Source organism: Apis laboriosa, unplaced genomic scaffold, assembly GCF_014066325.1.
Source record: "Apis laboriosa isolate Shangri-la unplaced genomic scaffold, ASM1406632v1 scaffold16_cov148, whole genome shotgun sequence".
Taxonomy (NCBI): Eukaryota; Metazoa; Arthropoda; class Insecta; order Hymenoptera; family Apidae; genus Apis; species Apis laboriosa.
This window is the reverse complement of record NW_025222129.1, coordinates 1,731,876-1,798,135: the sequence shown is the minus strand read 5'-3', so window position 1 is coordinate 1,798,135 and position 66,260 is coordinate 1,731,876. Positions and strand designations below refer to the sequence as shown.

General features: G+C 45.1%; 2 protein-coding genes and 2 long non-coding RNA genes across 8 annotated transcripts in view; 1 reads left to right on the top strand and 3 right to left on the bottom strand.

The window, feature by feature from the left end:
- Positions 1 to 22,030: 22,030 nt before the first annotated feature.
- LOC122711283 lies at positions 22,031 to 29,166 on the bottom strand. 2 transcript variants are annotated; one of them, XR_006346071.1, is made up of 3 exons: positions 29,095 to 29,166; positions 27,711 to 27,793; positions 22,031 to 22,222 (listed from the first exon to the last, which is right to left on the bottom strand). It is a non-coding gene; the product is annotated as an uncharacterized LOC122711283 (long non-coding RNA). The 2 variants fall into 2 exon arrangements; XR_006346072.1 differs by lacking the exon at positions 29,095 to 29,166 and adding an exon at positions 28,694 to 28,826.
- Positions 29,167 to 33,317: 4,151 nt separating this feature from the next.
- On the bottom strand, positions 33,318 to 34,459 carry LOC122711002. Its single transcript, XR_006346039.1, has 3 exons — positions 34,321 to 34,459; positions 33,641 to 33,840; positions 33,318 to 33,566 (listed from the first exon to the last, which is right to left on the bottom strand). It is a non-coding gene; the product is annotated as an uncharacterized LOC122711002 (long non-coding RNA).
- Positions 34,460 to 35,804: 1,345 nt separating this feature from the next.
- On the top strand, positions 35,805 to 59,867 carry LOC122711001 (protein lozenge-like). Of its 2 annotated transcripts, XM_043929335.1 has the most exons (6): positions 35,805 to 36,068; positions 36,454 to 36,684; positions 41,062 to 41,175; positions 46,535 to 46,834; positions 58,957 to 59,130; positions 59,310 to 59,867. In XM_043929335.1, the coding sequence occupies exons 1-6, from the start codon at positions 35,813 to 35,815 to the stop codon at positions 59,783 to 59,785; spliced, it is 1,551 nt and encodes a 516-aa protein (XP_043785270.1). In that variant the 5' UTR covers positions 35,805 to 35,812; the 3' UTR covers positions 59,786 to 59,867. The 2 variants fall into 2 exon arrangements, with proteins under 2 accessions (XP_043785270.1, XP_043785271.1); XM_043929336.1 differs by lacking the exon at positions 46,535 to 46,834.
- Positions 59,868 to 61,477: 1,610 nt separating this feature from the next.
- The window catches only part of LOC122711072 (brefeldin A-inhibited guanine nucleotide-exchange protein 3), a 16,671-nt gene continuing 11,888 nt past the window's right edge, over positions 61,478 to 66,260 (bottom strand). For all 3 annotated transcript variants that reach the window (XM_043929484.1, XM_043929485.1, XM_043929486.1), the window contains exons 21-23: positions 66,101 to 66,260; positions 63,839 to 65,597; positions 61,478 to 63,726 (exon numbers count right to left, since the gene is read on the bottom strand). The exon at positions 66,101 to 66,260 is cut by the window's right edge and continues 67 nt beyond it. In XM_043929484.1, the coding sequence (XP_043785419.1) occupies positions 63,583 to 63,726; positions 63,839 to 65,597; positions 66,101 to 66,260 (2,063 nt within the window). In that variant the 3' untranslated portion in view covers positions 61,478 to 63,582. The remainder of the gene's footprint in view (positions 63,727 to 63,838; positions 65,598 to 66,100) is intronic.

The window sequence follows — 66,260 nt, the reverse complement described above, 5'->3', positions numbered from 1 at the left end:
AAAAAAAAAAAAAAAATTAACGACGAGAAGATTTCAAGCTGAATTTCTCCGTCTCCGTTTCTCTCCTTGCCGAAAAATTAATCCGATTATCAACGCAGCTTCTCGGGTAAATATTTGTACACTTCGTGAAACCCTTGTTTTCGTCGAAAGAAAGCATTCTGTCACCGATCCTCGACTATACAATCCCGAATTAGCGCTAGGTCACAGGATTATCTTCTCGTTAAATATCCATCGTGTTAATTCCCTTTGTTCGAAACAAGAGTTACGAATCGACATCTCTTCAACGCGAAAAGCTTTTCATTCCGTATTCGCGAAGCTTTTCCGCTTAAAAGCGATCGCCGATTTTTTTCGGGTGAAAAAGACTTAACAGAGATCGGAATTAAAATTATCGAAAAATCCGTTCCACCGTAAATTTGTCGCTTTCAGCCTTCTTCCATCTCTCGCTCCATCTCCTCGGACCACCTCGGAGCAAACAAGGGCGCGCGAAACTGCGTCTCGCTTTGATCCGACGTTCGCCCCGTCACGCCTTCACCGAGTATTCGCACCGAGAGACCGACGAGTCTGGAAACAGGCCGCATTCGGCGAAATTGCGGCGTGCGGAACAGCTTGGCCACGCGTGTCTAATTTCGTAGGTCGGCCGGAGTCTCGGTTTCGGATATACCTGAATCCCTCCGTGAAGACACGCTCCCTCCTTATACGGATACGAGAGGGATACGTCCAAGAATCGGATTAAGGGATTTCCTGTTTTTTCCCGGATCGCGATCTACATTTCTCCCCTCGTCAACTCGACAAAAGACCGATTCCAAACCGATTCCATCTTCTGAAAATGCTCCACGAGCATTTCCTGCTCCTCGAGGAATATATATATATATATATATATTTTTTAATTGGAATATTAAATCTTAAAATCCCGTTCTCCTCTCGCCGAGGAAATGAAAATATGGCGTCGAATGGAAACGAATTCGCACGTGGTTGGCGCACAAGGAAAGGCAGAGATTCGTCGGTTCCTTCGTCGCTTCGAAGGTCATCGAGGGAAAGTTGGACGAGCGTGGCCGCTCCCCGCTCCTTCGCCTCCTCGCCTTCGTGTAAATTATCCGTCTCGTTTGGTCTGTTCTCGGGTAGCCTCGGTGTGGCCGGTGGTCGGTCGCGGCAGCAGGCCACGCGCCATATAATTTCCAAGCCAGGCAGGAAATAAAGAGGTGCGCTCACGCCGTAAAAGTTTACGGGAGCTTTCTAACGTGGCGGGCATTGCCAAGGCTTGACGACGAGTCGTCATAAATTTGCCGCCGCCGCCAGTCACCGATTCGCCCCGACACAATCCCCTCTGCGGGGGGACAAAGACGCACGCTCCATCTAACGTTCGTGAACGGAACAAGGGACGAACAAGGGGTGGAGAGGAGTCGTCGTAAAATTTTCCTCCGAGGAAATTTTTGAAAAAGGTACGCGCTCGGTGGCGGACTTCTTCCCTTCTCTCGGCCCTCCGTTTTCTCCTTTACGATCTTTCCAGGGAAAATTCCCTTCCCTTTTGCACTTGAGAATTGTGCAGTGCGCAGGTTTATAATACGAGGGCATTTCACCATCTCTCTCTCTCTCTCTCTCTTCGTTTCTTCGTCGCATTGTCCCCCGGTACCCGAGCTGATCGAGTTGAAGAAGACCAAGCGACATAAATATTCGCGTCAATCTACGAGACAATGGCTTAGTGACAAGAAGACCCAGTGACCTAAAAGCCGGAAGGTTTTCCAACAGGCCGTACAACTTTCCACGTAAATTCGTCTCCCGTTTCCTTTTTTCTACCCGAAGCCTCGCCGATACCGTTTCCTTCTCTTAACGAGCCAACAATTCCCTTTCTTCCTTCCCTATTTCCCCAATCGAACCTTTCCTCCACGTGGAAAGGATCGTTTAGCACGTGCTTCCAATCAACCGTTTCAACGTCGTCTCGTTCTAGCCAAAAGCCATCGAATCCGCGATTCGAGTACAAACTCGGTGAACGGTACAAAAATAAAAAAAAGAAAAGAGAGAGAGAGAGAGAGAGAGAGAGAAAAAGAGGACTTTCACCGAGTTTATCCAACGGACACCTCGATCCTTCTCCAGCGACAGCTCGAGAAAAAAGAGCGCGATCGCGTCCTCGAGTACCTTTTGTACCGTTTCCACGAGAGGAAAGCGGAGGAGGAGGAGGGGGGGAGGGGAGGGAAGAGGGACGCTCGACTGGATCGACGCGTCCCGTGGGATTCCCCACTTTGCGCGTCCACCGGCTGAATGTCCCGGAAGAGATGCTCCGCTATCGCTCGCACCAGGACGACATCGCTCGCATTCTGCACCGGCTTGACGCCATTGTCCTCCTCCGGGACGCCGTGTAAGGTTACGAGTGATTGTCGCGAGGATTCCCGACGACGCGTCCTCAATAAGGATCCAAGACGTCTCAATTACCCTCGTCCCTGATACCTGTCCCATCCCTTTTTACCTGTCGATCCACCCACCCCGTGCGTGAATCCGACCGTGGCAACCGTGCGGTGTACCATTACTTTCGCCTTCGAAATCGGGCAGAGGGAGAGAGAGAGAGAGAGAGAGAGGATCGTTTTTCGGAATTTCGAAAAGAGATCTCGGTCAACCTCGATACCAGAGAGGGGGGTTCTCTCAATTTGTTGTCCCGGGAAATATACGATAAGTTAAAATGGAATTTTTAATACCCACGATTTCCACCATTTCATATACTTTTGATAAAGCGATGTCGCGAAAGAAATCGATCGATCGACTTTGTCGTATTTCGAGATGAAATTTGCGTTGATGTTCGATCGTTCGATCAAGAAAGATGAGAATTTCTTTTCGAAGAGAGGAAACATATTTCGAGTCGGATAGAACAGAGTTTCGTCAGAGAATCAAAAAAAATTGCAACCGTTTTGCAATGAAGTTATTCGAGTAAATTTTGACGAAGAGAAGGAGGAGGAGGGATTGAAGAACAGGAAGCAGCGAACTCAACAGCTATCGTCCCATCTATATATATATATATATAATACACGAGATATACGATCTTTTTTACTTTTCGAGAAATTTTGTGGGAAAGTTTTTGCTCGTGCGAAGGAAACGACGCTGTTGGTTCGAGCTGGGTCCGAGACCAACGGTCGGTCGGCCGGCATAATTGAGCTTTGGCCCGTAATAAATACGGGAATAACTAGCGTCTCCTCGTGGTCAAGGTCAAACAAACGTTCCGTCCTTCGGGTCGCGTGGAAAGCTTGATCACTCTCACGAAAGATCATCGGTCAACTCTCGTGCCTCTTTCGGCAACCTTGTCCAAAGTTTCGTCGCTTCGATCTTCCGATTCAAACTTCCTCCGAATCTTTTTCCTTCCCCTTCCCCTCCCCCTCTCCCTCCCTTTCTCCCCTTTTTATCCCGTAAAAAACGTAAATATCTCAATCTCCTAATTAACCTGTCCCTCCCTCCCCCTTCCATCCCCGTCCATCCATTTCGAAACGCGAAACTCGGGAAAGAATACTTCTTTGGCTTTGGAAGCTCAAACTCGTCGAGTTGATTCACGACGAGAATCACACGAAAGAGAGAGAAAGAGGGGAGTTGAGAAAAATCAGAGACGCGTTTTTCCCATCCCTGGGATCCGTGAATGAGTTGGAGGCAGGCGGTGAAAACCGCGCGCGGATGAATGGAGAATGGCGAAGGCGTTTTCACGAGTGTATATAGGATGAAAGAGAGAGAGAGAGAGAAAGAGGGAGAGGGTGAGAGGGGCGATCTCTCGGGGGCCGGAGCTGTTTGGTGACCCGACATAAATCACGGGAAATCTGCTTTATGCTCGCGAGGGCAAACAGCGAGAACGGACGGGGGCCTCATCGACAATGGCGTGGACGTGCAACTCCGCTGGCCAGATCGCATAATAAACGCGTTTTCCACGCGGCGTGGGCCGCGATCAACCCAGGCCAGGGGCAAAGAGGAGGAGGAGGAGGAGGGGGAGGAGGAGACGCAACGTCCTGGAAAAACGCAAACTCCCGGTAAATAAAGCCGTATTCTAGAGGGCTAGGCTGCTCGACAAAACGCGGGATAAATGGACGTTCCACGCATCCTCCCCTCCCCCTTGTTCCGCTGACTCGCGGCGCTGGACGCCACTCCTGTAAAAAAAAAAAAAAAGAAAAAAGAAAAAAGAAAAGAGAGAGAGAGAGAGAGAGAGAGAGAGAGAGAGAGAGAGAAGAATGGAGAGAGAAAAGGAGAAAAGAAAGAAGAAAAAAAAAAAAGGAGAAACACGGAGGGGCGTGCTCGAAATCACCGCGTGTTCTACCTGTCTCTTCTGGGAAAGCGAGCATTCTTTATTCGCGAGCGCTGCCCTGTACTCGCTTCCTCTTTCCCCCCCTCCCCCTCTCCCTCTGCGCCATCCAACCCTCTTTCCCTTTTGCACGGCTGCACGCTTGTTTCTTGCCGTGCCACGCTGTCTAGAATTTTATTCGGCGCGCGCTATGATACGAGTGTAATAGGAAATGGAGACGAGAGCGGTGGAAAAAAATTGTTGTTCCACGGTTCGTTGTCTTTGACGGTGGAACGGAAGCGCGCTCGAATCGTTCCGGTTCGGTCTGCCAGCATTCTAGTTAAGGGATGAATATATATGTACATACACGTATACTCTGGTCGTCGCGCAAACATCGATTTTAATTAATTAATTAATTCGGTTCCTTCGGTGAACGCGATCGTCCTCCTGAGATTAAAAAGAAAAAAAGAAGAAGAAAAGAAGAGGAGAGAAAAGGAGTTAATAAAGGAGAGATACCTCCGTGCGTCTCGTACGAAAATTGTGGGTACGCAGATCCGTCGATCCGCTAATCGAAAAAATCGAATTGGAAAAATATTCATTTCCAACTGGACCTCTCTGGACTCTCTTTTCGAACGCTCGAAACCTCGCTGGATCGAGGTTGCACGTGTACCTCGGAGACTCGGAGGCCCCTTCTCCGCGCGTTAATCTTTAGCCCGGAGTGAAAAGCTCCAACGGGGGCGTGTCGCGTTTGATTACACACAGAAGTCGCCTGCTTTCATGGGAAAGGAAGCGGAACCGAGTGTGTCGCGCTTTGTTTGCGCGGCGAGGAAAGCGTTCCTCCGTGCGAAAATGGAAGGAGAAGGAGAAGGAGAGCGAATCTAAAAACCCGAACAAATTACCAAAAGATTCGACCGAATGCGAGGGCCGATCTCCATCGTCGCTTGACCTGCCCCGACCATTGTTGTCGATCAAATTGTCACGCAGAAAAACCTTATCCCGGGGCGGGATGTTGAAACGGTTTCGTTCGTTTCTCGAGTACTGGGAACGGAAAATAGAATAGGGGAGGGGGGGAAAAAAGCTGGATCCTCCATCTTCGACCGAAGAAGCGTTAATTTTTCCAACCACGGCGAGAATACCACGTTCCGTTCGGAATGGATGAAAGGAAGAAGCGAACGGTGAAGAGGCGATCGATATTCTTCGTTATTGCGTGTATCGCGGTTGCTCGTCTCGAGGTAAACACACGGAGGTAACACTTCTTCGCAACAAGTTATTTTCGTGTTATATACTTGTTCCACGGCAGCGGAGTACCGCACCGGTGCCGCAGCCTGGGCTATTCTGGTTTTCATATTTTTAGCCCGGTACACGCTTGTATCATCATCGAGCCAAAGCTTGGATCGAGGCAAATCTCTGGAAAACTCGCGATCCCAAATTTCCAATTCTGATACGCCAATCTCACTTTCAAATTTCAATCGTTCCCAATCTCCGATATTTGCTAAATTCTTCCTCCGCGTCGAGACCGGAACTAATACCCGGTAAATAGGTAATTTAACGATCTTACTCCATTTCCTTTCTCTCCAGGCCTTTCTTTAAAAGAGCTGCTCGAAAGCTCGACGTTCAAATCGGTTGCGAAAAGAAGAAACTCGTTATGCCGCAAAATCGGGAGATCCGGTTTCTGCAAGAATTCGTCATCGTGCTGTGCGGAGGCGAAACCTCAAAGTCTGCGCGGAGAAACCTCTTGCTTGCCAAACGGTGGGTCGACGCTTAAAAATACAAATTCGACGAACAAAGGGAGAAGCGTTATCGGCACGGTGGGATCCTGTCGGCTTCTCTGAAGGAGAGAGGGGAAAAAAAAAAAAGAAAAAAAAAAAGAAAAGAAAAAAAAGAGGGGGGTAGATGCGCTCGGTCGCAGAGGAGGAACACGGTTTCGAGAAGAAGCGTCGGCTCATCATGGCTGCCAACCCCCCGCGGCTCGACCTCGAAACTCGCAGGGGGTCGTTCGTTCTGGAATTTGTCTCCTTCGAGATATCCTCCGAGTCTTCTTTCGACGACAAAAATTACGGCCTCTTTCGAGAGACTTTAACTAATCGACGCCGTGTCGACGGGCATTCGTCACGTTATTGACGAATTAATTTATTGGCGGTGCCTTTTCCAGAGGCTGAATAGATCTGTTTTCCAAGTTTCTGGGTTTCTGGTTTCCAAGGTTTTTAAGAATAAGAAGACGATCATCGTCTTCGACGACAATAACGATCTAGTTTCGCAGTTACGTAATAGTAATTACGTAATAGTTTCGAACGAGAAGGGAAAATTGTCCCATCTTGTTATCTCTCCTACGAAGGCGTCGAAATTGGAACGGAAGCTAGATGGGATTAAAAACAAATTTCCATTGAGATGGGAACGGCGAGTCGAGAGGGCCTAATCGTTACCGAATTTTAGGCCATCAGTCATCCGCAATAGAGACATTCCTCGAGGCAACTCGGAGGTTGGGTTTTGCGGGTGTTTATGGAACCAACAGTACGCCCCTTCTACGTCCCTCTTCACCCATCCTCGGAAACCTCAATTGTATTCTCTTAGGATTTTACTTCTCGCCTGACCGTGTGCCCTCGACAGGCCCACAGCTGCCGAAAATTGCTTTCGAAAACGACTCTGCAACTCGACGACGACGATAAATAAAATAACCGCAAAATATACGAATTATTACATTTCTATCGCATTTCTCTTTTCTTTCTTTTCCTATTTTTTCTTTTTTTTTAATAATTCCTAGCTCGGACAAAAAAATTATTTTCTCGAAAACGATTCTAAAAAGCAAACTATTTAAACGAGAGAAAAAAGGAAAAAGAAAATTTTAGTAAATGCAACTTAAAAGGATTTCCAGTAATCCTGTGAAAAAGGTATACCTTTGAAAATCAGTACCACACAGGTCTAGACACTTTGTATCGTCGTTTCATTATCGTAATCCGATTATAATAGTAGTGATTCAACAACCACCTGATTCACCTGCCTAAACAATCAAAATAAAACAAAAAGGGAGAGAGAGAGAGAGAGAGAGAGAGTAATGGAGGGAGCGGAAGTTGAGAACACAGAGGAAGTTGAGGTCCCTTTTGGCCAACGCAAGGCTATCAACGAGCCGTCCATATATTTACTCGTTGAGACCGCGCCTCCTTTATCTCGTTCGGTGCTTCCACGGTCATCGTCGCAAATTTCGCCCATTTATCCGGACCGTTCCACGGACAATGAGAGGGAGAGCGAGGCGGGCGTAGCAAGTCGCGCGACCGTGCACGGGAGAGAGTTTCCCCAATTTCGAGGCTAACAGAGAGACGATTCGTTCCGGCTGTAATGCGTTTATGGCACCGTGTCCGCTGCGTCCCGCGTCCGTCACGCTTCCTTCCCGTGTTACAGGACCCGTTCGACAGTGCTAAGGAGACCTAAAGACTCTGTTTTGTACGACGGGCGTCCCCCGCAGCAGGCGTCGTCCACGTTCCCTCGATCATCGTCCATCGCTTTCCTTTTTTTTCCTTTTTTTTTTTTTTTTTTTTTTTTTCGAAAACAGAATCTCGCTTCGCCCTTTCCTTTTCCTTCGATCGGAAATTGCATCTCTTTTCTTCGAGATTCGAGTTGAACGGATTCGAAGTTGTCGTGGGGAAAAACATATCGTTCTCAAGGATCGATGGAAGATCTTTTCCTTCGATTAGTTGGATCTCTAAACTTTTCTCGGTTAAACAGATTCGAAGTCGTCGTTGAGAAAAATATCTTTATTCTCAAGGATCGATGGAGGATCTTTTCCTTTTCCTTCGATTAATTGGATCTCTACTTTTTTCAGTTAAACAGATTCAAAGTCGTCGTTGAGAAAAATATCTTTATTCTCAAGGATCGATGGAGGATCTTTTCTTTCGATCGGAAGTTGGAATTTTTCTTAGTTAAACAGTTCAAAATTGTCGTGGAGAAAAATATATTATTCTCAAGGATCGATGGAGGATCTTTTCTTTCGATCGGAAGTTGGAATTTTTCTTAGTTAAACAGTTCAAAATTGTCGTCGAGAAAAATATATTATTCTCAAGGATCGATGGAGGATATTTTCTTTTTCCTTCGATTAGTTGGATCTCTGAACTTTTCTTAGATTCGAGTTGAACGGATTCAAAATTGTCGTGGAGAAAAACATATCGTTCTCAAGGATCGATGGAGGATTTTTTTCTTTTCCTTCGATTAGTTGGATCTCTGAACTTTTCTCAGGTTCTAATTGAACAGATTCAAAGTTGTCGTCGAGAAAAATATATTATTCTCAAGGATCGATGGAGCATCTTTTCCTTTTCCTTCGATCGAAAGGTGAAATTTTTCTCAGTTAAACAGTTCAAAGTTGTCGTCGAGAAAAACATATTATTCTCAAGAATAGAAGAAGGATCGATCGAGAAAACTTGTCGATATTGGTCGATATCTCGTTCACCATCCTTTCCTTTTCCTTCGATTAGTTGGATCTCCGAACCTTTCTTAGTTTCGAGTTCGAACGGATTCAAAATTGTCATTGAGAAAGACACATTATCCTCAAGGATCGAAGAACGATCGATCGAGAAAATTTCTAAACTCGTCGATATTGGTCGATCAACGCGATTATCATCGCGAGAGCGTTTCGAAATGCGAATCGAGATACGAAATGATTGGGGAAAAAAGAAAGAGAGAGAGAGAGAGAGAGAGAGAGAGAGAGAGAGAGGGTAGTCGATAGCGAACCGAAGTAGAAAGTTTCGATCGGAAGGATCGAGAGGTGGATGAAGTCGGCGGTGCCCACGCCGCGTATAACCACGGATTGCCGGGGTTCTTTATGGGCAATCTATGGTGATGGAGATGATAGGCAAGCAGATATACGTAAACCTGATTCCGGAGGATCTTCCGCGACCCTACTGGAAGCGAGTACGCGGCTGGAGAAGCGTCGGGAGAACCGCCTCGATTCCCCAATAGTTTAACTTACGGCCGGATTTACTGGCGGAGATAGGAGAACCCTCGCGTATTGGCTGATAGACCCGCGACACCTACGCTCTCACGGATCCTCAGCGATCCTCAAACTTGCCCGGATTTTTCACCCACCCAAAAAAAAAGTCACGCCACTTCTCCTCCTCCGTTTCCAAAATTCCTCCCCTCCCCCATCTCCACCCCTGCTAATTTCTACTATCGATTCTATCGGTTACGGAAAAAATGAGACGCTTCGCCATTTTTCAACGACTGCGCATCGATCGATTAAAATCCGTCGAATCCGTGATATCAAGGATCGGTTTGATCCTGGCCCCCACCCTCCCCCTCGGTCGAAATTCGTGCAACTCGCGTGAACGGAAGAGAGGAGGGAAGAAAGGAGGGAGGGAGGGTGTTGGATGCAGCCAACAGGAAGCACTCGGAGGAAGCACCCCTGGTTGAACGACAGCGGCGGGCTCGAAAGAGAATAGAGGTTGGACGAGGAGAGGGAAGACGGAGGGTGGAATAAGAGAGGAGAGCGTGGGTATAGAGCTCGAGGGGGAGGGAGACAGAGAGAGAGAGAGAGAGAGAGAGAGGAAAGGAGCATCGGGGGGCGCGGGAGACGGGAGGGGACGGGGAAAGAGCAAAGAGAGAGCGAAGGGATGGAGCGTTGGTCTCATCTTGCCTCCACAAAGCGGCGCCGCATCAGATAGCATTTGTTTTAAATATATGGATCGGAGGGTGTGGGCGGTCGCGCGAACGGCAACTGCGAGGGACGACACGGGGAGAGAGAGAGAGAGAGAGAGAGAGGGAGAGAAGGGAAGCCGGCGGGATGATACGATGCTCGGTGTATCCTACGCGAAAACCGGCCCGCACTTTTATCGCGACCCCCTCTCCAACAACAGGGGAGGACGGAGATCGACGACGGGGGACGAGAAAAGAAAGAGAGAGAGAGAGAGAGAGAGAGAGAGAAAGGAGGAGGAGGAACAACCCCGTTATACGACACAACTCGTTTTCCTCGGTATTCCCTAGTTTCAGAAGCCAATACTCCACACCCCCGCGCTCTTGGATACAGTCGAACGAGTCTCCCCCCTCCCCCTCCCCCTCCCCTCGCCCCAACCTCTTCTCTAACCTCCCTGCGGCCAGATATCGGCTTCCCAATAAGCTAACCGAGCGCTCCGCGCTCCGGTTACCACCGGTATCCCTGTCCTGGTTTCCTTCCAGAAATCGGTTCCGTATCGGTTCCGTGGCGGAACCACCTTCGCGATATTTTACGCGACCCGCGCCCAAATTATTTCCGCGCACGATTATTCGAGTCGGGAACGGCCTCTTTCGAGGAGATCGAGAAATCACGAGGAAGGGATAGTGGAATATATCGGATATATAGGATCGATTCGTGATCGAATTTCTTTCTCGAGCTTCTCCTAGGGACACTCGATTATCTCGCGACCACTTACGGATAGATACAACAACGAGGACCCGGTTTCACGCAGAGAGATCCCATTCGACCACCTCCCGCGCCTACCCGACAGGGGTCTTCCGGCCTCTCCCTATATAAATACGCGCATCATGAAAATTACGGCCTCCTCTCAATGCAAGTTATCGATCTCGATGCGTCCAACAACCTTTCAAGATCTTTCTAAACAAGTGTTTGACAAATTGCCATCCTCCGATCGGACTGGTCTGGAACCAAAGTGACAAGCAAGAGATCGAAATCCTTCGAATATATATATATTTACGAATAAATCGCGAGCCTCGTTCTATCTCGAACTAGGAATTCGCAATTTATATATATATCTCGCCGACTAGCGAGATACGTCCCCGATCGTATCGTATCGGGGCGAAAGAAGTTCGTTTTCAGCGAAAAGGTTTCAGCTTAATTTGCCCCGGTGTCTGAAAAAAAGAAGAGAAAGAAATAGAGAAGGGGGGGGGGGGGGAAAAGAAGAAATTGCCGGCACAAATTTCGCGCGAGAAAGCATTCCTCCGTGCCCGATCGGGGCGACAAAGAGAAGCTCCGAGTCACCACGATCGCGTTAAAATCAGACGGGAGAAAGAAAAGCGTTGGAGAGAGAGAGAGAGAGAGAGAGAGGGGAGGAGAGAGAGGCAAGATGAGCGAGAGAAGGAGAGGCACTTGTAGGGGGTCAGAGGTCGCTCGAATTTCACACGTGGATTAACTCTCCGTCGAGTGGAGAGTGTACTCCACCTCCTCGTCCAACTTCCTCTCGTTTTCCAACCCCCGCGCGCGCCAGAGGCCTTGGCGCTACAACGAATTCCGAGATCCACCCTGTGCAGCCGCTAATGAACGTCCGCGCGGCCTGCGACATAACCTTCCCCCCCCCCCTTCCCTATCTCCATCGATACGCTACGGTACACGTACAAGGGAAGTGCATGACAACCACCTGGACGATCAAGTCCAGAACGTTGTGCGAAAGGGGTGGTGGTGGCGGTGGCGGTGGTGGTGGTGGTCGTGCGAGCCGTGCTCATCGTATTAAATCTCCTTCGACCTGAGCTTTCCCTCCCTCTCTCTCTTTCTCTCTCTCTCTGCGTCCATCCATCTCGTAATTCGAGCTGACTTCAAATAAAACCGTCAGTCAAGTATTATACCACCCCCTTCGCACAGCTTCGCCCCGCTTCGAGCGTCGGAGAAGATTGTTCCACGGTGGACGAGGCGCGGTTCTTGACACCGTGGAAAACATATCGATATATGTTCATTTTTCTCTCTCTCTCTCTCTCCTCTCCCTCTGGAGAGATTCCATTTGAATCTCCATCTTTCGACAGATTTTTCGAGAAAATTTTTCTATCGATGGATCGATAGATATCGAGAAGATATTCCATTAGGTTATTCTATGAACGATGAAATTTTAGAATAAATGACGAATCGATTGTAACACTCTACTCAATTCGTATTTTTGCTTGGAATATTGTATCCTCTTATTTTTTGAGTGGTAAGTCCTAGCTAGAAGAGAAGATTCTATCATTCGATTTGTGGTGATTTCAAAAATTCAAGTCTGGAAAGAAGAGAATGAAAACGAGATAAATCGAAATCCGAATATTAAACAAAGATGAATTGGAAGCCAAAGTGGAAGCAGAGTTATCTCCAATGACATTTGGTTGCGACGGATAAAGTGAAAAAATTGGAAAAGAAAAAGTTGCGGAAGTCCATTTTTTAATAAAATTGTAACCTGTGACGAGAAATCGAATACTGCACGATAATCGACGATCTGATTTGACTGATAAAAATCCTAAACAAATGTCGAAACTATCGTTACGGCCGAAAAAAGTTATGGTGATTGTATGATGTATTCCGCAAAGGGAATAATTCATTGTACTTTTCTGAAAACGAGATACCAGCAGTGCCCTATTGCCAAGAAATTGATTAAGAAACAATCCTCGTTAGTCAATAGACATGGATCTATTTTTCACGCTCAACCGTATACACCAAAAATACTACAAAAATTAACTAATCGAAATACGAAATCTTAACCCATCTCACCAGATATTTCACCGATCGATTACCACTTGCAGTTTCGCCATTCACAGCCATTTTTAAAAAATAATATATTCGACTCTCGAGAAGCTGTAATCGCAACGTTCTAGAAGAATTTCTAAAAGTGAAGTTTTATAAAAATGGAATAAGTCAGTTGGAATCTCGTTGGATAACAATAAAGATTATCACGTGATGCGACCTAATTAATGATCTAGCATGTGATTAATGATACCCCCCACGATAGGGAAATTTTGAATATTCACGTACTAAATATCCCAACGCGTAATAAAACTATCTGATGACACGTGTCTCGAAAAATACAGCATAAATGGTAAAACCAGAATATGTTTCGTTTCGAACAAATAAACACGAATCATCGCGGATAACTCGATATTTTCGAAACTTTTACAACTTTTACTCCGTCCCTGGCTGGCCAATTTCTCCGTCTCGTTTTTAACGTCGCAACGAAGACATTATCGAGGAGAACGGCGCGGGACCGAATGCAAATAGAATTGCGAATTGGCCGTTTGCAGTTTAAGAGACATTCGACGATGGTTAACGGAGAGCACCGCTTAAAGAAGAAGCGTTCGCTCGATTCGTTCGCCAAAGGTTTTTTCTACAGAGGGGATTGTTACCTTTAGAGGTAATTCGACGAGGAAGCGTCGCACCGATAGTCCACTTTCCTGACCACCTCGAGTACACATTTCGTAAAACTTTAGCTTCCGAAGAATTAGGGAAAAGAAGGAGCTTGCAAAGAATTCGAATCGCATCTTCGAGGAAGAATTGAGAATTGAAAATTGAAAAAACTCGCGCGAGAAAACGATCATTTCCCATTGAGATCTCCAAGTTTTCGAAAAGAAAAAAAAAAAAAAAAATCGGAGAAACAGACGTTGAAACGATTTTCCTTGGACGATTTGTCTCGACGACACGACGAGAATTTCGGAAAAATAGGTAGAAGTAAATATCTTTTGTCGGAGGAAGGAAATAATCAAGTGACGTTTCGTCCTTCTTGTTGGAATTTCAAAGAGAGAGGTAGCGCCACGTGCTCGAACGAAGGATATGGAAGGAAGGGTCCTCGAAACAGTGAGGGGATGCGTTTCGGGCTAATAATAGACCGATAAAGGGTTATTTCGTTAATCGAAGAGCGTTCAACCTTACCAAACTCTCGGTCCACTCTTTTGTTAGCAACACGGTTAGCACAAGCCCGGGGAAGACCATCCGTCTCTGTAAATTATCCAGTTCCGCGACCAGGCTTCCTGGTAAGGGGTCCATCGTAAAAGGAACACGCATAACGGGTTTGTGAAAATTTACGATTTCGTTGTTTGGATATGGCCAAGTGGCGCGCAACTCGTTCAACCATCGACCCTTTTCACCATTTTCGTATTCCCACCCCCTCTCCTCTCCTCTTCTCTCCTCTCCCTTTTACCCCTTCCTGTAGAACGCGTTCAGAAAATTCTCTCCAACGAAACACTTCGCCCGAAATAATTTTTCACTTTTTGGAAAATATAATATTTTTCGGGCCGAGATAGGAGGAGAGGGGAATATATTCGTTCGCTTTTCTCTGGAAATATCCCCGACACGCACAAGTCTCGTCACAAGTCGTGAGCAAGAGCAAGATTTACAATCTTCGTTCAGAGAGAGAGAGAGAGAGAGAGAAAAAACAACGGTTTTTTCGCGCAACGGAGAACCGTTCCGTTCCGTTTTTTCCATCATCTTTCTCCATCTCTTGGAAGAAATTTTTACCGTTTCTTTCGTCCTTTCCTTTTTCTTTTTTTTTTTTTTTTTTTAGGTAGAAGAAACGGTTCGGCGAGCCAATGTTTTACGATAACGTAGCGGTGCTTTATGAATTTATGCCAAGTCGTTTCGACCGTCACACCCCTTCCTCCTTCTTTCCTTCCACCGTCTTCTCGACTTTTAAGGGTTATACAACCCTTGCGGAGTATTCCGTGTCCCTTCCCTCCCTTCGCGCGCTTTTTCCCTCTTTTTTATTACTTCCTCGACAACTTCTCTCTCTCCTTGCTCCTTCGAGGAGCCTTGAATCAACTTTACTGCCAGTCGAAAGGCTTAGCGGTAGAAAAGTCAACTCGATGGTATTTGGGAAGGGGGGGAGCGAGAGAATTAACCCGGTCTCTCGTTTTTACGATTTTTTAAAGAAAAAGAGGTATATACCGTTTTTTTACCCCCTCCCTTTGGCACATGTGGGTCACTCCGTACAAATACTCGACTTCCTTCGTTTTTACCGTTTTTTTCTTTCCCTTCCTCCGTTCCGGAAATTCAGGTACCGACTGTTTTACCCTATCGTTTTTTAAGGTTATTGGCGATCGATCTCTACCTTGCAAATCGCTCGGGTACACGTTGCCCTTTTCATCGTAACGCATATTTTTTCCGAAATGGAGGAGCCGAATGGAGGATCGAGCTAATTTCATCTCGAACGTTTCAGAAAGGATAGATTCCTTGAAATCATTTCATCACGCGACGAATATGGAAAAATTTTAAATTCTTCATCGTGATTACAATATATATATATATATATCGAGAGATCCGTCGAATAGTAATATCGATAATTTTACTAACGAGGATGAACAATTTGATGAATTTTTCCGATGGATCGGAAAAATCATTGGATCCAAAGATATTTTTCTTCCGAAAAAAAACGTGGAGCTGTTATATATATATATGTATATAAGGGAATAATGGGATAAACAAGCAGGATACCTTCTTGAAAGAGTCTGGAGAAAAAGCTTAATGGGAGCTAAACTCTCTTTACGGCCGAAAAGTTTTCTTAGGTGGCAATGACCCAGTTTCCGTTTAACAGCGCCTAACCATTATGGTCGATTTTTATGCTTTTACAAGGTCGACGCTGGTGCATGCGGGTGAATGGCGAAGATGGGAAACGAGAACCCAAAAAGTGGGATACCGTTTCGTGTTTTTCTGGATCGAGGGTCCACCTAACGGTGGTCGTGTTTTTAATAACGGTGTCGTATATTTTAATAGGATTGCTCTTCTTCTTTTTTTTTTATCTCCTTTTTTCTTTCTTTCTTCCTTCCTTCCTTTCTTTCTTTCTTTTTTTTTTTTTTTTTCTGGAACAAAGGCGTTTCATTGCCCGTCGTAAGACCGTCGTCCGCACTAATTTTTGACCAAAACAGGGCAGTTTTTTGGCCTCGGTCCTCCACGAATCTGGAACATTTTTTCACGACCGTCAGTCGTCATAAAGAAATAAACTTGGAAAAGTTCGTTTTTTTGATTTACGACATTCAGTCTCGCCTTTTGAAAAACTCCACGGTCCTCTTTGGAAATCACGCCTAGGATTTACTGCGTGCTCGACGAAAATTCGGCCGAGATTCCGACGGTTTTGGAAGAGGACGATGGTTCTCGATGATGGGCCCATAACAGAGTCGTCCTCGAAGAATGCATAATGTTATCTTTATCCAGGGAAAACGAAAAACGGGGGGCCAATGAAAGGCGTCGGGGGGGGAGAAGAGGCCACAGTGATGCTAATCAACTGATATAATCTCTTCTAATACGCGTTTTAGAATGCGCGACGTGACGCGCGGTTAGACCAGCTGCGCGGTCTAACCCCCTCTTCCTCGTCTTCCCTTAAATAAAAGGGTGTCGAGAAGAGATCCTTTTCGCGTTAACGGATCGTCACGAGATAAACGCGAGCAACCTCCCTCGCTTTCGTTTCATCTTCTGATAAAAAATATATCCCCTCCCCCCCTGTTAAATCGAAAAAAGAAAGAAAAAAGAGAAAAAGTCGGTGGCTCCTTTTTTTTTTTTTTTTCCTTCGACCACTTTATGTCACAACACGAGATAAAAACAGAGGAGGTGAACAAGCTCGTAGAATATAAATATCAGAGCAGAAACGCAGAAATGGTGGCGTGCGGAAAGCATCGAAATCCCAGCAGCCTCGTATCATCTCCGCTGGAAAGGAAATACACCACAATGAACGTTTTAAAGTAAACCATGCGACGCATGCAACTCTCCCTCTCTCACTCTCTCTCTCTCTCTCTTTCTCTCTCAGCCAAAGCCAGACCACCACCATCCAAATTCAAACATGCCACCCCTTCGCTCCGCGTTCTTCCACACACGCAGAGGATCGCAGAGGGCGCATACACGCGCGATCCGCCGGCTGGTCAACGCGCGCTCAGGATGACACTGCGTGCGTGAAAGGGCTCGTGGATGCACAAAGAGTGTGGCCAGCCGAGTGGCCGGTGTGTTGGTGACTTAATTCGGTGTGAATATATGCAAGGCCTCTCGGATCCCTGCGACCATCGACGAGCACGTTCACGGCGCGCACCGCTCCATACACGTTCGGTAGCGACAGCCTCGACGAGTTTAGAGTCAACGTTTCAAATCGCCTCCATACCGAATTTCACCGTCCCTGTCAAATCCTCGCTTTTCTCTCTCTCTCTCTCTCTCTCTCGAAGAAGAAGAAGAAGAAGAAGAAGAAGAAGAATACACGTGCAGTAATCGATCGCGATTCTTCTTTCTCCCGAGTTTCAAAAAGCTGGTGGAAGAAAAGAAAAAGAAAAGAAGAAGAAGAAGAAGAAGAAGGAGAAAGCAACGAAAAGAAAAAATTGTATCATTTCCGCTTCGAGAACCGCTAATCAAAATTAGGAGGAAACGTGGACGAAACGACGGCCGGTTGGTGAAAAACAGATCCGAGAAATATTCGCAAGATCGGCAAGAATTTTCCAATTAAAGTAACATTCAAAGCGACGAGTGGACGTTCGGCTAAATTACTTGAGCGTGGAGAGAACTCGCTAAATTACTTGAACTCGCGATACAGAGAGGATCGAACGGCCATCACTAGCGACCGGTCGGCTAATTTCAATACCTCCTCTCCCGCCTCCCTCTCCCCACCCTCTCTCTGTTTCCACCCCCGTTCGCCCGGCGTATGTACGTACCACCACGCGCCCCTGTCGCTGGTCTGCGTGACGCCGAGCCGCGTACGGACACGGGGGTGGACATTCGGCGTTGCGTGTCGGAGGGGGAGGGGGCGGGGGTGGGGGGTGGATTGTTTCGGTGGACGCGCGTGTGCGCGCGTACAACAGCGCGGATGTATTTGACGCTGGAATATTCCCGTCACCCGCTGTCACCCGGTGTAGCGGGGATGGAGGCGGCGGGGAGGGGGGGAGGGGGAGGAGGAGGAGGAGGAGGAGGAGGGGGAGAAAAAAAGAAGGAAGGACTTGTTTCTGCACAACAGGAAGCACGGTGTAGCGCGGATAAACGGATTTTTCGACTAACGACCAGAGATCACATCCTCCAATTAATGCGTCTCGACTTAACGCTTCGCTACTTCTCGCCCGCTTCTCGAGAAAGCTTCTTCTCCCTTCCACCCTACTCTCCGCGAATATTCCGTGTTAATTAGTCGATCGAACGCGGCCAATAACCGACTTTTTTTCCTTTTTTTTTTTTTCCTTTCTTTCTTTCTTTCTTTCTTTCTTTCTTTCTTTCTTTCTTCCAAATTGTTGTATAGTTTTTGAAATTTTGGGGAAAGAGGTTTCGAGAGACAGAGAAAACCTCTTCCGTGTTTCGAGTTTTACGCTTAATTTAAGGGATTAGAAAAAAGAAATTTGATTTTAGGATGTTGATAGGGAAAGGAAAAGAAGGATGGGATCGTTTCGCTCGATGATGGATGTTGTGTATATATGGTGACGTTTTCTTCGACGATTCGACAAAGCGAAGAACGAGAGATGGACGAGAGATAAAAACGAAAATATGGGGGAGGGGGGGCTTAATCAAGTTGCATGCATCGTTTCCTAGACGGGGAGATCTATTTCCTATCGATGCAACGGGATTTACACCGCCTTCCAGCCTGTAATTTCGGAGTGGACGTAGAAAAGACGGGGAATTCGACGACGTGGAAACAGGGTCAAAGGGGGTGAGTCGGTATACAGTGAACTGCAAACTCTGCGTCAGCAACCCTTCGAACTCGCGAACCTTCGACACTCGACTGTCTCTCTCTCTCTCTTTCTCTCTCTCTCTCTCTTCTACCTTTCCCTCCTCTACAAGAGCGGCTAATTTTGATTCACGATTGCTCTCGCAGCTACACACCCCGCTACACCCTTTCATCAGCCAGATCTAGCTCCCATACCGACCCATGCAACCCTAATTTTCTCAACGCCTCTCGTCCATCCCGCAAGGAAAAAATTGCTAATACTTCACCGGCAAATTGGGAAGTTACAACTTCCCTGCCCTCCTGTTTTTCGGAAGGGCGCCACTCCTCGCCCGAGTATTTTTCAAACCGACCCCTCCCCCCTTTCGTTCCTCTACCTTTCCAATCACTATTACCGCTTATATTAATATCTCTAATATCCAAGGGGGAAGCTATATCTGTCATCGATCGGATGTTTACGGATTCCGCTCTTCCGCTCGCGCTCTTCGTCCATATCTCCCTCTCTCTCTCTTCCTCCAACTCCTGTAATCCCCTTAACTTAAACTTTCCAAAAAACTCGGGGACAAACATCCCTTTACCTCTAAGGAAGAAAAAAAGAAGGAAAGAAAGCAAGAAAGAAAGAAAGAAAGAAAGAAACAAGACTTTTTTTTTTTCGGTAGCGAAGCCGATAATCCCATTGCCTTTCCCTCCTCCCCCTCCTCCCTCCCCCTCCCTCGGCCTGGATTAAAAAGGAAAGGCTGGAAGCGGAAATAAAAATCCTTTCGAACAGCCGGGGTCGATGCTTGTGTTCGAACAATCACGCACAATCACGGGTCGGGCATTATAGAACTGTCCCCGGGGGAACTGTGGACGCGAGGGAAGGGAGGGAGGAGTGTGGTCGATCGACGAGAGGGTTGGCCGGCAGAGGCCCCGTTCGAGATTTCGCCATCTCCAAGGGGTCGAGAATGCCCCTACGCGAGTTCAACGTGACGCCAGCAAGCCTCCATCGCACGGTTATCGCGCGAAACTCGGCGGGGTGCAATGGCCCTGGTTGGAAGGGGAGGGCGAACTGGACGCCACGTATCTTTACGGGTCATAAAGGTTGGCCCTCGTTACGCGGAGGAAGCTGTACCGCACCGGTGGCCACCAAGGCACCGCACCACCGACCCTCCTTGTCGCCTTTAACCCTCTCCCCTCCCTTCCCTATCTTTCTTCCCCCTTGCGGACACCAACCCCTCGTCGCCGTGCTCCAGGTGGTGGCATCGATACGGCCGCAATAAAGTCGTCGCCGATTCTCTCAACAAAGGAAACAAACGGGCCGATGAAACCGATGAAACGCGGAAGCGCGATGCGATTCGAGCGCCACAACTTTTCGAAATACTGTTCGGAAGCCTCTTTCTTTCTCTCCGTTTCTTCTCTCGTATCTTCGAGCGATTCTTCGGAGCGATTGGCGGAAAAAAGAGGAGAAAGGTGTTCGATTTCTTCCGCGATGATCGACAGGGGACGAGGACAGGGGGAGGAATGGGAAAGATGATAAAGAATTCGTTCTCTTTTGCGAAACTTGGGTCACAGAGAGACGGCCGCAGAGTAATGAAGATGTCTCGTCGCGCAGGGTGTCCTCGATGCGGCATGGGGCCCATTGGTCCCGTGGCAGGCCACGGGGGGTGCGCGTAAACGATGTCACGGACGTCATTGTGCTCCCTTTGCACGGCCGAATCGAAAGAGAAACTCGGCTCCTTTCGGGTTTAAATAGGCCGGATATATAATTGGGCCCGCCGGGCCATTCACCGCATTTCATCCGCGGTACCCCCCATAATGCCCGTCGAGTGCTCGTACGGTGAAAAAGAGGAGAAGGAGGGGGAGCGGACAAAGGCACGCGTGAATACCGAAAATCTCTCTCGAGCATCCGCGCGAGAAGTGGATCCGTAACGAGGAACCGCTGTGAACCCATGTTTGAACGTGTACAAAAATTTTACACGCGTCGAAACCGAAATTCTTTTGCTCGATATTTCGCCAACTCCTTTTCGATTTATATATGTAAAAATTCCACGAAATCTCAAACCTCCTTCTTCCCTCGAAATTCGAATCGAAAGAAAAGTTTTCGTTTTTTCCCAACGATTCGAGGAACATCCCAATACCGGAATCATCCCGAGCGAATCGAGTGCCAAAATATTGAGAGGCGCTCCGCCGCCGGTTTTCTCCACGACACGCATCGAGGAAAAGGAACGCAGCGAGAAAGGGCCGAGAGGCGATAAATAAATGCTAACCTCATTTTTCATGTGCCCCATAAAGATCGTCGTTCGTCGTATGAATGAAAGGGGGGAGGGGAGCCGAAACCTTTCCAAAACCTCGTCCCCTCCCCGAACAACAGCATCTTGGAGAGAAGGATCCGCCATTGGCGAGCGCAGGAGCGTGACATTATATTTATGTTGTCACCCTGCGTGTCAACGCCGTGGCTACCGTGGATGGAGCTGGCTCGTGAGAGTGAGACGTTGAAAGAGACCCGGTGGAAGGGGAGAAAGAGGGAGGGAGAGAAAGAGAGAGAGAGAAAAGAGGAAAAAGAAGAAAAAAAAAAAAAAGAAAAAGAAGCGAAGATAGGGGGCCTGACTGTGCCCTGTCTACAAACACCGCGCGTCCTGATCGCTACTCACTGCCAGGGACAATGGACGATCCTTTCGTTACCTGTTTACCAAAACCCAGTCATCGTAAAACCATCGAATCGAATCGCGAAGAAAGCGATTTCAAAACGTTCTCTTTCGTTTTTAGAAAAACGACTCCTCTTTCGACCGAATCCAAGGAATCTCGACCATTTTCGATTCGACTCGTATCTTTGCTCTCCTCCTCGTTTCCGTTTCCCTCTCTCTCTCTCTCTTTTCTTTCTCTTCCTCTTTTCGCAGGAAGAAAGTCAATCAGTCGAAGGAACGTTGGTCCAAGTTAATTGGTTCTCTAAGCTAAAGGGAGAGGGGAGTCGCAGGGGGGCCCCTTCCGGCTCAGAGACGCGCGTGCCCCTCTTGTTGTCGCAACTGTCGTCGAACAGTTGGCTCGAAAGTGTCTGCGAATCGTCAGCCGAGGGTCGTCGCGCCGACAGCATCCGGTTTCTCGATTCGTCGCCGCTCGTTTGGGCTAACCGCCGAGGACACGACTCATTCCCTTTTTAAACTTTCGACAGGTTTCAGCGATAGTCTCTCTCTCTCTCTCTCCTTTCTTTCTCTCTGTCTCTCGCAACTTAGTAGCGATTTAAATCTCCAATACGAGGAACGTCGTGATGCAGGATAGGAATATATTGGAAATCGGCGTGTTGGAGGCGGTCCTCTCGTCTTTTCTAATCGCGTAGAATAAGAGAAACGGGAGGATGGATGAAAGGAGATAAGGAGGGGAAAAAAATAGCGGTGGAGTGGAAGTGGTGGCAAGACCCGGTGCAAGGCCAGGGACGGGCGTGCAACAATCAATAACTGTCGTTCGTAGCAGGCATAAGTCGTACGTGCTCGTTGAACGTTGTATAGAGGAGTAACGCGTGCCAGTTTCCATCAGGAGTGACGGTAACAGCTGTTGCACGTCCATTTCGAAAGCTTTCTCCGTGGAAACTCCGGGGGAAATTGGCGGCGCTGATCGTCGCGTAAACACAACCTAAAAGCAGTAGATCACTCGATTCCTCTTCGTACAGTTCTAAACACGGATCCTGCGGACACACAAGGGAAGGGAGGACAAATCTATATATAGATATATATACATATATATATAATACATATATACATATATATATATATATATATATATGTGTGTGTGTATACATACGCATATGGGTGTACACGCGCACACACGCAATTTGAAACAGAGCTGTCGATCGATTAGAACTTTTCCAGAGCATACGTGACACCCATAAAAAGCGTATCTCTTCATCCAACGGAATTGAATTCATCCCGCCTTACTTCGTTTCGGTCAAAAGCCATTTGCATGTCTATCTCGCGTTCAAGAAAAGAAAAAAGGAATAAAAAAAAAAAAAAAAGAAGAAGAAGAAGAATCCGTTCTGATTCCGACGATATGCTGATTTTCTAATCAGGGAACGCGTGTATCTTAAATATCTTCTTTTCTTTCTTTTCTTTTTTTTCTTATAGAAATTTGCATCGTTTCTTTTATCTTCGTTCTTACGTTACTCCAGATATTATCGTAAAAGAAGAAAGAGGGAAAAAAAGGGAGGAAGGGTTAATTCGTTATTTGATTCGCACAACTCGAGACGCATACGCATCGCGGGAGAAAGAATCGTGTTTTTTTTTTTTTTCTTTCTTTTTTCTTCTATCGAAACGTCTCGCGCAAAAAAACGCGAGCGAAGCGGAGAAAACAAACACTCGTGAATAAATTTGTAATCGAGCTTTGAAAAAAAAAAACAAAAAAGAAAAAAGAAGATCGGAAAGATTCATAAATTTCATCAGCTGTGCGTCCTCTGCGCAGAAAGAATTCTATATACATCTATTTCCAATTTCAATATCTCAAAAATGGAGCAAGCTCAATTTACATTGTCGACAAAATTTCAAAAAATTTAGCTCGATAAACAGCCAACGTTCCGACATTTCGATGAAAACTTCTCATCTTCCCACGTTGCGAGAGGAAAGAACAAAAAATTAATCCCCGCTCGAATTTTCGTATTTCGAGAAAATTCGAGAAGACGAGTGAGAATGGAAGAAAAGTGGACGAGGAAAACGAGGCGGAAGAGTGCAAAATTTGGGCAACGATCCCTTCGTTGAGAAGGGCGAAATGCGCGCCAAAATGTCGTTCCCTTCGGAATTGCGGAGCGTTGCGAAAATTTTGATTGGAGCGTAGGATGACGATCGCGCGAGCGGCGATGGGACGCGGCCTGTGTCGTTTTCATATTCGTCCCGAAGAGAGTGGCCACGAGGTAGCTCGAGATTGCAGGAGAAAAAGGGGCCGCGGGAAGGGGGAGGGGGAGGGGGAGGGCGGTAAATTTTCATTAAAATACAAGGGAAACATTTCTACTCCGTTAGACGGTGAATTTGCATGAATTAGAATTTCAAGTGTCGCGCGCGAACCAAGGGGCGATTGCGGCGCTTTGGAAGAAAAAGGAAATCGACGTGTTCGTTGGCAACGTGCAAACGATAGGATACGATACGATACGATACGATACGATACGATACGAAGGGGAGGAAAAAAGAACCCGGCGGGAGGAGGGGGGCGGGGGAGGGAGTGAAAAAAACGGGAGTAGCGAGAGGGCGGGGAGGGGGGGGAGGAAGGGAGAGAAAATAAAAAATAAAAAAAAATAAAAAAATAAAAAAAAAAAGAGGAGTGACGAAAAAGGAGCGGAGGTGGGGGAGGGGGAGGGGGGAGAAACGCGGATATTATTTTTCAAGCGGGTGATATACGACCGAGGTGACGATTTACGGAGTTACAACGATTGCTTCGTTTTTACAGTCCGGAAAAAGACAATTCTTTCCTTCTTTCTTTTTTTCTTTTTTTTTCGTCACTAGTTTTTCCTTCCTTGAATTTTTTTTTTTTTTTTTTTTTTTTTTTTTTTTTTGCTTTTTCGATCTGACTGCTTTTTCTCCTTTCTCCCTGTCCCTCTCTCTCTCTTTCCTTCTTTCTTTTTTTTTTTTTTTCTGCTACTCGTCGAACAAGCAACGTGTTATCTCACCACTCTCCGCTATTTTTTTTTTTTTTTTTCGAACGCGCACCTCTTCGCGTTTGCCTCTTCCCCGGTCCCTTTTTTCTTTTCTTTATCACTTTTTTTTCTTGCGGATGCAAAAAAAAAAAAAAAGAAAAAAGTCGGCGAGAAGAAGAAAACACTGGAAGCTGCGGAAGGAGCGAAGCAGCCGCAGGACAATAGGTTTTGGCGCACCGACGATGCTTTTAATTTTTATGGGATTCTTCGGGTTAAAAAGGCGCGTACACACCGACGAATTTCCTTCCTTCCCCTCCCAGCCACCTCTGCGGCTCTTTTATTAGGATCATAAAGTCCCTGCGGCCGGCTGGGCAAGAATTTTTCTTTTTTTTTTTTTTTCTTTTTTTTTTTTTTTTTCCTTCCTCTCCGTTTCTCCACCGCTCGCACCAAGTAGACCTTTGGGATTTCCGGCGCGCGCGTACGCACGCGCGTCACCATCGAGAAAAACTCGCGGAAAAAGTCGTGGAAAAACTCACGACCGAAAAGGATCGATCGCAAAAAGCGTCATAATGAACCGTGATGCCGCGATTTCTTGCTGGAAACCCTGTTCCCCGACCGACCCATTATCGATGCTTTGTGTCCAGGAACGGACCAAAATTGCGGACAAATCTTCGTGGATTATCGGCGTGATGAGGTAAAAAGTAAGCGGCAAGAATGCTCGGAGAATTTTTTAACCTTCTTTCTCCTCCGAAGGGGAGAAGTACTTATGATCGTTAAAAGGAAAATAGAAGGATTCGAAAGAAAGGAAGGAAGGAAGGAAGGAAGGAAGAAAAGGAAGCGAGATCGTTTAAAATAAATAATACGTGTCAAACGATCGAAGAAGAATGATCGAAAACGAAAAATTTGCACCACGGTGAGAGAGGGAGAGAGAGAGAGAGAGAGAGAAAAAATCCCCTTTTCGTTGCAGCGCGATTATCGAATCCTTGGAAAGATCAGAGCGAGATCGAGCGCGGAACGAGCGAGAAGGTGGGAGGCCGTGTCGATATTGAAACGGTGGAAAACAGAGGAAACACAGACGGGCTGACCGATCGGCATGCTCTCCGGTATTTCGCTCTGGTTGCGAACCAATTGCTCTATGGTTTCGCGAGCCGAAAAAAATCGACTATTCATGCATAACACCGATAAAATCTGAAAGCTGCTAAAAGCGCGCGCGATCGTATCGCCCAATAATGTCGTTTCCCTACCGGCAAAATACACAGAGGCGCATTTAAAACCGACTTCACAGTAATTTGACAATCTGACTAAAAGAAGTCCGATACTTTAATAGGGAATAATTCGAAGAGAATTCGAATTCGTATCTAGATGAGAGAAGGGAAGAGATCGGTTTGGAGAAAAGTTTAACGTTGAAATTGATCGTCGAGAATTTATTCTTGGCTTAAGAACGCAGGAAAAAAAAAAAAAAAAAAAAAAACGATCTTTTATTTTTCCTATCCTCGAGCAAATTCCACGTTCAACTCGTCTCTAATTTACAAGCCTACCCCTGATATAGCCCGACGATCGTTGCCGATACGCGTGTCCGGGAAGGGAGGGGGAAAGATTGAAAGAAGAATGAACGAGAGCGGAGGGAGAGGAGAAGGAAGTTTTGAAAAGAAGTTGTGGAAAAAAAGGAGCGAAGAGGGTAAATCTGCGTAATTACCCTCGATTTCAAGACCGTTGCGAAATTCAGTGGTTCCGGCCAGGCTGCGTTCACCGGGAGGGAAAAAGATATCCAAAGATAGGATCTGAAAGCTGCTGAAAGCGCGCGATCGTATCGGCCGGTAATGCGATCCCCCAGCGACATAATGGCGCAAAACCTGGCCCCCATTGTTAGCCCCGGGGCTCAGCGGCGCATTCCTTGGCCAGGATGTGCTCTCGATTTTCTCGGATATCGTATAATGTGGCTTATGCCCCTGGCGGGGGAAACAGAGGGAGGACAGGGAGGAGATCCGGCGATTTAGTGTGCGCGTCTCGAGAGAAAGGAAAAACTGTGCTCGATAGTTGGAGTAGGTGTATCCTCCAGCAAATCTATTATTACTGTTCGGAACAACTAAGGGTTACATTGAAAGAAAAATAAAAAAATCGTTCTTGTTTTTTTATTTCTTTTTATTTCCTTTTTTATCTTCATATATCTCCTGATACGATGATGATCGTGAGATTGACGATTGGAAAAATATTTTTATGCAAGTGAAATTTTTATTGCAAATATTACGATCGATCCGGATTGCAGTGAATTTTAAATTATTTTGAACGACGAAATAAAAATTGACGATCTGTTATGAATAAAAGTTTGAAAATTTTGAACTTTGAGAGAGAAATTTAAAAATGTGCATAACGATAATTTCTATGCGTTTAAACTGCCGGATGAAGACCCTAGTGATATCTTAGGGCAAAACGGAAACTACCTATTTGGATCCGCTTTCTACCGGTAAGGCAACGTTCAAGTTTCAGTTACCTACTATATCAATGGGGAGTGAATTAAAATTTCATATAAAATTGAAAATTTAATGAATTATAAAATTATATATCAATTTATAAAATTAATATGTTAAAAAATTAATAAATTACTGACGAAATATTGAAATTTCAATATTTCAAATAAAAATATTCGTTTTCTTACCCGTTAGATACAGCCGATACAACTTTACCCATCAAGCTACGCTTACCAAATGGGGAAAAAACAGTTTTGATTCGAATTGTTCACCTTATCGTTTATACGTTTTCAAACTACGTGTATTCGATTTCCAATAAATTAAAATCATGCAAGAATTTTATATTTTATACAAATTAATATGAATATTTTCGAATATTTAAAATATGCGTGTTTTATTCGTAAATATCGATATATTTTATCATGTAAAAAATTAGAATTACATGATAACACGATGTTATCTACGAACGATATAATTTTTTTAGTAAGTAAATTATTTTTTAAATAAATATAAATACTTTATTTCATGATTTATTGTATATCGGCGCGATATACAATATATAATTTATTTATTAATTTTTGCTATTCCGATTTTTAATAAATTTAATTCGAAATATTATATTTTAAACTTTTAAATATGTCAATTATAACAATTTATAATAAAAAAGAAACGCGATATCTTATAATTCTGCAACATTAATTAGAACGCGACATTAATTCAATTAATTTTTCACGGTTAATAAAGAACCGAAATTATTTTATTTTAATTGAACGTGTAATTAATCAATCGAAACATATACAAAATTGTAATGATAAACCAACATATATATAAGTCAAAAAATATTACAAACTAAAATGAACATAATAAAAAAATGATTTACCATTATATATAATTACAAATATTAAAACGCGATATGAAGAATAAGAAAACTTATTCTTTTTTAATAAATACAAAAAAAAAATTCACGGTAATAAATATCACCAATTATTGTATATGTTTGTATAAAATTTTATATATGAAAGCAATCGATTCGGATCTTTTCTATAACGATATGATTGACAGGAGAAATAAAAATACATGGGACTCACCATTAGATGCGAAAAATATTGCCATTGATACTGCAATGTACATCGAGAAATCATCGAGTGAATCATTGAAGGTTGAAAAATATCTGCAACAAAATATACAACATCATAATTAAAAACACAATTTATTTAAAAATAAAAAAAATTATTTAAAAATATTGAAATAATGAAAGATAAAATATCATATGTGCAATACAGTATTAATAAAAATTGAAATTCTAATAAAATAAGAGAATTATAAAAAAATTGGAATCTTGATATAAATATTTAAAAAAAAAAGATAATATTGAAAAAAAGATAATTATTTAATAATTAAATCTTTGAATGATTGATAATCATTTTCTTGATGCACTAGTTTTAACGTGTATCAAAAATAACTATTAATAAAAAAAAAAAAATAAAAGACTATCGATGCATCCATTACAATCATTGAACAATTATTGATTCTAATTTTGTATATAACTAATGCGATTAAATTTTCTTCATATTTTTCAAAGCTATTATGCTCTGAAAAATTACGTAGTTATATTATTACTGTTACGTAGTAAACACTGAATCTATCAACCGTTTTGCACGCGGTCACAACAATTCTTTGAAAGTGAAATATATTAGTAGAGTAGAGTGGGATAGAAAAACATTACACCGCAATTGCGTCGAAATATGTCTATGAAAACAAAACAAGTTGACAACAAGATTAAGTTCTACAAGCAATTTTTGACCAAAACATAGAAGAAAGTAAAAACTAACCAATTTCTTATTTAAATATTACATTTTTAGAGTAATTATTATTAAATATCAGTCATATAAATTACTTCAAATTTATGTATATCAATTATATATTAAATATATAAAATATTATTTTAAATATATTAAATAATATAATTGATATAATTGATATTAAATATATAATTGATATAATTATTATTAGTAGTCTAAAAAAAAAATCATACATATATATTTATATATGTATGTATATTTTTATATACCTATTTTATTAGAAATTAAAGATTATCCTATGTTCACGAAAACCAGAATTGATTATTTCAATTGATTCATTATTGATTTATTATTCATCATGGCGTCCATATTTTAAATTGGCATCCTTTTTCTTCGAATATAGTTATAAGCAATTAATAATCTGTATAAAAGAAAACCACAAATTTGGAAACTTTATAATATATAAAACTATAATCAATTATAACAAAATAAAATAATAATTAAAGTCAAATTTTGTTTGAAAAATTCATAATACAAATCATTGATAACCCTAAAAACCAAATTAGACAACTAACAACAAACTAACAAATAAACAATAATAAAACTATTAAATTTTGTTATAATAATCCTTAATAAATGATTAAATAAACTTAAATAAGAATAATAATACCTATAAACGGTAACAGGAACGTAGTAGAAACATATTACGCAGTTGAAATTGTTTTCGTTTCGCGGAGCGACACGTCTTATCGCCACGAATTCTATCGGCAGAGTGATGCGTGGCGCCCGTATGGAGTTCTGTTTGGTTGGAGTAATACAATATTCCCGCTAAATTCAAAATCGTGTAGAAAATTAAAACATTATTTATTATAAAAACTTTTCTCATTTAATCAATGAAATATAAATATTCTTATTAGAAGACCATAAAAAATATTTAATGTTTTGATTTTTACATGATAAAATATGTATATACTATAAATATATATATATATACTATATAAACACAAATAAGCGATTTTAAATATTTTAAGAAATATTTTCAAAATAATCGTGTAGAATGATTTCAACTAATTTTATTTATTAATTATTACTGATAATGATAAATTAAATTTTTAAAAACTTATAATATGTAAAAGTTAAATTTCTTCTTGTTATCGATATAAATGATAAAAATAAAAACATTTAACATTATTCTTATCTTATTAATTCATGTTCTAATTAAAGCTTTATTATTAAGCTAAAACTTAATATTAATAATAATCTAACAAAGAATTAGATAATTAATTTGTATTTTAAATATTATTTTAAATATTATTAAAATGCTATTTAAAACTTTCTAAAGAATATATATATTTGTTCCAAAAGATAATAAAAAAAATATATTTCATATATTACTAACTTTTTCTTTATGCATAACGAAATCCTGTTATGGAGTTGGAATCTAGTTACTGATTGTACTTAATGCGTATACGATCCATTTCCAAATTAGACCAAATTCATTTAATGTTCTGTTCAGATGTTTTTAATTTACGCTTTCCCGTTGGAACGAGTGATAAAGCTGGTGCTTTAAAGCTCGTTTTCCCCAACATAAAGCGTATGAGAACAGAATAGGAAGGGTATGTCTCACATCTGTATTGTTATCCTTTTGATGTCCTCCTCAAAGCTGGACCACATCGGGCTTTTACTCCCGTTTAGTAAGTGCAGGGAGGTAACGATAAATTTCTAATGATATAGTTCCATAATTTATTGTCCTCTATAATCAAATTATTATATTTCAATCTAATGTACTTGCTCTATTTTTATTAAATTATTTGATTTATTTTCGTTTTGATATTTGAAGATGCAAAAATACATTCTATTTTCTATTTTTTTCAAAAAATAAAATAAAAGTACGTATAAATAAAAGATCAACAAATTTTTATATACATTATGCGAAATATATTTATATTATTATATGTTATTTTATTAAAATGTATTGAAAATTTAGAAGAAAATTCGATTCAAAAATCTTTAAAAACTATTTCAAACATACTTTTTCTAAGGATATTAGATAGAACGGATGGTCGAAATACCAAATATAATTTATCGAAGACTGAGAATCAAGAGCCATCCCTGTATCCTCGGAATCTAGAATACTGTGGACACTAGAGAGAGGTAGTCGCACAGGGGGTTTATTAAGCTTATTAACGGACTATACAAGGGTGGACGTACATATCTACGCCGGTGGTCGTGGAAAGTATGGGCAGCTAAAAGGGGTGCAAGGGTGGAAGATAATGGTACATGTATGTGTTGTACCTTCATTCGTTTCATATAGCAGAAGTCGAGATTTCGGCTTGTCATACCTATAATTATCACTTCCCTTTGCGTTATTTCCTGTCCCGTATAGTTAATTTCTACCTTACTTCGACCTATTAAATCACGGATTTAAACTAATTATACGTATTAAAGGGAATGATCACAACGAAATTTAAAATTATAGAAATAATTTAAAAATCGTAATATTAATACGATATTTATATACTTTGTTTTTCTCATATTTTTCTTCGAATTTTATTCAAAGCACAATATATATAACTTACACGCATACTATGATAACTATAAAAAAGAACAGCTGTTTGCCAAATTAAAAATATTATGATAATGATAATCGTACAGTCATTTGCCTTCTAAATCGACCCTTTTTCATATGCTTGTTATGTTCCTTGACTGCATCCCCTTTCTATAATCGCGTGGCCACCCCAGCGAGTATTATTAGCTGCACGCTTTGCAATTGGATTAACGGAAGCGAAATTGCATCGACGGAAACGGCATAGATTGTTTCGCATAGTCACGAAAGTCCACCACTTTTGCTTGTTTCATCTAATGGAAATACTAGTATCATGAAACAATTATCGTCGCGAATCAAAAAACAATTTTAAACTTTATGTATTATCAAAAGCGCTTTTATCGATTTGCGAGAACGATAAAAACTATTAAAGTTTTATTTTCTTCAATTGAGGCTAAATTTGAATGATTGCGATAATACGTATTTCTAATTAAAAATAAAACATATATATTATCGAGCAAAATATATATTGTCTGGTATTCAAACGATACGCGAATATAAGAATAAAGGGTTGAAGGAGCTAAGGATCCCAGATTTGGATTTTACAGAACAGAGGAAGAGAGGTCGTCTAATCGTGTCCCTAGTCCTGATTTAGGGCGGGATTTTAATTACGAAGGGTCAGTAAGTGCGGCTGTCCACTTGCCGTAAGTATTTCTCCCTTATTTATAGTTCATTAGCTCGGCTTTTGCGCGAAAGGCAGATTAATTTACATCTGGTTGTACGACCCCTTTGAAATAAAATTTCACTCTGACCCTTATAATAAAGAGATCCTCGCAAAATATTGATAAAGTTTCATCCAATATTTTCAAAAATTTAAAGTTAAAATTTAACATTACATCAAGATACATTAGTTATCAAGATACTTGTGAATTTGAAAAAAATATTCTAATATTTTCATAATTATATAAGTACTTTTTACAAAATATTTCTGAATATAATTTTTAGACTTAAAGGAACGTGATCTCTAAACTAAAGATGATTAACGAGGTTGAACGTATCGCATTATTGTCGATTACCAAAAACAGGATGCTATTAAAGGAAAGTCCTTTCTATAACGAGACACTTTTTCTGAGAATCAAACTATCGATAAGCATGTCTTACGAAGCCCTTCCGGTGGCGCTGGAAGTCACTCGTTTCCGAGCGATATCGTCATCCTGATAAAAAGCGTAAAAAAAAATGTTTCTGTTTTTCCCTCTATCGTTAATCTGTTATCTCGCTCACCTCATTTCAAGATTTGTAATCTTATAATACTCGGAAAATAAATGTATTTTAATTAATAAAATTCTACTCTCTTTAAAAAAATCGATGCGATTGCTAATAAAATATGTCCCTTTATATCTATAAGATTATTACACGATTATGTAAATAGAATTTTTCTATTATAAGAAACAAATCAAACAAATTGAAGAGATAAATTGGAAATTAGAACAGTCAAATATGAGAAACAATCGAAATTACATCGTAATTATATGCAACACACGTGACAACTGCGATAGATCTGACCGGTGTCTTTCGCGTAAGTAATTGCGGTTTCACGACACGACACGCAGCCCGATTTTTGCGGTAGATCGGTGTGAACCGACAAAACCGATCGACGAGGTGTCCCTCGACCGCGCTTCTCGCTTTTAAAGACAGAGAGATAAGAAAACGCAGGTAAAATCGGCCACGGGTCAAAGCACCGTGCCACTTCCGAGAGGTTAATTACATTCTTGCGAGCTCCGCACGAACGAGTGAAACCGCATTTTGCTTCCTCGATTGCACTTTAGCAGACCACAGTGCAATAAACGGTAGCGTTGCGGGAACATGTTGGTGGAGACCTTTAAAGCACCTTATACTGTTTTTTCATGTATTACATATTCTGAGAAAATCCTTACCATCTAAACTATTCGCCACCAAATTCTTATCTTTCCAACGAAGATACAAATTAAGGAACATCGATGGATTTTGTTGGGTATTGAAGATTTTCTCAATAATTTCAAATGATGAACGACTTCTTGAGGAATTGAGATTTTTTGAGGAATTTCTTAAAGAATTCTGGATTTCTTCTAACTGGAAATTGAAAGAAGTAAGTTTTAATAAGGAAAGTTGTAAAGGATCATTATATGATATCATTAAGCAATAAAATTAGATCGAGTTTCGCTCAAAGAAAACCTTGCACCTTTATTAACAGTCTGGCGCCAGTTTACAGAAAAATATATCAAATATACAGTTCTATAAGTTCCACCTGGATTGCATTTTGCAATGGCTATCACAGGTAACAGCTTCCTACCTGGTGGAGTACAGGTTGGTGGGGGGTCACCGAACAAACTTCAAAAGAGAGGAAAAGAGATCGAGGGAGAGAAAAGGAGGAGGTTGAAAGTAGCGGTGGTACGAAGGAACAAAATCCCGAGGGTGGGGCAAACGATCCACGATACGGGAGAGCCCACCCCCACTTGCTCCCCCAATCACAGGCTCCGCCTCCAGAAAGCCGCGTGACGTCACACAGACACTTGTTACGCCTTGCTGAAGTACTGGATTATCACTTGGATCTTGCTAACCTGAAAAAATTACCCTTTTTAATCCCTACAAGTCGTATTTCAATAGTCCATCTATTTTTCTATTATCTATTTACCTTCAAAAATTGAAACACTTCGTTACTTTTTTTTTTTCATTTTCATTCGAATTTTTCGAATACTTCAATTCAAACATCATTTGAAACATTAGTATAAGCATTAAATATGACCACTGCAAAAAAAAAAGAAAAGAGAAACGATTTGTGATAAATTTGCTTGATTATGTTCCTGTATTGCCAGGGATGATTTATTTCCACTTCTGAAAATATACATAAATATTATTTTCATATTACATGTAGGAATCGCAATCTTCGATTATCGGTATATTTAAGTAATCATTATTTCAAAAAAGGATAAGAGATTCCAACAACAATACGATTACGATATCGCGAGTGTTGAAAGATTGACTTGTTTTTGAAAATAATACGATAACATAGGAAATTTCGACGATACTACTTATTTTTTCCTTATCGGTGTTATAACTAACAAAAAGATTAGGTTATGACTAATTGCTATGAATTAGTTCGAACATCGAATATCATACTGTTATTTTATTTATACACACGTTTAAAATATATTAATAGTAATTGGTTGAATCAGGTTATGATCGAATATAAAATTAACTGCTTGAATATGCTAATAGATTTACAAATAGATACAATTATAGCTAATAACTATGATGACACATAGAAATTTCCGTAAATTCAGTGTAGCAATGAAACATGTTGCATTTACCTACCTTTCACGTTGTACGAATGGCCTTCAATGAAACTTTTTCTTCTACTATGTCGATAAAATTATTCTTATTTTTACATATTCAAAAGTTGAAACAACTAATCACTTTGCGATTAATCTAATATCATATTATTGAACTTTTCTTTAAAAATTGAATTAGATAATTGTTTTTAAAACTAATTACAAATCGTATACATTTAATATCACTCTGTTCTTAAATCTATTAGATTCGTATACATTTCACGCACAAAATTAAAAGAAATTATAATTTCGAACAATAAACTACGAAACATGTGACTGGAAACGACGCCATTGTCTCTTACTCTCACTTCGAGAATCGCAATCATAGCTAGCGATTATCGAACGTCCAATCGATCGAGATCGTAATATTTTCTACCGGGCGTGGCGCTACTTAACCTTTTAGTTAACCTTAATTTGCGTGTCTCTATTCAATTAAGAAAAAAACATGACAAACCAAATATATCGACGAAGTAAATCATGTAACATTCAGTTTAATCGTATGATATAATCCAAGTATTTGGACGTTGCTTAGAAATTCGTTGAAAATTAGCCACGCATTTTTTCTATCAAAATAACTTGTACAAATAAGCCGAGAAATATGAAAACACGGACACTGGTCACAAAACGAGTCCACACGATCGGAGGGCGGGCGATCTGACAGTGGGGATATGGGACTGTCGAAGCGCGGCGGGAGGACGATGTCGACGGTGGGGAGCGTCGGAATTGCAAGGCTTAGGTTGCCCCGGGCCGCTTACGCGGAACACGCGGCTGAAGCCGCGCCGCCGGCATTACGTCGCGCACCGTCGACCGCGACTGACGTTCCTATAGATATTTCTCATTTCCATTTTTTACGTCTACTTCGATATCCTGTGTTTAATCGATACAAGCAAATATTCGATCGTGTTTCTACACGATATCGAATCTCGATCGCGAATAAAGTGAAAGTTTATTTTCTAACCTGTCGTGCTAGAAAATCCGAAGTATTGACGCTGTTATTCGACAACCTGTAGGAGTTTCCAACTGCCAAAACGTGTTTACATCTTCGACAAGTGATTAAATTCAGAATAAATTCATAGATCGTGCATCGATCTAAAGATCACAGTGACATCTCGCGGACTAAAAGTGCAATAGAAGAGAAGAATAGTTTCTGATTGGACGTCAATATTGGATAATATTGGATAATATCGTCATGGCGGTGGCGGGAAGCTAATAGAGAATATATTCGTCATGGAATTGGACGACACTGATCATACTCTACATGCTTAAGAAGATAGGATGAACGTGTTGGTAAGTATCCTGGACATCCGTCGTGTGAACCAGAAGCGGAGAAGCAGTTGTTGGAGAAGAAGTTGCTGGTAGCAGCTATAGCAGAGGAAAGTCCGTGGAGTGCACAGATCGAGAAGGCAAGTGAAATCACGACGTCTTGTCCGGAGGGTACGTGCTTGGGCGACGAGGGGCGGCAACTGGCCGATGGGATGCATCTACCGGTGGGTTCCGTGGGTTGCGGGGAGAATTACGCCACCGTTGGATCCCACGAAGGCGCCGGTCCGTGCGGCCCCTCACTGGCGCCTCTTCAGGGGGTAAACACCAGGTACCAGCAGGCCGACGACGCCGACGCCGGGGGAGGTGGTGGCGAAATGAGCGAGGGTGCCGCCGTCGGCGAGCTTTGGTGGACCGAAAGACTCGTCGGCGAGGCACAAGCTGAACATCCTGGTGAATTAGTTCGAACAGGTTCGTATTCTTTCTAATATGGCTACCGAAAAAAGGTATCGTTGATTGGTCGAAACGTTTGACGTCATTTTCAATTCGAACGAGCGGGAAAGCGGCGTATAGAATGGAAATTTCGTCGCAACGCGAATTCATCGCGCGAATTAAAAAAGAACGATAATATTTTTAAAAAGTTTTCAAGTATCGCTTTTCGTAGATTTTTCGTAGAGAAGAAAAGTGATAAACATTTGTCATAGTTTGTGATAAGAATATAGTTACGATATTAATTTTTAAACAAGTATAAAAAAGTAGGTTAAAAAAGTAGGGTTAGGTATCTATACATCACTAGTCGTATATCTCTATTTCTATTCTCTCAACAAAAACGTTGAACGTTTTTATATTTTTACAGGATCACCATATTTTCTCTGCAGTCAATTGCCAACACATTGGAGATCCAACAAAACGCTTCCAGTTGCGTTCAAAGTTGTCGCTCTGGGCGAAGTCGTCGATGGAACATTGGTGACAGTACGAGCGGGTAATGATGAAAACTGTTGCGCCGAACTAAGGAATTCCACCACGTTGATGAAGAACCAAGTCGCCAAATTCAACGATTTAAGGTTCGTCGGAAGAAGTGGTAGGGGTAAGTGTTTAAAATAATTATTCGTTTATTATTAAAATTATTACTCGTTTTACCAATAATTATTTATTATTGGGTATCAAAGGCATACTATTTCTTTCTTCTTCTCCTCATTCTAAAATAAACAAATTACAAAATAGTCAAAACATATATATTTGATTAATTTTGCTTTATACCGTTACATTGTTACACAACGGCGACGCAAAAAGTTAAAGTTAAACGTAAACATTTTGGCAAAGTATTATATCTATTTTAAAAGATATTAGAATCGGATTTCAATCCGAAGATATTCAATTCGATGATCAAAGCTCGAGACAAGCCATTAAACGAGCCAATAGAGATAGTTAGTTTTGAGGTTTCGAGTGTCATCGTCAGTGGCATGTCGCTTTGTAAGTCGTTGAAAAAGCAGCCAGTAAATTATCTGTACAAGAGAGGCACGTACCGTGATTTCGAACCCCCTAAAAGCACGGTTATTGTAATCATCATCGTCATCAACTGGCCTCAACCCCGCTTGACTCGTCTCTCGCTTTTAAACCCTCCGCATCCGCGAGTTCCCTCGCATCCCGCCGCCCCCAGAGTCATTACTCGATGTCCGCCGGTAGCCCCGACCTAGCATCCGAAACAACTGGCCGTTAATCAGAAATCATCGTTCGTCGGCCGGAGAGGAAGGGGCTAAGTCTCGAAAATCAAGCGAATCCGTTCGATGTTCGCGTTTTTTCTCGAAAAGAAAAAAAAAAAAAAAAAAAAAAAAAGAAAAAAAAAAAATAAAGAAGAATATAAAAATCCAATCCATCCGGAAACGAGTGTAAAGAAAGGTGAGGCGGCGAGGGCCGCGTTTTTAATTAGCGAGCGTAAATATCTTCTTTTACGTTATTTGCGCGTTATTAGTTAATTCACACTTGGCGAAACCGCAATCGTTAAACTGCTTTAAAAGGTATAGATTAAGCTTGAATACAGAAATTAAATCGCGCCGGCCGCGAACAAAGTTACACGTATCAACCGGGAACCGGGGCTTTTAATAAATGATTTCCAAACGGATCGATCGACCGACAGCTTTTTAAATAATTCGTTTTTGCGCCGATTAAGTCGTAGATTTGCGTGCGGCACGTCGATCAGCTACGATTATCTACGGGCCGCCAGGTGAACCCATCCGGTCCTACAAATGCATTTTGCACCCCACGCATCGTACGATGCATTTATGAATTAACGAGCCGGACTGCTCGCGTTGGAACTGCACGTCCGTCGATAGCATCATCTATGTTTCATTCCATTTCATCATGAAGTGCAGGGTCAGCGAGGTTCCATCCACCTCCTGACACCGGATACGCTATCCCCGAAATCAATTAGCGAAAGGGACACGTCCCTCGCCGAAATCCTTCGATCCCTTTGTCCAGTTTTTGGTATTTTTTTTTTTTGTTTTTCCTGTTTTTTTTTTTTTTTTGTTTTTTTTTTCCCCTGTTTCACTATCTCTCCTCGATAATCCGTAATACTCAATTTCGACGATTGACCAAACCACCCTCGTACCAGCCGCGACCGGCCAGTCGACCTATCCTCCTATCATCGAGATTTTGTTTCCGCGACTTATTAATTTGATTGAATCCTACCGCACCGCTTCGATTCCCCTCGATATTGCCGATTCGTCCAAGAAATTCGATGGAAAATTCGAAACTTCGAAATCTCCCTCTTCCCCCATAGCTTCTCCTTCCCTCTCCTTCAAAGCGTGTCAATAGAGAGACAGAGCAGAGAGCGGAGAGTTGCCGTTTTGTTGCGAAGAAAGGGGGAAAAAAGAAAAGAAGAAGAAAAGTAACGGGGAATGGAAATGAAAAACGAAAATGAAAGAATGAAAGAAGTTCGGAAGGAAGCGGGATAAGATTGGGCTTGCACAAGGAGGGTTGAAGTACGAGCTAGGTGGAGAGGAAAGATGTTTACAATTATCACCTTCCGTGAAGATGGATCGGCGATGGTAAACTGGAGGTAAAAGGAAAAGGGAGATGGGACGGTGGTGGCGGATCAAAGGGTGAGGAAGAGAGAGAGAGAGAGAGAGAGAGAGAGAGAGAGAGAGANGAGGGGCTTTGGACGGGGAAGGGGGGCGTTCCGTGATCGTCGGGACCGAGGCAGGCCCGTGCCTATAATTAGTAATATACCGCAGTCTATATCGACACGGGTGAAATTACCACCGATAGTAATTATTTGACAATTGCAGAGACATCCTGTTGCGAGACTCGGGATCGGGACCTTCGTCCCCGTTCCACCGAACCCTTCGTTTTCCATCCCAACTTGCCGCTCTGCCTCTCCTACTACTTGGAGAGAGGAGCAGCCGGCCACCTCGCCCCCTTCTCCCTCTCTCCCACCCCCTCCCCCTCGCTCCCTGGTGCCACGAGTATTAACGGACGGTTTCGAGTGGTTTCGGATGGTTGTGTGGGCGGTTTGGGATGGCGTTCATCTCATCCTCGGCACCGTTCGAAACGCACCGACACATCGAAACAAGCCGGAGTCGCGGCGGATAACCGGCGATGTGGTGCACGTTATATATATATATATATATATATAGGTGGCACATACGCGTGGCCCGGTTTTGTCCGTCTGTCCGTCCGTCCGTTCGTCGTTTCGCGAATGCACAGCCTGGGTGTCCTGTCTCTGCAGATGACCGTTCCCATCATCGAGTATTAACCGCAGGTCCGGCCAGTCGGTGGGGGAAATCGGCTGTGCGGCATTATTAGCCCCAAATGCGATGGACTCGGAGAAGGATGGCGGGAAAGGGGTGGTCGGGTGTCGTGCGCGAATTCCCTTCCTATGATCGCTTACGATACGACGGTCACCGAGCCACGGCACAGCTTCCTCTTCTCTCTCTCTCTCTCTCTCTCTCTCTCTGTTTCCCAGATTTTATTCCGTCCGCGAACGAGAGAGGAGAGGAGCAGAATTCTCGAGGAACGCGGGGATCAAGGGGGTAGGAGACGCTAATTCAGAAGAGGGATGACGAAGAGAAGGAAGAATATCCGGTCGATGAACCGCGCGATTATCGAAGCCGCGGTCGTAAAAGCGAAAAGACAAGCGTGTAATTGCTGTGGAGCTAGGGCCGATCGATTCGGCTAATCGATTTTAAAACGGAAGTCGGAAAGAGGGGAGCGATGCGATGCGCGTGATTTTTGGTGTTCCGAAACGAGCCACTTTGCGCTAGACCGAAATGATGACGATAACAAGGATGTAATGACGGGCGCGAGAGCGACAGCATCGCGGCTGAGAGGGTGGTGGAATGGGGGCGGAGGTCGAGCGGCGGCTCGCGGGGGGAGGGAGGGAGAGGGCACGCTATAACTAGGATATAACGCCGTGCCTCTGTGCAGTCAGTTGCAGCTCCCGGGGGTGGCGGGGTTGGGGGTGTTTGATGCCGGTTATCATGTTGACAGACACAGCGAGGTGGACCAGGGTGCACCAAGGGGAGACAATTACAAATCGTTGACGTTTACGCCAACACAAACGACTATATGTCCGCGACACGTTAGATATCCTCTCTTTAACGCGAACCGACCGATCTTCTTCGTATTTGTCCATCGATCGATCCATCTCGCGCTCCAGATATCTCTCCCCTCCAATTTCGTCCCATCCTTCCCCTCCTTCCAATTTTTCCCCTCCCATAAAAAAGGGACGAGCGAAAGGAACGAGGAGGAGAGAAAGAAATCGCGACGCTTTGGCACTCTCTTCCTTCTTCCCTATCCACCCTACCCTACCCACTCACCTACCTACCTACCTACCTACCTGAGAAGCATTCATCTATTTTTAAGTGGTACCGAATCGTGCCGACACAAAGTAACCGGAGGGGGAGGAAGGCTCGATGGCTATAATAATCCGGTTGACTTTTTACCGGTCGAAAGAGACAAGGGGGTTTGTTCCGTTGGAAGACAGCAGACAGGCGGCGGAATTACCGAATGCATATTAGCGAGCGTTTAAGAGAGCGTAGTCAATCTCTGCGACGGACGTTTATGGAGAGGGAATTAATATACCGAACCTTCAACTTCGAGACCTTGGTCGGTGATATACGCACACCGGTGCTCCACCCTCCGAACGTCCTCTTCTCCTCGTTCCCTCTTCTCCTCGGCCCGCGCGGACGCTCTCTCAAGACACTCGCGGTCTCCGCTCGAAACCGAACGGAGGTGAACGTAATTGCGGGAGGACGAGATCGTAAACTATTTAGATCGCGATTCGGTCGACCGCAGTCTACGGGCTGTGTCGCAAAATTCATTCGCCCCGAAACTCGATCGATAAATGATAAATCGATGATCTTCCTCGATTTGGGGGAGGGGGAAATTGGAGAGGGGGGGATAAATATCTTCTCCCCTCCACCTCGATACGGATTTTTCGATTTAATTAGAGACGTGTTTTCAGGGAAGAGCTTCAGCATCACCATCACGGTGTCGACGACGCCTCCCCAAGTGGCCACGTACACGAGAGCCATCAAGGTGACCGTGGACGGACCCAGAGAGCCCCGATCCAAAACGAGTGAGTAGATCAAACACTTTCCATCCTCTGGTGGACCATGGATCGCGAGATCTATCCGCGGCCACCGGCTGCTACTATCCCGTCGATTCCCTGAAAATGTACCGATAATTCAACGAAAGTCCCTATACGCGGTAATGGGAAGTCATTACAGAGCAGATGGTGCGCGATGATGCAGTGGTCGATGTGCGTACCGCGCGTATGCGTGTTTTGGGTTAGCTATTCGCCAACCCCCGCTACACGGACAATGCTTTTACCAGCACACCGCCGCGTGAAAAGTAATCCACTTACCGTAATATACTATGAAAACCTCCAAAAATATCCGTTAATTATCGATGCTTGACCATGCTTAATAACCGGTGTGTCGTATCATGCGTATTTGCCATACCGACGGATTCAACCTGCAAATAGTAATACCGAAACCGTTCCATCCTTTCACGATTTTTTCTTTTTTCCTTTTTTTTTTTTTTTTTTTTTAGAATTTTTAGAGTAGAAAGCGTTAAAAAGTTTCCCTCCTCCTCCTCCTCCTCCTCCGGAGTATTCCTCTCCGAGGAAAGGTTCTTTTCTCGAGATTCATCCTACTTTTTTGGGCCGAGGGATTAATTTATTCGTTTTCGACACGTACCGCGGAGGATAGGGGATCAGATGGGGGAAGGACATGGGGGCGGAAAGCTTTTAAAAAATTACCGCATATTGAATATTTGGAAACCGCGAGGATAACTCGATACCGAAGCGAAAATACCAGGGCAATAATGAAATATTTAATTTCGTCGAAGCTGGAAAAATCGTCGTTTATATTCAAACTTTAGCAGTTTTTTTAGATTATCAATTCACCGGTTTCGCATAATGGATCCACAAAACGTAAATTTATTTACATATAATAAATATTTGTCGACGAAATACGTCTCTGCCCATGCGTCGAGAAAAGAGAGAGAATTCGAAAAACGCGGAACAATTGTCCCGGCTTAAGCGAGTACCACCAATTTCGAGTTCCGTTCGTAGGAAAAAAAAAAAAAAAAAAAAAAAAAAAAAAATGCCTGTTATTTCGATATCAGATTAATAGCCGCTGCGGAGTCGACCACGAATACGGCAGCTTTTTGCGGACGTTTCGCATTTGTTGTATAAAGTATTGATAGACGTAGGACGATGCGTGCCCACCGGTCTCGCAGATTTTTTTTTTTTTTTCCCCTCCCCTCCCCTCCCTTCCCGTTTTTGTTTTTTCGAAATGGACCAACGTGATTGATTTTTCTAACATTTTTATCGTTCGCTCCGGTTCCGCGGGCCGGCAACGATCGATAAACGCGAGTTACGCGCGAATCTATCGTTACAATCCATCCCTCCCCTCCTCCCTCCCCTTTTTACGACGATCATCGCAAAATCGTTCGTAGGATATTTCCGATCGATCGAAAATTTGTTCGCGAAGGACATACGTATACGATAGAATTTCAAGCTATTTACCCGTTAATACGGGGAAAACTTGACAGTGCTTTGCGCGAGATGGACGTTTGTGTTTTGTGTTTCTGTGTATGAAAAAAATCAAAGCAAGCAAATTGATGTTTTTTTTTTTCCCGTCCACGTAACCAATGGAAATCAACGGGATATCAAAATATCGCTAATGCCGTGAAATAAAAAAAAAAAAAAAAAAAAAAAAAGAAAAAAAGAAAAACGCGAATCGAGTTCGGTCAGCTTAGACGAATACTCCCGATACGAAGATGATTCGACCGATTCGTTCTACAGCCACGTTTCGTTCGATCATCGCGAAGAAGAATTTTCGAGTTTTCGAAGTCGATTTCGAAATCTCTTCTCTCTCGAGGACGAGGATTCCGTGGCGGGCGGGAGAAGAAATGGAGGGCACGCATCACGACATATTGCATACACGAGTTTCGGACAGCGATGGCGTGCCTCCTCGCTGGCGGCCCGGCCACGCACCACGGACAATCCATGTAAACGACCAAGCGTGTACGGGAGCCGTCGGGCGAAACAACCGGCGCTCTCATTGTCCTCGCTTGCGAACGATGCGAGCCACGGCCGCTCACCAGACACCTGCCGGCTATCATTATTGCGTGGATAATCGGGCGAGCTTTTTGTTATCGGGAATCACCACCCCTCGCCCCGTTTCTCGACCCGCCCCGGCTGTTCGCCCGGTAATCGCGCAATTTTTCCAATTCACCGGCCCGTCGTCGCGTGTAAATACCGAAAACTCGGCCACCGGACGGCGCGCGACCGGGCTAACGGACTTCCAAGGCCGAGAACTTCTTCGAAACCAACCAAGTCGCCTTACAACGCGGTCCAGAATCTTATTCTTCTTCCTTGCCAAAAATCGACCGAGGATCGTAGGCAAGAAAATTATTTAATACGCGTGTTTCGATATTGGCCATTAATATAATTAATAAGTTTTCGTTGATCGAGGTCAAAGGATGTCTAACATAATAATTAGTAATAGTTCTCAGTGATAATCTCGTCGAGGCCAATACGAGCCACCATGATACGAATTCGTTTAGATTATTAGAATTAGAATTAGACGGCACGCGACCGGGATAACGGACTTCCAAGATCGAGAATTTCTTCGAAACCAAGTCGCCTTACACTTCAAACGCAATCCTTCCACAGAATCTTATTCTTCTTCCTTGTCAAAAATCGGCCGAGGATCGAGGGCAAGGAAATTATTTAATGCGCGTGTTTTGTTTAATTCGAAGTTGATGTTCGAACGCATTGTGTCGATATTGGCCATCAATATAGGTTTTCGTTGATCGAGGTCAAAGGATGTCTAACGTAATAATTACGTTATCGTTCTCGTCGAGGCCAATACGAGCTACCACAATTCGTTTCGATTGTTAGACTTAGAATTAGACGGCGCGCGTGGAACGAAGGGAGACGATGATGCGAAGTGGCCGGCGGCAGGCCTAGTTTTCTCTCGGTTGGTCGGAAAACCATTGCTCGATCGGATCCGGAAACAGAGAACGAGTCGAAAGGGAGGGAGGGAGGGAGGGAGGGACACGCGAATCGGTTGGAAACGAACGGAGAAAAGGGAGTTGCGAAACAAAGTGGCTACCGGGTATCCATCACTGCGGCCGAAAATCATCGAAACGGTCCCCGGGAAAACAATATCGATAGATCGGCCGCTGTCAGTCAAACGTTGAAATTGAATTTGCTTGCCCGGTAATTGTTCCGCGTTTGGTATTTCGATTAGAGACAAGAATGCACCGCGCGCCGTGCCCCTATCTCTCTCTCTCTCTCTCTCGAAATTATTTTCCGTATCCTCCGTAGGAAAAGCTTGGAATCCCCATACGTGTATTTCGAAATTATGTATTTCGAAAAAAGAAAAAATCCTATCCACAATCGGAGCGGGACACTTTCGATCCGATTAAGATCGATCGAGGATGCTCGATCTTCGAGATCGTCGAAGAATTTTACATGGATCGAGAGAGAAAGCCGTCCATCGAAATCTCTTCGTCCATAGCTGATTGGACGAAGAAAGAATTGGAAGGAATGTTTGAAGCTTCGACGAAGATTCTCGTTTCTAACTTTTGCGAGGGGAAGGGGAAAGGGATCGCGAATTCAGGATCAAGAGATTATTTTGCCGTTGTTTCCGCGGGAGAAACGATGTTTCTTTGCAGCGAACGAGAAAGAGAGAGAGAGAAGATCGGAGCAAAATTGTCGAAACGGCCTGGCGGAGGCCGTCGGTGGCGCGGCGTCAAGGAGGACGTAAGACGAGCGGAGGGAGGGGCCCGTTATTAGAGAGGAGGAAAAAAGCCGCGCTATTTCCGTCCTCCGGGGCTGCCACACTTTGATTAGATAAGCCCACCACTCGTGCTGCGGAGATTGGAATTATTCTTCTCTCTCTCCCTCCCTCCCTCCCTCCCTCCCTCCCTCTCTCTCTCTCTCATTCTCTCCGTCCTCTCTGCCTCACCACGTTCAACGAAGGTGTTATATCACGATCGTTCTTGTTCATTGTAATTAACCGCCTTTCCGCTTCTAGATTCGGATAGCAGGTACGTTCTCAGATATCCCGTTGCGCGGCTCGACGACGCGATAGCCAATCCCCGATAATTTCACGTTTTCATTCGAATAATATCAACATAGTTTTTCGCTTCGACTCGTCCATTTTCGATTCGTCTACTTCACTAGTAGCTAAGAGAGAGAGAGAGAGAGAGAGAGAGATACGAAAAATCCCTTTCCTTTATCGTCTTTAACTCGCTCCATTCTTCCACTTTGCTCCCGTTCGTGGAGTTCGAAGCTTCGCCCCGAAAAGAGCGATTCTACCGATACGTTTGGGGAGGAAGAGGGGAGGGAGAGGGAGAGGGAGAGAGGGGGGGGGCATTACGAGCGTCCGGTACGTGAGAAGTCGTGGGATCCGGTCGTGGAGCCGAACGCGGTGCTCCCTCGTTTCTTGGGCCTCGTGTACGGGCGAGGAATCGTGGTAGTCGGTAGCGAGGAATAATCTTGTAGGCATCGGTTGCCGCACCGGAGCTGACCATCTGGGCTCACCGACAATTTCGTGCAGTTTGCGGTCGAACTTTATTTGTCGTTCGCCCTCGTGGCCCGAGTCTCTCCTCTGCTGTTTTCCCTCTTCCTTCCCTTCGCCCCTCCCCCGCCCTTACGAATAACAATTTGCGCCTCGCGGCTCCCCATTCTTACCTTCCTCTACCTCTTACCGAGGGCCCGTTTCCGAGGGGAACAGGGAGGGGGGAGTGCTCCACTTCTTTCGATCGACGACCACGTCTTCCTCTCCTCCTCCTCCTCCTCCTCTCCTTTCGCCTGTTCGATGGAAGAAGGAATCGTCGTTTTTCTTTTTATCTTTTTATTTTCTTTTTTTTGAGGAAGAGGAGGAGGAGGAAAAGTAGAAAAATTAGGATTCGACTCGGTCGTTTCGGGGATGAAAAAAAGACGGAGGCGGTGATTTTGCCACCGAATGTCATGTACAATGTGATTACGTAAGCAATCGAGGGTATACGCGTGGCGCGTAATGCGCATTCGCCGTATAAACGATGCACACGCATATTGCGTATCCTCCCCAATAGAGGAATCGCCGGTGTCCGGTGTGTGCACTGTGCGGATACTCTCCTACTATTCGGAGGAGGGAGATGGAACGCGCGAGGAATGCTATTGAAGTCGATCGAGGCGCATAGCAGCTCGAGTTTCTTAATTATCCCTCTCTATATCGGCCTAATTGCACAAACATTTGCTCCCTCCTTATCGGGCCCGATTCGCCATTCGGAAGGCTAGGCTTTTTTTTTCACGAACTCGGCTCTGCTCGAAGCTAATCCACTCACAGAGGAAAAGGAAAAGGCTGGTAACGGATAAGAAAAATAGGACGAAGAGAAAGCGGAGGGGAAGAGAGAACGGTTGGTTTATTTTGCAGGGCAGACTCACATCCCCGGATTGGCGCGGGTTCCCGCGCTTCCCCGTGTTCCCGGCTTGACCCGAGGGACTTTCCCCGACGCGCCAAGCCCGTTCACTCCCTACCTTCGGGACTCGGAGCCGTACAGGAGGAATAAGCATCACGTCGGCAACAACGTCACCGCGAATTCGGTTAGCGGTGCCTGCACCAACCCCAACAACACCGACCCGACCGCATCGCCTGCTTCGAGCGCGCACCTCGGGCCAAACAGCGGCTCCTCGGCTCATCAGGATTGCTACAAGCACAGCCCTCAGCACGGTGGTGAGTTAATCCATTCTCGCGCTCTATCCCGCTTCCTTTTGCGAAATTCCATTCGAGGAATCGAATCTTAATTAATTTTCTGGAAAGTCGATTCGATTCGATTCGATTCGATTCGATTCGGTTGTAAGATTGAGAAGATTCGTCGCGTCGTTTCGTTTTCGATTCCGACAGCGGATATCGGCGTGTTACGACGATGCTTCGCTCGTATCCTATCCTCGTGGCTCGTGGAGCGGCTGTGAAACTACGCGCAAACCCCACCCACCCCCTTCTCCTCGATCGCGGGGAGGGGAGGCGAGGATGGCGAGGGATCTGGAAGGGGAGGGAGGGATCCGCCGTTTCGCGAGGTAATAGTTTCATACCTCGTTCCGGCTCTGCACCCTCTAATTCAACGTAATAACGACATTCAACCTGCCGTTTCCATCTCTTCTCCCGCTGATCTCCAACACGATCCACCCGTTGTTGTCTCTCCAGCACGAGGCCGAAACTGTCCTCTCGCTCTCGCTCTCTCTCTCTCTCTCTCTCTCTCTCTCCGGCCGAAAGATGATTTAGCCGGGGAGAGGGTAAGAGAGGGGAGGGAGGGAACGAGATCGGTATTTCTCCCGGTGTTTTATCATCGTCGTAAAACGCGATCATGGATCCCGGATGGATCCTATTAAATACGGTTAAAAATTCAGCAAACTGGATTAAATCGAGATTTGACGAGAACGTTTCGAGGCCGTCGAGGTGGTACGGTTTCGATGATCGAAGATGCGAAAAAAGGCGGGAAACTCGGGGGTGGGAGGGGAGCCACTTTATTTCTGCATGGCATCGTCTCGCATCAGCGGTCTCGACCTGATCAAAGTTAAGTAGACGCGCCCCTGGCTGGCAAGACCTCTTTGAAGCTACGTTGCGGTTTCTCTTTGCCCTAATCTCTCTTCTCTCTTCGTCCCTCCTCCTCCCCTCTCCCTGCCTTCTCTCCGCCCGATCGGCCCAACTTTGTCGCACCCGTGTCACCTTCCCGGATCGCCCGACCATTCTAATTACCTCGTCCAAACTCCCTCTCTCTCTCTCTCTCTCTTCTTTGATCAACGCGAGATACTCGAGATTCCGTCTTTTCATTTGCGAAATCGATTAGAAATTTTCAAAATTCGATTGCATTTTCACATGAATGGAAACGATCGAGGCGAGACGATGCCTCGGTTTATCGGTCACCCATTCATCTCTTCTTCTTTCTCTTCCTCCTCCTCTTCCATTTCTTCTTCTTCTTCTTCTTCTTCTTTTTCGCGTTCCGTGTCTACTTCGCGCCTAATGAGCGGATCCAAGGGCCGAATGGGCACACGTACGAATGAGCGCAGAGAGGGAGTGCGAAATGATGAGCGTCGGTGGATGCAATTTTCCCCCTCCTTTTCTCTCTCCTCCTCTCTCTCTCTCCTTCTCTCTCGCCCCGTGTTTTCGAGGCAAGCCAGCACCGGATTCAGAGTTCCCCTTCTGAATTTACAATCGGTACAAGAGACTCGTGCACTCACGTACCGCTCACGTGCACGTCTGCGTAATACCAGGGATCGATCGATCGCTTCTCGATCGATCGAGAGCTGGATCCATGTTGTTTTTGCCGCTCGATCCACCGACTCCTCCTTTTGTCTCGGGCTCGGTTCGCTTGCGATGCCGTTGTAGACGTTGTTGAATCGACCATCCCCCCCTTCCCCCTCCTTCTCCCATCTTCGTAATCTTCTTCTTCTTTCGTTTCGCCTCTCCTTCTCCGCCACTGTTCTCTCTCTCTCTCTCTCTCTCCTCCACCTCCTCCTCCTCGGTGATTGCTCTCTAAATCTCGCCTACATGATCTCGCTCGAGATCGGCCGGCACCGTTTACATCCCATGAATCGCATCGGGCGAACCCTTTACTCGATCTCGTCCCCTTATTCACTCGCCTTCCATCCGCTCCTCCTCGAAACGAAATTTGTCGGCAAAAATGCGAAGGGAAAACGACGCTGCGAGAGACAAAAGCGCGACACTGGCGAAGGTTTTTTTGCAAGGAAAGGAAGAAGAAAAGAAAGGGGGTAGCGAGCGTTACTCCTATCTGTTATAATATAACCGTGTCCGTTTCTCTTTTGCCCGAAGCCTCATCTCGAGTCGTGATCGGGGTAATAAGCCGGTGGCAAGCGGGCCCGAGTGGCCGAAGAGGAGGGGGGGGTGTGGTGCGCGGGGAATTGAAGGAGGAGGAGAGTTGCTCTCTCGAGACGAAACGAAACGAAACGAAACGAAACGAAACGAAACGAAACGAAACGAAACGAGAGAAGGAGAAAATAGAAACGACAGGAGAGATGCCGGGCGGCGACCGACCACGTGGTAGGGGTAAGGATGCTGATTATGGGGTGTCAAACAATCACGCTGATTGTATATTCCTCCTCTCTCTCTCTCTCTCTCTCTCTCTCTCTGTCTGTCTATCTCTATCTCCGCGTTTACTCGCAGCGTAACCCGAAAGCGATGGATCTGTCTTGTTTCCTCGCTCGGCTGCACCTTCCCCGTAGAACATCCGTGGCGTAAAAATTTTTCCAGTCGCGGAAACAAATTACAGAGAATAGAATTTTCTATTTTATCGGAAAGAAGGGGAAAAAAAAGAAACTGCGAATTCGTCGAATATTTCTAACGATAATCTTTCTTATCGAAAGAAAAGGAAAATTAACTCTCTCTCTCTCTCTCTCTCTCTCTCTCCATTTATTAATGATAATTGGCCAGCGAAGAGAGGATTCACAATTTCGCGATTCCCACGTGACCACGCGGAGAGGAGAACGCGGCTTACCTTTCCGTCCCGTCTCCTTCCCTTTTCCTCCACCTACCGATGATTGTCAGTGTTTTCTTTACCCGTGGACGTGGATTTTGTCCGACTGAGGGAGAGAGAGAGAGAGAGAGGGAAGGCTTTAATGGAAGGCTTACAGTGCGTGCTTGTACGGAATCATTTACTCGTTCCTCGGTTGGGAATTTTAGTTAAACGGTACTCTCCGCTACCAGAAGAGAAGAAAAAAGAAGAGAGAGAGAGGGATCTTTGTCGTTTAATGTCAAGCTGCGGCCGGATTCGCGTAGAATTTCATCTGGAAAGTCTTGCCATTCCCTCGTATACACGCGCAACTTCTTTTTAATCCTCGCGGCTGGTATCACGTGTGGTTGATTAAATTTCTCTGCCGGCGTCGCCGCCTTCGCAGCGTCTGAGGTCTCTCCCTCCTCGGAGGGAGGAGAGTGAGGGAACGGGTTCAAGGGTGTAGCCTTTCTTAAGGGGTGCGAGAGAGGGAGCAAGTTTGCAGGCAATTAGGAAAGTGTCACATACACTCCTTTCGCGAGTCTCCCCTCCCCCTGCAACACGCCAACCCCTATCATACTCTATCACCCGGGTTATTAACGCGCAAGCTTAAACTTGTTGCCAATTCGCAAAGGATCCGTGACACGCGGGAGGAGGAAAAGGAAAAGGAGGAGAACGCGTGCGATCACCGAAACCGCCCTTAAAACTACTTCTATCTTCCTTCCGTTCGTTCCAAGGAGGGAGGGCGGTATTTTCCAGATTTTTCGGAACGATAACGACTCTCCCTGTTATCTAAAGCGACGGGTAGTGTCCCCTTCCGAGCGAGGGAAACGAGGCTTCGATGCCCGCCGAAATGACGAACGCGACCGCAGAACTTAATTAAACTCGTAAATCCGCCGTTCCGCGACGTCCACGACGACTATCGTTTCGCGCACCGTTTCGTATACGCACTTATTTCCCTCCGATCCGTTCCGACCAATCGCGCCCCTCCCCCTTCCTTCTCGCGGTAAACTTATCTCTGGACGCGAGTATTTTCGAAGTGTTTTTCAAAAAAGAAAAGAAAAGAGAAAAGAGGCGCTTATCGGGGCGAGGGATCGTCGGCTTCCCTCGAAGGCGAAGAATTTTGTGAGATCCGTCCGGGTGCGGTGCTCGCAGCGAAGTTTATCGGTCGGGTGTCGGTTTATCGCGTATCCTGGTGGCACGACATCCTTCGTGTCCGTCCAATCAGGCGCGCACTTGGCGGACGACTCAAGGAAACCCGTGCGGTGGCCAAGACCGCGATAATAACCGAGGCGAATCGAGCTCGTTTCCACGTATTTCCACGAATCTGGCCGAGGATCTAGACGATGCTTTCCGGAGATAGCGCGGGAATCGGTTCGCTTTCGTCTCCTCGGTCTCATCGAGCGAACGATTTATAACGTTTTCGAAGATGGACAAGTTCGATATTTCCTTGTCTCGATGTTTCGAGATTCGTGGGAAGAGAGAGGGAGAGGAAGAGTATCTAGGATGAGATGGACGAGTTTTGGCACGACTACTCTTGGGAGGAGGGTGGATTGAATTCGAGCACCCTTCGTTCGAACGCATCCACGCTTTTCCCACGACGATCCCGCTGCTGATGGTGCACCCTCCCCCGAAACGGAAAAAAATATCGGTTGGTGGCAATTTCAAGTTGGAAACGTTTGGGGAAAGATGCGCGCGAAAGGATAAATTTTCCATCCTCGAGAACGAAATGGACGAAGATGAAGAATTTTTTTTTCTTTCCGTTTCCTCGAGTGAACCCGTTCGACGGAACGAAAGTATATGCATCTCGAGGAATAAAATGGAATGGGTGGTCGGCCGAAAATCGAGGCGTTCGGCAATCAGGATACTCGTTCGAATCGATTTGCGAGATGATCGAGGGACAATCTCGAGAGCAAATCGATCGAGGTCGGATCCGCCGGCTCGAAACGTCGAAAGAATCGAGGCGGACGAGCGAAGCGAGAAAGCGGTTCACGATCCAGAGGATCCCGGTTCCCGAGATCGTCATCCTACCGAAACATCGGGGCAAAAACTCTCGAAAATCTCGGCGGATAAAAAGACGGCCGGTTTTTTGCGATAATAAGCGGCCACGCCGAGCCGAGCGAAGAAACGGAAAACTGCTCTCTTCTTGGCCAACTTGTCGCAGCGTTTTACCATTAACGGTCGTTTATTTGGAGCAACTTCTTTTGCTCCTTCCTAAGGTAGAGAAAAAGAAAAAGGGGAGGGGAGGGAAAAAAGGAAAAGAAAAAGTAGTCGAGATTTCTTTCCAGGATTATCTCATTGTGTCGAGTGTTTTTCGATTCTCAGGAGAGAAATTGTCGAAGCATTGCATTCCGAGAGAAGCAAATTTTGCGTTCTCTTCATCCTTTTGTATCGCTTTGATCTTTCACGATGTTTAAGCAAATTTTCATTGGCATCAAGTTTTCTTCTCTCGAGATTATATCTCGAGATTATATGAGAAAATTACATATATCTATATTCAAGAAATACAGGAAGAAATTTTGGTGAAAAGTATGTTAAATGTTCCTCGCTTCATTCCGGATTCGGAATCTCGTTACTCGGACAAATCGTGAAAATGACGTTGCCTTCTTTCGCGAAGAAGAATTCAAAGATTCCAAACACGCGACCGATTATCATATTATCCCCACAATTCTTTCTCGAGTTTAATCTTGTTAAATTCTTTCCCATCCTAAGTTCTAGAAAAGAATTGCGACGCAAAAAAGATAAATTCGCGAAAGAATATGAGAAATATTCTGTCCCGTAAGAGACAGTAGTAACACAAGAGACGGTATCGCAACGCCCTCCTCTGGATCTCTGGTTGAAATGCAGCCATTTCCGTGACCAAGTCTCCGTGCAAAGACCACCCGCCGCGTTTCCCGCCCCTTTTCTCCACTCTTGTCACACGATTTCCAGAAGAAGAAATTCCAGAAATCTCGTAAACCTCGACGACTCTCCTCCCGATACGAAATGCAAAAAAAATCGTAACATTTCATCGAGTACATAGTTTATCCTGAATCGCGAGATGGGGAAGAAGAAAAGTAGTAGAAATTGAATGAAAGAAGGGAGAAGAAGCACTGGAATGAATGGTGAAACGGAAGTACTGGCAAGGTAAACGAATTAGGATCGAAAGGAAGCCCGTACCGGCCCCCTCCCTTTTTTTTCGTACACAAAATTCCTGTACACGTATATCGCCGGTACATTGAATCGTGTTCAAAGAGAGAGAGAGAGAGGGAAGAAGAGCATCGAAGGAGAAAAAATAGGGAATAAATCTTGGGAGAAGAGGAGAGGAGAGGAGGTGGAGAGGCAGTTACGTGATCCACGCTCGAGAGGGCACGGGATCTTCGTCCTGATCTCTCTCTTTCTCTCTTTCGAGTTCCTCTCGTTTTACCTGGGCACGATTTTGGTCCTCTTCTCCACGTTTTTCCTCTCCTTTATTAGATAGTGATAGAACGATACCGAAAATTGAGTTACATTCGAGGAGCGTGAAAGTGTAAAGTGTTAAAGGATTCTTCTTAAGGAGACTTGGGAGAGATGGACGTTTCCCTCGTTTCACGACAAAGTTTCGATCATATACGTTCGATTCACGAACCACGACGACAGATATATAAATTCGAAAATGGAACGGTTCAGAGAGAGAGGTGGAAAAGAGAATAGAAGAGAGGGAATAAAACGATCGATTTCGGATTCGTCGTGGAGCAACGTCCGGTTTTTCTTTACCCTGACTTGCTCTTTTATCAATCGGGAACATAATTGATCGGCGATCAAGCAGCCCGATCGAACCGTGATCAATCGATTAAACGATCGCTTTCGTTCAACTCTCTCGCGATCTCTCCTTTCTACTCCTTTCTACCTTCGTAGAAGCTTCGCAAGACGCGTCGTAAGACTGTATTTGTTTATTTTCTCCCGTGGAAGGAAGGATCGAAACGCAACATATAACGGGGGACAAATTGAATGAACGGAGGAGGAGGAGCAGCGGTTGAAAGGATCTCTCCTCCTCGGCTCGCACGCGATCCTCTCCTCTTCTTTGGAGAACTGTCCGGGAATATAATCGACGTTCCTTCAAATTTTCTGTCGCCCTTTCCACCGTGCGCTAAAAGTAGCAAGGCAATTATACGGAAAAGGAAGAGAGAGAGAGAGAGAGGCTAGAAAAACTCTCGCGTGTCTGGCGAGAGATTGGAAGGCGCGTGAATTTCCGGGGCGCGTCGATCACGGCTCCCTCTCCCATTCATGCTCTTCATTCACCCTCGAAATTACGGCGGCGCTCGTGGAAGGGGGGAGGGGGCCAGAATGAAAGTTGTTGGCCGAAAGTTGTTCTCCTGAAAGGCGAAAGGGAGGGGGGAAGGGACGAAGAGGAAACGAGAACAGAGATCTTTTTCTTCCCCAAAAGGGGGGAAAGGAGCAGTCGACACCGGCTACCTCGAAGCTCGGAGAAGAGCATCTCCATTGTTCGTTTCGAAATTGCCGCGATGCGTGCGTGCGTGCGAAACGCGCTCTCTTCTGCGGCCGGGCGTTAAACAGATTTCCTCCTTTCAGGGGGATTGTGGGGGGTCGGGGGAGGGAGAGATGAATGGGAAATGACGAAGGAACGAGAAACGCAGCTCAACGAAATTAGCGGCGATGGGCATTGAAACCGTCGTCGAAAGGGATCGGATCGCCTACTTCTCGGAGATTGACGAACCGTGAATCGTTCGAATTCGGAGGAGGAGGAGAAGCAGGAGGAGGATTCGTTTCGTACTTATCAATCGATCCACGGTTTTATGATATGTTATTATATTTTCTCACGTGTTTCTGTGAGAATTGTGCGATTCCTTTTTCTTCTTCTTTCTTTTCCTTTTTCTTTCCTTCTTTCTTTCCTTCCTTCTTTCTTTCCTTCTTTCTCTCTTTCTTTCCTTCTTTCTTTCCTTCTTTTCTTTCTTCTTTCTTTCTTTCTTTCCTTCTTTCCTTCTTTTTTTCCTTCTTTCCTTCTTTCCTTCTTTCCTTCTTTCTTTCTTTCCTTCCTTCTTTCTTTCCTTCTTTTCTTCCTTCTTTCTTTCTTTCTTTCCTTCTTTCCTTTCTTCTTTCTTTCTTTCCTTCTTTCTTTTCTTCCTTCTTTCTTTCCTTTTTTCTTTCTTTCTTTTCTTCTTTCTTTTCTTCTTTCCTTCTTTCTTTCCTTCTTTTCTTCCTTCTTTCTTTCTTTCTTTCCTTCTTTCCTCCTTTTTTTCCTTCTTTCTTTCTTTCTTTCCTTCTTTCCTTCTTTTTTTCCTTCCTTCTTTCTTTCCTTCTTTCTTTCCTTTCTTCTTTCTTTCTTTCCTTCTTTCTTTCCTTTCGTCCAACTTTCGTCGAAAGGATAAAATTCCAACGCGTTCAACACGTTCCTCCTGGAAGAGAGGAGACGAATCTCGAGTCACACGATGGATCGAAGATCGAATTATCGTTCGGCCGTGTTTTCCGGAGAAACGGAGGAAAGGAAAGGAAAAGAAAGGAAAAGGAGGGGAGATGGTTTTCCTGTTCGATTATCGAGTCGGCAAGGACACCGGCGATCCGACTGGTAGCTCGGGATCCCGAAGTCATCGAGGGAAACACTATCCCCGGGACAGGATACCCGGTGTATAAGAAGAAATCGGTGATGGTAAGCGATACGCGAGGCAACAAGAGTTTCCTGGCCGTTCGTATGCGTAAGACTTCTCTTCTCTCTCTCTCTCTCTCTCTCTCTCTCTTTCTCTCCTCTCTGAGCGTTGTGCCTCTCGATACGTGTCATACACGTACGGTTAGCGTGTGTCGACATTCGTGTCGAGCAAGAATATCGAGACGACGCAATATCGACTTACGTTACACGACCAAACGTGTGCATCTATCTTGGTGGGAAACGAAGCCCCACGGCTTCGTCTGTTCGACGTTCCTCCTAACTTTTCCTTCTCTCTCTCTCTCTCTCTTCTTACACCAAAGGCTGCGACAATCGACGAACGAAATTCTTCTCGAACGATTCCTTCTTCCCCGACGAAGGACTCCCTCCGTTCCAACTTTTGCCGCTCTCGCGAAATTCTTGGCGCGCGTCCGGACGAGTTGGGAACAAGGTGCCCGAAGCAAGGTGAAACGTGTCAAGGACAAGGTATGCTAGGTATCCCGCCACACTTTGGAAGGACGAGTCTCAAAGCGACTCGGCCCGAAAGAACGTCGAAGTATGTCGCGTCGGTTCCGCGTTCACGGAATAGACGCGACGTTTCTCGATCGGTCGGAGGAGGAGGAAAAAGACGAGGTCGAACGTTGGAACGAACGGATAGCGGTAGCTCGAAGCTGGGTGTGGGGCAAAGGGAGATAGATAGAGAGAGAGAGAGAGAGAGAGAGAAAGCGAGAAACGACGAAATGACGGCGGTCGATGGACGGTTCGTTAAGTAGATGGCTGGTCGGGAGACTAAGCACCAAAACCACCTCACTGTGGTTTCACACCCGCAGAGCAACGGACAGAGATCCAGGGAGGGAAGAAGAGAGATACGGAGAGGAGGAAGTAGTAAACAAGTCCGGAGTTCCTTTGGTCAGGACTCGTGCGTCCCTTCCTTCGGTCGGGATGAACGGCGCGATGTTACACCTTGGTGATTTCTTCCAGCCTTCCTTCCTCCTCCTCCTGAATCGGACGCGGGGCGACCGACCGCGGCGCAACGACACCGAGTCGAATCGAGCCGATAATAAATGGTGTATCGACGATGGGAAAGTCTGATACACTTTCCCCCCCTCCCTCCCTCTCTCGCAAATCCTCCCGGTGTCTGCGGTTGAAACTATGAAACTCCACGAAATGTTTCCAAGCGTGGAGATAGTAGGACGATTTCATCTCCGATCCGATCTTATTAGCCGACAAGGTGGGGAAAAAAATCCACGAGTAAGCGATCGAATTTTCACCCGATGTCTCCTTCGCTCTGCTCTCTCTCTCTCTCTCTCTCTCTCCCTCTCTCTGAACCTGGTCTAGCTATGGTTCATAGAACCGGCCGTCTTCCTTGAACGGATCCTCGAAACGAGCCATTATCCAACAGATGGTCGACCCAGTGCGCTCGACCCGCTCCGCTTTGTTTTCTTACCGTTGTTCCGGTAATTGCGGCAAATGCACGGCCATTTTCGGTAATCACCCCCACGCCCCACGGCGGTCCCCTTTGAGAATTCCGAAACGACCTCGACCTTCCTTCCTTCCTTCCTTCCTTCCTTCCTTCCTTCCTTCCTTCCTAGGCCGTAACGACAGTTTTGCCGGAGGACCCTCCACCCCGTGACCTCGATCCAATTTATCTCCTTTTCCATTTGATTTTTTGGAAAACCCTGATCCATAAAGATAGAAAAGTTTCGCGAGATATTTTCAAAGATCTTTCGGTCGGTTGCGGAGTTTGTGCAATTGCGAAATTCGTTTAATCGTTCGCCGGAGGACCCTCCACCCCGTGACCTCGATCCAATTTATCTCCTTTTCCATTTGACTTTTTGGAAAACCCTGATAAAGATAGAAAAGTTTCGCGAGATATTTTCAAAGATCTTTCGGTCGGTTGCGAAGTTTGTTCAATTGCGAAATTCGTTTAATCGTTCGACGGAGGTCGTAAACGTGGGAAGCTCTCGATAATAAAAGACGGCGACACGCGTCAGGACGAGTGTAGAGAGTAAAAACGCTGTACGGGAAGGAGTTTTAAACAGGCCTGGCGATTGACTTCTTCGAGGCCCCCGCCAGGTTAAATAATTTGACTTGGAAGGCTCGCGTAGCGTAAAGGCTTGTCCATAGGTTTACGAGGGAATTAGCAACCGTTAATTACAAAACCGCCGACCGTTTCTTGCGCGCGGCAGCCCCTCGTAATCCAACGCGGGATTACGAAGCGAGTTTCCAGTCCGAGCCAATGGCGAAACCCGTGATTTATCGCCTATTAAAATCGACGGTTTTCTAATCAATTCTCTCTAACGCTTCCCCGCCTTGACCCGAAACGTTCCCTCCCAACGTCGCTTTCCATTTACTTCGCTGCCGAGATGCGATTATAAATTTTCTCGCTTCGGGAACGAGCGAGAAAAAAATTCGAGTCCGAAAAATTTCTCGTTTCATCGAGAAATATTTCTTCTCGCTCTGAGAGAAAATGGAAAGGCTTGTGCGAATAATTTTGTGAAATAATTTCCCAAGAATAAGAATCTTTCCATTGCTGGAAAGTGACGAGAACGAATTGGATAAACTCTTTCATTTTTATTTTTAACCGCCAATAATAGCGCTACTCGTTTAATCATTATCGTTTCCACGTAACTCGAGCGGGAAAAATTTTCGATGAAGAATAATCGACGATATTTCGAAAGTTCCTCCAGAGAAGAAGCAGTTCTTGGAAGCAGTTGAACGACGAGAGCGCGCCCTTGAACGGAGCCGTTGTTCCGTCATCGAGCCGACGACTGTCGAATTACCAATGCTCTCGACCTTTCCACCGTCATATTCCACCTAGTATTCGTCCTAAGCCACGTATGCGTCTCTGTGACACGACTAAGGCAACACCAGCTTCCTTGACCCCTTCCTTTCCTTCCTTCCTTCCTTCCTTCCTTCCTTCCTTCCTTCCTTCCTTCGATTCGACTTTTCGACGTTCTCTGAATTTTTCTTTCTTCTTTTTCGCCTTGGAACGAAGCTAAGACAGAGGGAATAGAGCGGGAAAAAGTGTGGATTGTTTGAAGAAATACTCGAAGGCCAACAGGAAGTAGACTATAGGATTACCGATGTCGAATGAAAGCTGAAACGAGCGATTGAGAGGAAGGATGGGAAAAAAAGAGGAGCGAAATATTATGTGTCGACGCCGATTCTTTTCGTGAAACTTTATTCGCGGGAGAAACGAGGATACGCGTTTCATAACTCCGTAACTCGTGTTCGACCGCTGCTCGTCGCCCGGGGAATAAATGGCGAGCGCGTAAATTTTGCCGAATCATCGAGTGACTCACTCGCTCGCTCATCGGTGCAACATTTTCCTCTCCAATTACTTTTACTCCGACCTGCTATCGCTATAATACTTCAATATATATATATATATATATACATATATTCATCGGACGACGGAAGTCGCGAATAACTCCGCGATAAATATTTCACGAGATGATAATTAATATACATAATTACCTCGCTTTTACACGCGAGGAAAGATCCCTGATATAATAAATAAATCAAGAAAGAGTATTAACGTATCGTTTCCAGCGATAAGTTTTCGACTTCCGGCATGCCTTCACCCGTGAGTCATTTCGATCAATCCGGCGGAGTTAGTCATTCGAAACACCGTTACGCGATACGTGTACCAATTTGTCCGCTCGCTCTTTCCTCCTTTCCTTCTTCCTCCTCTTCGTGTCGATATAATCGCGACAATTGTTGCAGACACGGGTACGGCAGGCAGCGCGGAATGGACTTATCCGTCGGCGGCGCCGTCTTATCCGGCTCCTCCGGTAAGCAGCGGCGGCTCGTTTTCACCGATTCCTGGAGGGGCGTTCTCGTATCCAGGTGAAGCCCTTTCTCATCACCCGACCACGGAGCCGGTACCATTGCCAACTGGTAAGCGGGGGGGGGGAAAAAAAGAAGATTTCGTCCGAAGGAAATCCACGAGTTCGAGGAGGAAACCTTATTCGAGATTCCTCTGAAGATTCCCCTTTCGATCGAAATAAATAATTACGGATCTGTTTTAAATTTTACGTCGTCCTCCGGAAAAAGAGAATCGTTTCGAATTGTTGCAGTTCTGCCGTCGGACACCAGCCAACAGGACACGTACACGCCGAACTGCGTGTCCATGTATCCGAGCCACGGCGCCTCGTCGACCTCGTTGCCCTTGGTTCCCGCGAAGTCGAGCGACCCTGACATCTTCGCGGGGGGCGGGACAGGGAGCGGAAGCCCGGGGAGCTACCACTACGGTTCCTGGACCTCGGGCCCGGCTACGCCTGTCCCCGTCGCCTCGCACAACTACAACCCGAATTACCAGGGCTACTACAACAATCCAAGCCAGAACTACATCAGCCCTGCCCCCATGGTCCTCTACCCCCAGTTGTACAGCACGGTGAACCAGAACCAGATCCACCTGCACCTGCACGGGGACCTGAGCGAGGAGCAGGTGACCATTGCCGGTAGCAATCTGACCATAAGCAGCAACAGGCTGGAGATCGGCGTGATGGGCGAGGAGAACGAGCAGAGGAACGACGTTTGGAGACCTTACTGAGCTCACCTCGCTTCCACCGTGGCGTGGAAACACCGCCGCTTTCTCACTTTGCCAGTGCGAGTTTTGGACCAAGGGCGGAACCGCGTTGTAAATGTGATATCGAGGAAGAAACTTGGTTTTACGAAACTTGGTTTCGGATGGATTGTAGTGGTCTTCTTCTCCTTCTTCTTTTTCTTTTTCTTTTTCTTCTTCTTCTTGGTACGCGAGTGTTACGATTGGGAATCTCCTGGTGGAGAGGACGGCTCTTGCACCGATTCGGGAAAAGTGAACGATTTCAGTGTTCCGTATCCACGGTGTATCCTCCGAGTGGGAAGATAGTCATGTAACATTGTAAATACAGATATTTTCCATGAAATAAAATCTTGCTTGAACAGGTTCCTGAATCCTCTCCCCCTTTAGTTCATCGGATGTCACGATAAGGCAAAGGTTGCTTCGTTCTTGCTTCTGCGTTGTTCAATGTTTCCCGATATTTCGTTCGTTAGCGAGCGAAAAATCGGACGAAAAGGGGTTTGAGACTTTTCCGTTCCGATTCGAGGTGGAATCTTATCCGAAGGGAAGGGAAAAACAAGGCAGCGGTGGTTGTCTCTTTTTCTCCCGCGGGGAGAACACGGAGGGAGGGCACGGATAATCCTTTTTTACGGTTGCCGCGAGCTCTATTTAATATTTAAAGCGATGCTGGAAATGACGAACGAATGGATAGTTGCGGTCTACATCGACCCGCGTTTTCGCCCTTCTCTCTCTCTCTCTCTCTCTCTCTCTCTCCCCCCCTTTATTTTCCATCCAGCTTCGTCGCCCATGTTTTTGCTATCCTCCCCCTACGAAACAAAGCGAAAATCTTTGTACCTCGAATCGTTGTTTTTCCCTCTTGCGCAAGCAAGAGTATCGCGCGAGTTATCAAGATTTTTAGAAACCATCATCGAGAATAATCATTCGTTCGAGAAAGTGTTCGAATAGTGGAAGAATTGGAATTATAGACGATCGGATTTGAAAGCAATTTTCCTCTCGTAACTAAACATCGGTTTAAACCGAAGAGAGTTTGCAGCGAGCGCAGTATTCTTTTTTTCTTTCTCTCTTCTTCTTTTTTTTTTGCCGCAGAGGAGACAGGAGTAAAAAGAGAGAGAGAGAGAGAGAGAGAAGAGAATCCACGGATGGACGAAAGGGACACACGAACGCAGTTCTTCCTGCGTTCGTCATCCTCTGTCAGAGGCTGCACGCTTTCCAGCGACTTGTCTCCGCTTCCTCCTCGCTGATGTTTACTGCCTGTTGGAATGGGACGGGAATAAAAGCATGGAATAAGCCGAGGCGACCGTCGCTCGTAAGCTTCCCTCTTTACGAGGATGACTCGACCGCAGACAAGACTCTCCCGCCCTTTCCAAAGCCCGTTAAAACGTAAGAACTGAAATGCGCTTGGTCCCGTGCAGCACATCGTCCACACGTTTGATACCTCTCCGAGTTGATCGAGGGACGGACTCGAAGCCGACGACGCTTCGTCCTCCCTCCATTCTTCCCAAAGAAACCCCCTTTCGGGATTCCTCGTTCGAGAATTGGTCGAGTGAATTGGGAAAGGATAAAAGATAAATTTCGATTCATATACGTATTTCGTATAGGAGGAGGAGAGGCGAAGAGAAATTCGAGGAGAATATTTGAATTTTAAGGGAATGGTTCTCCCTCGTCTCTCCATAAAAACGTACGTTTCAATTGTAATACAATTTTATTAACTCGAAATAATCGAACGTAATAAATCACGCTCATACATACTCTTTTACTTGTCTATCGTGCTCGAGTTTACGCTGATTTCGATTAAAAATACCTTATTATTACCATATATCGTGTACTGTCCATACATTTTCGTTTACAGATTTATATTTTCGGTTGAATGGATGAATTTTTTTTTTTTTTTTTTTTTTAACTTTTATTATTATTTTTTTTTTTGTGTTGCTTTGAAAGAAAAGAATAAAAGAAAAGAGAACGAAGAAGAACGAAAGAAGACAGGAGAAGGGTCTACGTAGGCACGTTTTATTATCGATTGGTAACTCTCCGCACTTTTTTTTTTTCTTTCTTTCTTTCTTTCTTTCTTTCTTTTTTTTTTTTTTTTTTTTTTTTTTTTCGTTTAAACGATCCGATTTGCTCAACGATTACTTACAACACCGATCGAATCTTAGGACGAAATTTGAAAATTGGACCGATTTTATACAAACAGTCGATAATCATTATTCCCCTTTCGTCTCCTTCTACTTACAAACGATATACAAAATATACGTGTAATATATATATATATATATATATTTATCGAAGCGAAAAACGAAACTAAATGAAAAAAAGAAATCACTTGCTAGTCGTCGGCTAAACATGGGGGGAGGGGAAACGATAGAAATCAAACGATAAAAGTCTATCTAGCCTCGTTTAATCGCGTCGACAATGGACGTGGCGCAAGACGTACGTACTATTTACAGTAAAATATAACGTCGTGTTCGTTTTTTTTCCCTCGTTCGTTTGTCAAAAATCGCTCTTCGTCGAAGAACGAACCTTTTCTTTTTCTCTTTCTTATCCAAATTATTTCCTCTATTTCGCCGATTTTGACGAATCTTTCGACTCTTGTCTCTATTTATTAATTTCTTCTCACCTTCTGCATTAACACATTCCTGCGTGCAACATTCTTTAACGACTCGATCCTCGAGGGAATCGGAGAGAACGATTTAAAATACGAGATAAATCCGGAAGATGATTCTTCCTCTTCTTCCCCTTCGTCGTGCTTCGCTCTTCCACTAAGTTCTTAGACTTAGGACTTCCTTGGGTCGTCGAGGCGAGAAAAATCGTAATTAGAGAAACTAAGAAAAGGACGATGATAAAATACGGTCGAAAATCTCGAGGCATGCGCATCTTTATACGCGGCGGAACGTATCGAACGCTGGTCGCGACTCGCGCGTTGTTCCGACCGATGGAAGCAAACCCATCCGACTCTGGACCGCAAACTACAGTTAAGCGCGAAGAGCATAAAATGAGAATCGAGAAGATGCGTGCGTGCAGAGTGTGGATCGTAAATAAAATCCTTGTCTCTCCGTGTCGACGGGTCTGAGGGCGCGACAAACTAGAGATAGGCGAGGCTTCGAACTTCGAAGTGGGCTCCTTTTTCTCCACGACGAGTTGAACGAGTCCTCTCTCTCTCGCACTCGTGCACTCCTGATTCCTGAATTTGAAAATTGCTGATCTCGACCAGATCCCTCACTCATCGTTTTTTTTCTTTTTAATCCTCCCGAGAAAGAATGGAATAGGACGAGGAAAGCGTTTCGCAATTTCTTCCCTCCGTAATATCTCTCCAATTTTCGTTCAAATTGTTCGACAATCGTGGATAGTTTCTTTGGTAAAGAGTACGATGGTTTCGTAGGATAGATGCGATTAAAATCATTCAACGATTCTTCTCGAAAGAAAAGAAAAAGAAAAAGAAAAGAACGTTTCGAGATCATCGATCTTAATCTCGTAGATCGATTCCGCGGATCGTCGGTCTATCGATTTTCTTCCTTCGTCGTGAAGATTTGGAAAATATCTACTAAGAAAATACGTGCGTATCGAAACCGATTATTCTCTATTCGAACGAGTTAATCGACACGTACGAGCTTCTTTCCATTTCTTATACGTGCGTATATTTCACACGTTTTCTCTCTCTCTCTCTCTCTCTCTCTCTGTTCGATTACCACTTATGAGAACAGTTTTCTTTTTCTTTTCTTTTTCTTTTTTTTTTTTTCTTTTCATAAAGTGTCGTGAAAATACATCCGTTCCCAGATGTATCGAAGCTGTTCCTAATTGCTCGTCAATCCGTAGAGCACGGCGATTCGATGGAAAAGGGTGGACAATCGTTGCTTCAGAACCTGGTCGACCGCGTAACGGGTGAGCACTCTGACCCCGCTCACGAAAACGGGAAGCAGCGGGACCAGTTGCTCGTCCTGTGAAAAATATATTTTCCTTTTACATGGGCCACGCTTTCGGGTGGATAAAGACGGAGGATAAAGATTTTTTTCGATCCTCCGGAAAAGATAACAATACGCGAGGACTTACGGACAAGGCAAGGGTCCAATCCAGCACGGTGCTCAGCATCTCGGCCCATGCGCCCCTGTGCGCCTCGCTATCTTTGAACACGTTGCTCCTCCTGTGGAACGCCGCCGTGGACGATGACCCGTCCGCCGTGCAATTTGCCGTTTCTTCGCTCTCGAGGCATGCCTCGTCCTCGCTCTTTCGCAAAAACGGATTCGTCCTGAACCCTCGTTTGCTCCTCTCGTAATCGCGCAACAGCTCGTCTATGTTGTCGAAGATCTTGGGCAAGTCGTCCTCCCCTCCCTCCCTGCCCCCGAGCACGATCCTCGAGGGGGGGATTCTCGGGGACAGGTCGAGATCTGCGTTGGACGACGATCCCGAGACCGTTGATCCGTTCTCCTCGCTCTTCCTCAACTCCATCACCGATCTGCACCGCGTCGTCGCGTTCCTCGACCCGAAACGGGCCGCCCTCCCCGTTTCGCTTTCGATCTCGCCGCTTCCGATCGGCTCCAGGAATCTCAACGACCCCTTCCCCGCCAACAGGCAAGCGTCGCTCCTCCTCCTCTCCAACCTCGACCTGCCGTAAGCGTCCACCTCGTCGTACGTTACGCCACCGCCGTTCGTCGCCTTCAATTCCAACACGGACGTGTCGCCGAAAGAATCGGCCGATTCGGCCCTCCTCAACACCGGTCCACCGAGCTTGTAGTACAGATTGTCCCGAGGGTTGATCAGTCGCAGGGAGGCGGGTGTCGCCGAGTCGTACTTCCCGTCTATGTAACCCTCGCTCGAGGTTCCCCCGGATCTGTCCGGGTACGCCACTGCCTTCTCCGTCACCGAGCCTAATCTGGAGAGGGGCCTCGAGTCGTCGGTTTCGGGCTCGGATTGGGGACCGGAATCGGTCGAATACTCGACGGCCAGATCGGACAATCTGAACGGTCTTGGATCGTCCTCGCATTCCGGCCCAAGCTCCTCCAACCCGCTCTCGTCGTCCAGATTCGGGTTGTAGTTCTCGATGTCCTCCTCTTGCTCCTCTTCCTCCTCCTCCTCCTCCTCGTCCTCCTCCTTTTCCTTCTCGTCGTCGTCGTCGTCGTCGTCGTTGCCTCGATTCTTCTCCTCGATCCTTCGGCTCTTTCCTTGGAGATCTTCGTCCGAAGGGAGGAATTGGACGGGGGCAGGGGTGGGGAGAACTCGGTTGTCGGTCGAGATGGGCTCCTTGCCGGTGATCTCTGGAAAATCGTCCGGTTGCGCGACGAGCAAGAATATCTTCCTCTCGGAGAAACTGTCCACCTTGGTGTGCCTCCCGTCCTCGTCCAGCACAATCTCCACGTAGCTCTCGCAAAGCTCTTGGAACGTGGTCCTCAATTGTCTCAGGTGTTTGGACAGTTTGCGCAGGGTGGGGTCCTTTTTGAAGGACGGCCCCTCCCCCTGCTCGTTGCCCTCGGAAGGGCTCGAGGCCACGGTGAGGATCGTCTTCACGGTCTCCAAGCTCGCCCTTGCCTCCTCTATCTCGTGCAGGCACAGCTCGAACAGGGTGACGATTTTGATGGTCCACGCGACCCCCGCTTGACGGTAGAGATTCGCCGGTTGGGGCAGGTTGGCCACCTTCTGGACCAAGAACTTCAAGCCGGGGCGGCAGTCGAACTTGAGCGCGGTCGCGTAGGACAGATCCAGGGCCGAGAGGAAGATGTCCACGTGGTGGTTGGTCAGGTAGGGGAGGTAACCGGGCACGATTGATTTCGGCGATGTCGACGCGGCCGATTGGGGGGGGATGACGTTGGACAAGCTGAAATTTCCGGGCGATGGGTGACGGTGGTGGGTTTATAAGGGCGAATAAATTTCGAATAAAGAAAGAAAGAGAGGAAGGAAGAGAAGAAGAAAGAAAAGAAGGAAGAAAGGAAAGAAGGAAAGAAGGAAAGAAAGAGAGGAAGGAAGAGAAGAAGAAAGAAAAGAAGGAAGAAAAGAAGGAAGAAAGGAAAGAAGGAAAGAAGGAAAGAAGGAAGGAAGGAAGAGAAGAAGAAAGAAAAGAAGGAAGAAAGGAAAGAAGGAAAGAAGGAAGGAAGGAAGAGAAGAAGAAAGAAAAGAAGGAAGAAAGGAAAGAAGGAAAGAAAGAAGGAAGGAAGAGAAGAAGAAAGAAAAGAAGGAAGAAAGGAAGAGAAGAAGAAAGAAAAGAAGGAAGAAAGGAAGGAAGGAAGCAAGAAAAAATGAAAAAAAGAAGAAAGAAAGAAAGGAAGGAAGGAAGAAAGGAAGGAAGGAAGAAAGAAAAGAAGGTGAATAAATAGAGCTTACCTGGGGAAGGAAGAGTCAGGTCCTTGCAAAAGAACACTGGCGATGCAATGAAGAAGCATCTGATGGACAAGGAGGCCGACGACCAATGCTCTGAGCTGTACTCTAACGATATAAAGATCGGGATTGAGCGTGGTACCCACCGAGGGTGGGTAGAGAAGGA

Bases quoted from the DNA above. Each gene is read 5' to 3' on its own strand.
- LOC122711001 (XM_043929335.1), top strand. From the start codon at position 35,813: ATGCATCTACCGGTGGGTTCCGTGGGTTGCGGGGAGAATTACGCCACC. The intron at 36,069-36,453 runs GTTCGTATTCTT...ATATTTTTACAG, and splicing joins TGGTGAATTAGTTCGAACAG to GATCACCATATTTTCTCTGC. The intron at 59,131-59,309 runs GTAAGCGGGGGG...GAATTGTTGCAG, and splicing joins GCCGGTACCATTGCCAACTG to TTCTGCCGTCGGACACCAGC.